At 43.9% G+C, this 71,384-nt stretch overlaps 5 protein-coding genes across 5 annotated transcripts; 3 read left to right on the top strand and 2 right to left on the bottom strand.

Moving 5' to 3' along the window:
• Nucleotides 1–1,777: 1,777 nt before the first annotated feature.
• LOC119821926 (olfactory receptor 12-like) lies at nucleotides 1,778–2,770 on the top strand. The gene has a single exon (XM_038341016.1). The coding sequence runs from the start codon at nucleotides 1,778–1,780 to the stop codon at nucleotides 2,768–2,770; it is 993 nt and encodes a 330-aa protein (XP_038196944.1).
• A 32,987-nt stretch (nucleotides 2,771–35,757) lies between these two features.
• On the top strand, nucleotides 35,758–36,750 carry LOC119821925 (olfactory receptor 12-like). Its single transcript, XM_038341014.1, has one exon. The coding sequence runs from the start codon at nucleotides 35,758–35,760 to the stop codon at nucleotides 36,748–36,750; it is 993 nt and encodes a 330-aa protein (XP_038196942.1).
• Nucleotides 36,751–52,040: 15,290 nt separating this feature from the next.
• On the top strand, nucleotides 52,041–53,013 carry LOC119821275 (olfactory receptor 12-like). Its single transcript, XM_038340223.1, is given in 2 exon segments — nucleotides 52,041–52,604; nucleotides 52,606–53,013. Coding segments are annotated over 2 exon segments (972 nt in total).
• Nucleotides 53,014–63,247: 10,234 nt separating this feature from the next.
• Cops9 (COP9 signalosome subunit 9) lies at nucleotides 63,248–66,796 on the bottom strand. The gene is made up of 3 exons (XM_038339817.1): nucleotides 66,664–66,796; nucleotides 64,860–64,932; nucleotides 63,248–63,596 (listed from the first exon to the last, which is right to left on the bottom strand). The coding sequence occupies exons 1-3, from the start codon at nucleotides 66,724–66,726 to the stop codon at nucleotides 63,559–63,561; spliced, it is 174 nt and encodes a 57-aa protein (XP_038195745.1). The 5' UTR covers nucleotides 66,727–66,796; the 3' UTR covers nucleotides 63,248–63,558.
• A 2,164-nt stretch (nucleotides 66,797–68,960) lies between these two features.
• Otos (otospiralin) lies at nucleotides 68,961–70,037 on the bottom strand. The gene is made up of 3 exons (XM_038338386.1): nucleotides 69,980–70,037; nucleotides 69,825–69,851; nucleotides 68,961–69,145 (listed from the first exon to the last, which is right to left on the bottom strand). Exons 1-3 carry the CDS (start codon nucleotides 70,035–70,037, stop codon nucleotides 68,961–68,963), a joined length of 270 nt encoding a protein of 89 aa, XP_038194314.1.
• Between the last annotated feature and the right edge of the window lie 1,347 nt (nucleotides 70,038–71,384).

The raw sequence follows: 71,384 nt of genomic DNA, 5'->3' as shown, positions 1-71,384 counted from the left end.
CATCTTCAGCATAGATCAGCCTCAAAAGCATGGAGACCTAAGGAGCATGGATGGTGGTATCTGACTTTGTGTGAGTCCTGAGTCTCACCTAGATAAGGTAAGGTCAGCATGTTATCTGTAAAGGATACTAAAAGTAGAAGTTGCCATACATGGCAGACATCAGGGTGGGTGCTCAGGAATAACTGTGGACTAGCACTGTAGACAAAGATGTTCTATTATGGTCAAACCTCTCATTAGTTCAGTTCATAGTTAGCAATTCTGCGAGGTTCCACACAGGGTCATCGTTTTGAACACCAACTCCAATTCTGCTGTCATGTGGGATGAAGCTCTGCATCCACCACAGGACACAGGGATGTTGCTGGCTCAGGAGGGTCAAGGCTAAGAGGAGCACAGGCTGTGTCTTTACTGTCTCTGTAACACTGTTTTCCCAAAGCAGACCTTCCATGGCTACCTTCTCTTTCCACATCCGTCTCTAGATGTATTTGATCCTTGGCAAGCTGGAGAAATTATGCTTTTCCTTGCTCTAACAGGAACTATAGGACCAGCTGTGGCGTGGACATATCTACACACATCACACTGGTCACAAGCAAAACCCATATGGTAAGATCTTAGATGCCTGTCAGGGTCAACTGTGAGCACAAAGTTTCCTACATGCCTCTGATCTTACATGGGAAAGTCAGCTCTGTAGTATACTGTGGGATCATATAGACTCCTACAGATTCCATGGCCTCATTGTGTGCAGTATATGATAGACGGAGCAGCAGCTAAGTACATACACTGGGGATTTCCTGAATTTTGAGGCTAATGTAGAACAGATATTCTGTTCCTCTCTAGGCAGCCTCCCATGTTACTCCTGGGACAAACAGGAGCAATCATAGCTACCCGACTTGAAATTTGTCTACACTCCAAACTGGACATAAAGAGAAGAGAAAGTAACCATGAATTGCCCAAAGACACTGGGTAGAGGCCAGCCTCATCTGGTTTTAACTGGCAAAGATTCAGACCTTGTGAACCTCAAAACTGAAGCTGGAGCAGAGAACAGAGCTGGCAATGAGATCAAGTTAGAGGCCATGATTGTGTCCTGGTTTTTCTAGGGACATGGTACTGCCCCCTCACCCTAATTTCCAAAATCTAGTCATTAGCAGGAACTGCTCACATCAACGAGCAGAGTCTGATTGTCACTGTGTGCCAGCATTTGAACTACAGCTTCTGAGATTAGATAAGAGTCCTGTGAAGGACATATATACAGTCTGAGTCTAGGAAGTTCAATTTCTTGCTGTGAAATTACCCTACAAAGGGAATAATAATCCACTCCAAATTTTTTTGGAGGACACATGGTCCTCATGAACATTTTTGAAACAGTAAGACGAATAACTGTGGAATATTTAATGGGACTCGGTAGACAGCTGCTTCAATGGTATTGCTCAGGGGTGTCCCTTGGGAGTGTGAGCACAGGAATCAGAGGCAGGCATAGGGATTCTGAGAGGTCTGTACTCTGGAGTCACTAAGTCTGGAAGCCTCTTTATATCCTCAGCATACGAGTTCAGGCTTCCACACAGGGGGGCTCAGCACAATCTCATGAATTAAATAAATCTGAGGAAATGTCTCTTTTTAGGGCACACCAGCTCATATGGAAAGATATCAGAGCAGCTACTGAACTATTGCACAAGGGACAGCATGTGACCAACAAGATCCTGCAGCCTGAGGAACATCTGGCTCTACTGGTGAGATCTTCTGCCTCCCCCACCCCTCCTTCTCTCTTCAGCTGTCCCCACCAATGGCCACAGCAGTCCACAGAAATGGGAGTCTCTCAGCAGTGTCCTTGCAGGGGTTCGTGCTGGTTGGATTTGTGGGAAGTGCAGAGACCCAGGCCCTGCTCTTTGCTGGCTTCTTGACTGTGTACGTGTTGGCTGTCCTGGGCAACCTCACCATGATCATGGTCATCACCCTGGATGCCCGCCTGCACTCCCCCATGTACTTCTTTCTCAAGAACCTGTCCTTTGTTGACCTCTGCCTCTCTTCTGTGATTGTGCCCAATGCTCTGGCCAACATTTTCTCCTCTTCCAAGGTCATCAGCTTTGATGGATGTGCCACTCAGTTCTTTTTTTTCTCCTTGTTTGCGGCCATCGAAGCTGTCCTCTTAGCTGTGATGGCCTATGACCGTTTCATGGCCATCTGCAGTCCCCTGAGGTACCCTGTGACCATGTGCCCTGCAACCTGTGCCCGTCTGGTTCTGGGTACCGTCTGTGTTGGCTGCCTGAACTCCATTGTGCAGACCAGCCTCACCTTCCAGCTGCCCTTCTGCAGCTCCAACCACATTGATTACTTCTTCTGTGATGTGCCCCCACTGATCAAGCTTGCCTGTGTAGACACAACTCTCAATGAACTTGTCATGTTTGGTATCTGTGGGTTCACCATCGTGTGTGCTGTTCTTGTGGTCATCATCTCTTACGGTTACATCACAGTGACCATCTTCAGGATGGAGTCAGGGTCAGGGCGGCACAAGATCTTCTCTACGTGTGGCTCCCACATGACAGCTGTATCCTTGTTTTATGGAGCTGGTTTTGCTATGTATGGACAGCCAGGAGGTATGGAATCCATGGAGCAGGGCAAGTTGGTCTCCATCATCTACACCCTGGTGATCCCCATGTTCAACCCCCTCATCTACAGTCTGCGCAACAAGGATGTAAAGGATGCCCTGAGGAGGCTGGGTCAGAGACACAGTCTGGTGAAGAAGAGTGGCTGGTGTCACCATCAGGGACTATGCTAAGGTCATAGAAGAAACAGATTTCTGGGAGAAGAGTATCTTATGGTATTTATATCTACCTAGCCTGTTTTCTTTGCTCTCTCATTTCTTGTTTTTTTTTTGTTCATTGATGTATTCATCTACCTAAATATCCACTCATCTATTTGCCATCTAACCTGTCTTCCATGAATGTGTATTATTAGGCAGACATTTACAGAATGAGAATAAGGCTCATTCACTGCCACCAAATTGTCTATAGATGGAAGAATCCAGAATCCCTTTAATTTGACATAGGACAGAGCACTATGACTGGAACTAGGTTTGGGAACCATTGTCAACATCTCCCAGTGAAGCCACATAGTGGCACATTTATCTATGATTCTTTTCTTTTGTTTCATCACTGAATCTAATGTCAGTCTGGTGGGACCTTACCTTTGTGCATCTAAGAATGTGACTTTTAAAAGCTGTGTGTTGACTCGTCCTTATATTGATCTCGTAAGAGGATGGACTAAAAGGAAACTCTGCAGACTTCTTCCTCTGTTTTACAATAGTGCTGCTTCCTCTACCTTCCTCTGCTCATGAAGCTGCCCTTCTCATGAGGTATCACAGTGTACTGCTGGAGTCCTGAGGAACCTAAATGCAATTGACTCCCAGCATATCCTTTCAACCTCCAGCCAGGTTTTATAGTTGAAGCTGTAGGTAGATTCACAGTTCAGGAAACCATTAAAACCTAGACTGGCAGATGTGACAATATCAATGTATTAATTTATCCTCCAAGTAATATTAAAGTCTTGGTGAAGTCCACTTTACAATAGCCTGCTGCCCTCTGCACATGTGGCTTGCCTGTGTCCCTCACTGTCCTGTGTGTCTGATCTCATGCTGCTCCTTCCTTGGAGACCAGCAGAGGACAGGGGATGTGACCTCCAAGCAAGGCTTGCTCTTCCTCCCAGTTTCCCTCTGTGTGCACTCTGCAGTTTTCTACCCTTAGCCCTTGAGTTGCAGGCTTCAGGCCCCAACGTCATCCTCTGGCTTTGTACTTAGCTGGTCCAAGTCTTCCTTTATTTGAGCAGTTCTGGAACACTCTGTTCTGTGAATGGCATGAATCTCAACTTCAGTGATCTTCTCTCCCCCACCTTCTCTTCCTCCGTTTATTCTGTTCTCCCTCACAATATTCTTTTTGCCATGCTATAAGGATTCAGCAATGAAGGAGCAACCCAGGTGTGCCTTCCGTGCTTATTCTATGTAAGAAAAGAACAGCTGACAGTGTCTTTTTGCTCACCGTTACTCAGGTGTAGTCTCATCTTCATCTTGTAGATGGAAGTGGGGAAAACAATGAAGAAAACAATCCAGAAAACTAAGCAGCCTTAAGATGCTTTGGGCTCCACTGACCAAGTGTCAGGTCTTGGCTTTGCTCTCAGGGCATATATGAGGCTTTCTTCTGCTGCTAGAAGAACACCTAGTATTCTCTCACTAAAGGAGGAGGCAGGTCATGAGCTGTAAGTGCCATCCAGATACTTCTTCCCTTGCATTCTGGCTGCAGATGCACAAGGTCTCCTTCAGGGGTGGTGGGCTGATGTACTGAGGAGGTGGCAGGCATTTCACACAGATGCTGGGAACTCAACCTTGGGTCTTGTGCTTGCTTAGCCAGAATTTTATCCACCAAAAAAATTCCCTAGTTTCTTTAATTGTTTTTAATTTGTCAAGCAGAGTATATTTCGCAGTAGTTAACTAGCAACAAGGCAAGAAAGCCAAAATGGCTCAGGATTATTCATTGCTCCCAGTTGTACTGCAAGTTGTGACTCTGCAACCTTGACACCTGTGGGACAATAAAGATTATTACACCTAAAACAACTTACCAGACCTCATACTAGGTAACTATTTTATTAACCAATAAATCAATAAACTCAAAAGTAATAGAATGGTAAACAAAATTACCATTGAAAGTTTTAGTAACTTTTTCACTAGAACTATGGATTGTATCTGCAAGGCTTATATGGTTATTGTGATACATCCATTTGTTGGATATTGGGACTCAGTTTTTTCTTCATATTATATCCTTAAGAAAATGGTTTGATGACACAGCCAAGCATGAGGAACTTTTAAAAGTAATACAGTCTTTGCAGACTAATAATGAACAGCTGTCTGACAGGGTTAATACCATTGAAAATCAAAAGTTACCTGGAAAAAAGTAATACTATTAAAAGGGTAACAATAATTAGACAGACAAAATTGAGTTCATGTAAAAGGATACTAAGAACTTAACTGAAAGTATTCATACTGTTGAATTTGACAATCAAAATCTGTTAAAAAAGTTGTGGTAGGTTAGGTGATAGAATATCTCTCCAGGAAGGCAATCCTGCACACTATCCAAATAACGTCTAAGAATGAGATGTTATCTTTAAAGGAAAAACTTCAGACCTTGGAATCATATGTGTACAATGTGGACCACAGGCTAGGTGCCTCAGTGAAATCAATATATATATATATATATATATATATATATATATATATATATTGATTTGTGTGTGTGTGTGTGTGTGTGTGTGTGTGTGCAGTAAAAGATTCAAAACAATTGAGGAAAATATTGGAGCAGATGAGAAGGAAAATAAGATACAAGAACAGGATTCAATATCACCAGTAGCTGTCAGAGATGACTTACCTAGGGTTTTAGCTTCCTACCTTGTAATCTACTTTGAAAAAGCATCAAGTTCTAAAGGTCCAAAAGGATCCAAAGAAGGTAGATGGGTGCCTATAGGAATGAATGATCTAAAAGAAATTAAGCAAACGTATGGCTTGGATTGCTCATTTGTTAGGGAGATGATAAAGACATGGGCTTCTAGCATTAAGGCGATGCCAGATGACTGACTTCAGTTAGTTTCAGCAGTCCTGGATGATGGGCCTCAAAAGATGTTTAAATGTTATTTCAGGGAAGATGCTAAAATTTTAGAACAGCAGGGAAAAACAAAAGGACTTGAGACTTTCTGAGATCAAATTCTTGGTGACGGCACTTATGCTGACCCACAGGCTCAAGCTCTTTACGATGAACAAATCTTGACCCTATGCCACTAAGCAGCCTTAAATGCTTGGGACAAGATTCAAGAACTAGGAAAATGAATTAGTTCATATACCAGGGAGTCAGAGAGAACCCCTTAGTGACTTTTCACGAAGATTAACTAAGACAGTACAAATAAAAGTAACAGACCCAGATGCTAGACGAGTACTTATAGAATCTCTGGATTTTAAAAAATGCCAACTTAGAATACAAAAAGAAACTTCTGCCTTAAAGGTGAGATCAGCACCAATAGATGAATGGATCCTGCATACAATGAACATTGCGACCTTTGACTATACTACTGAATCTTGGGTAGGAGAGCAATTTCAAAAAGAATGAGGAGTCATCAAATTCCAAATGTTTTAATTGTGGTAGAATAAGATATCTGGAAGGGATTGTAGACAAGGAACGCCTAGGAATAATGTCTCCTCTGGGTATGGCAAGAATAGGAGGACTCAGCCTTCAGGTATATGTAGGTGTGGCAAAGCCCAACATTGGACCAATGAATGCAGATCAAAAAAAAAAAAGACAGACAAGGCAATCCAATATCATTGGGATACTCATTGGGGGAGGATGCTCTTGCAGGCTCCCAAGTCACAATTGATCCATTCATCCCCAGTCTTGTGGAGAATATGTCTCACCAGCAAACATTTAAAAAAATCTAGAGCCTTTGAAAAAACCATACTGTTCTATATGATGGAATAAACATGAAGGATAAATCAAAAATTCCAAAAGGAAGTAGGAAACGAATATTCTGGCAGAGTTCTATAGATGATCAAAGAGCAAAGCTCAGACTGTGTATAAATGGAATTGTAATTGTGGGTCTGACTGGCATGGGTAAGGACGTGAGTATCACTACTCTAGAATCTTGGCATCCAAATTGGCCTCATCAAGAGGCAGATGTTCACTTACTAGAAATTGAAACCCTATCTCAAGTGAAACAAAGCACGAGTTGGGTTGACTGCATAAAGCCAGAAGGACAGAGAGGAAAGCTGAGGCCATATGTGGATTATATTGCAGCAAATTTATGGAGGCATGATCTGCTGCAGCAATCAAATACCCAGATTAACATTCCTGCAGTCCCAGAAACTCATAATTCTGAGAAGGATAGTATAAGGTACTATACACAAAGGTTGCCAGCAATTCAGCCAATACAAGAACACAAAGCAACTATCAAACCTTAGAGGTACCAACAGTCCAAATTTTAAAATGGTTAACTGAGAAACAAATATAGGTTAAACAGTGGCTTTTAACAGAAGATAAACTGCAAACTTTAGAATAGCTGGTACAAGAGCAACTAGATGCTCATAATATTGAAAAACCAACGAGCCCTTGGAATTCTCCTGTATTTGTTGTTAAAAAGGAATCTCGTAAATGGAGAGTGGTGACAAATCTAAGAGCTGTCAATAAGGTAATTAAACCTCTGAGCCCCCTACAATCTGGAATTCCTCTGCCTTCTCTATTACCAAAAGGATGGTTTCTTATAGTTATAGATTTGAAAGATCGTTTCTTCACTATACTTTACAAGAAAAGGACATGGAAAAAATTTGCCTTTCACAGTGCCTACTTATAATAATTCTCAACCTGCTAGGAGATACCATTGGACTATTCTTTCACAGGGAATGCTGAATAGCCTCAGCCTATGCCAATACTTTGTAAGTCAGCCATTGGAAATAATATGTAAAAAAAATTCCTAAATCTATAACTTACCATTACATGGATGACATTTTGCTATCTGACTCAAACATAGATGCTTTAAAAAGATGTTTGAAGAAGTAAAGAAAGTTTTGCCAAAATAGGGATTACAATTTGCTCCTGAAAAAATGCAGAGGAGATTCAGTCAATTACCTAAATTATAAAAAAGGTTTACTAAAAGTTAGGACACAAAAGGCACAAATTATTGGGAACTCCAAATAACTTTCAAATATTGTTAGGAGACATTTCCAATTTACAATGACGTGTTGGGATAACACCTGATCTAAAAGTTCATTTAAGCAAAACATTAGATGGTGACATAATTTAAATAGTCACAGAGAATTTAACCACTGAAGCAGAAAAGGAATGGATTGTTGTGGAAGAAAAATTACAGGAGGCACATAAGGATAGGGTGAATCCAAATCTTAATTGCATTCTAGTCATATTGCCTTCCATAATTTCCTTCACAGTAATTTTAATGAAAAGGGAGGATATTATCTTAGATGGGATATTTTAGCATATAAACCAAGTAAAAAATTAAAAACTTATGTGGATTTCTATTTCCATCCATTTGCATGCAAAATTCAAGATGTCATTGTTTTCTATCACTGAGTAGTACTCTAATATGTATATATTCTACAGTTTCTTCATCCATTCTTCCACTGAAGGGCATCTAGGTTGTTTCCAGGTTCTGGCTATTACAAATAATGCTGCTATGAACATAGCTGAACAAATGCTTTTGTAATATGATAGGGCATCTCTTGGGTATATTCCCAAGAGTGGAATTACTGGATCCTGGGGTAGGTTGATCCCGAATTTCCTGAGAAACCACCACACTGCTTTCCAAAGTGGTTGCACAAGTTTGCAATCTCACCAGCAATGGATGAGTGTACCCCTTACCCCACAACCTCTCCAGCAAAGGCTATCGTTGTTGTTTTTGATTTTAGCCAATCTGACAGGTGTAAGATGGTATCTCAAAGTTGTTTTGATTTGCATTTCCCTGATGGCTAAGGAGGTTCAGCATGACCTTAAGTGTCTTTTGGCCATTTGAACTTCTTCTGTTGAGAATTCTCTGTTCAGTTCAGTGCCCCATTTTTAATTGGGTTAATTAACATTTTAAAGTCTAGTCTCTTGAGTTCCTTATATATTTTGGAGATCAGACCTTTGTCTGTTGCAGGGTTGGTGAAGATCTTTTCCCAGTCAGTAGGCTGCCTTTTTGTCTTAGTGACAGTGTCCTTTGCTTCACAGAAGCTGTTCAGCTTCAGGAGGTCCCATTTATTCAATCTTGCCCTTAATGTCTGTGCTGCTGGGGTTATACGTAGGAAGCGGTCTCCTGTGCCCATATGTTGTAGAGTACTTCCCACTTTCTCCTCTATCAGGTTCAATGTGTTCAGATTAATATTGAGGTCTTTAATCCATTTGGACTTGAGTTTTGTGCATGGTGATAGACACGGATCTACTTTCATTCTTCTACAGATTGACATCCAGTTATGCCAGCACCATTTGTTGAAGATACCCTCTTTCTTCCATTGTGTACTTTTAGCTCCTTTATCAAAAATCTGGTGTTCATAGGCTTGTGGTTTAAGATCCGGGTCTTCTATTCGATTCCATTGGTCGACTTCTCTGTTTTTATGCCAATACCAAGCTGTTTTCAATACTGTAGCTCTGTAATAGAGTTTGAAGTCAGGGATGGTAATGCCTCCAGAAGTTCCTTTATTGTATAAGATTGTTTTGGCTATCCTGGGTTTCTTGTTTTTCCATATAAAGTTGATTATTGTCCTCTCAAGATCTGTGAAGAATTTTGATGGGACCTTGATGGGGATTGCATTGAATCTATAGATTGCTTTTGGAAGAATTGCCATTTTTACTATGTTGATCCTCCCAATCCACGAGCAAGGGAGATCCTTCCATTTTCTGGTATCCTCTTCAATTTCTTTCTTCAAAGACTTAAAGTTCTTGTCAAATAGGTCCTTCACTTCCTTGGTTAGAGTTACCCCAAGATATTTTATGCTATTTGTGGCTATTGTGAAAGGTGATGCTTCTCTGATTTCCCTCTCTGCTTCCTTATCCTTTGTGTATAGGAGGGCAACTGATTTTTTGGAGTTGATCTTGTATCCTGCCATGTTACTGAAGGAGTTTATCAGCTGGAGGAGTTCTTTGGTGGAGTTTTTGGGGTCACTTATGTACACTATCATATTATCTGCAAATAACGAAAGTTTAACTTCTCAGTGATAAAAAACAATGACATCTTGAATTTTGCATGCAAATGGATGGGAATAGAAAACACTATTCTGAGTGAGGAAACCCAGACCCAAAAAGATAAACATGGGATGTACTCACTCATAATTGGTTTCTAGCCATAAATAAAGGACATCGAGCCTATAATTCGTGATCCTAGAGAAGATAAATAAGAAGGTGGACCCAAAGGAAAACAGATAGGCATCCTCCTGGATAATGGAAGTAGTCAAGATTACCGGGCAAAAATTGGGAACTTGGGGGCGGGGTGGAATGGGGGTAAGAGGAGATGGGGAGAGAAAAGTGTGAAGGGGAGGATGGAGAGAGCGTGGGTGAATGGGATGGTTAGGATACAGGAAGGGTGGATATGGGAGCAAGGAAGTATATATCTTAATTAAGGGAGACATTTTAGGGTTGGCAAGAGACTTGACTCTAGAGGGGTTCCCAGGTATCCAGGGAAATGCCCCCAGCTAGTTCCTTGGGCAGCTGAGGAGAGGTAGCCGGAAAAGGCCAGATCCTATAGTCATACTGATGAATATCTTGCATATCACCATAGAACCTTCATCTGGCAATGGATGGAAATAGAGACAGAGCCACACATTGGTGCACCGGATGGAGCACCCAAGATCCAAATGAGAAGCAGAAGGAGGGAGAACATGAGCAAGGAAGTCAGGACTGCGAGGGGTGCTCCCACCCACCAAGATGGTGGGGCTGATCTAATCGGAGCTCACCAAGTCCAGCTGGACTGGGACTGAAAAAGCATGGGATAAAACCAGACTCCCTGAACATGGCGGACAATGAGGGCTGCTGAGAAACCAAGGACAATGGCACTGGATTTGGCTCCAACTACACATTCTGGCTTTGGAGGGGCCTAGCCTGACTGGATGCTCACCTTCCTAGACCTGGATGGAGGGGGCGAGGAACTTGGACTTCCCTCAGGGCAGGGAACTCTTACTGCTCTTCAGACAGCAGAGGGAGGGAGAGTGGAGGGGGGAGAGGGAGGTAAATGGGAGGAGGGGAGGAGGCAGAAATTTTTAATAATATAAAAAATAAAGCTATCAAACATAAAAAATTAAAAAAGACAAAAAAAGATTTAGAAAAAAAAAACTTGTGTGGAAAAAGTCTCTGAATTAATTATAAAATGAAAATTGAAACTTTGTCAACTAGCAGGAATAGACCCAGAAGAGATTATAGTTCCTGTTACTTCTAAAAAAATTAAAAAATTATGGGAAGACAATGAATCTTAGCAAAGACATTGTGCTAAATTTTTATAAGAGATTAATAGCATTTGTCCCAAAAGTGATAGAATTAACCTTATAAAAAGAAGTACTTGGGCCTTTTTGTCTGGGCTGCGAACCTGGGCTGCCTGGAATCCCTGATCCTGTGCCCTGACATTCCATCTGAACTGTTGAGTGAATGCGGATCCTGGGGCAACCTGCCCTGGAAGAGAGCACAGACCCCCTACCCCCACTTCCCTCTGCAGGCTTGTGTCGGTTTCTCCAGTCCCTGTGTTTCCCAAGCTATCCCTAGCGTTCTCAGGTGTCCTGCTCCTGTTCTAAGGCCATCCACCCAAAGGAGTCAGACTCTGGCCTCCAGACAGGTCTGAGGATTCCTGCGGAGGGGTGCAGGCTCCTTCAGATTGTGCTGCCAGGTTCGCTGTGTGGTATTCCATCCCGCCCTGCCCCCACCTTGGCACTTTTGCCTGGGCTGCGACCCTGGGCTGCCTGGAATCCCTGATCCTGTGCCCTGACATTCCATCTGAACTGGTGAGTGAATGCCGACCCTGGGGCAACCTGCCCTGGAAGAGAGCACAGACCCCCTACCCCCACTTCCCTCTGCAGGCTTGTGTCGTTTCTCCCCTCCCTGTGTCTCCCAAGCTTTCCCTAGTGTTCTCAGGTGTCCTGCTCCTGTTCTAAGGCCATCCACCCAAAGGGGTCAGACTCTGGCCTCCAGGCAGGTCTGAGGATTCCTGCGGAGGGGTGCGGGCTCCTTCAGATTGTGCTGCCAGGTTCGCTGTGTGGTATTCCATCCCGCCCTGCCCCCACCTTGGCCCTTTTGTCTGGGCTGCGACCCTGGGCTGCCTGGAATCCCTGATCCTGTGCCCTGACATTCCATCTGAACTGGTGAGTGAATGCCGACCCTGGGGCAACCTGCCCTGGAAGAGAGCACAGACTCCCTACCCCCACTTCCCTCTGCAGGCTTGTGTCGGTTTCTCCCGTCCCTATGTTTCCCAAGCTTTCCCTAGTGTTCTCAGGTGTCCTGCTCCTGTTCTAAGGCCATCCACCCAAAGGGGTCAGACTCTGTCCCCCAGTCAGGTCTGAGGACTCCTGCGGAGTGGTGTGGGCTCCTTCAGATTGTGCTGCCAGGTTCGCTGTGTGGTATTCCTCGAGTTCAATTCCACCTGAACTGGTGTCCTGCTCCTGTTCTAAGGCCATCCACCCAGAGGAGTCAGACTCTGGCCTCCAGGCAGGTCTGAGGATTCCTGCAAGGGAGTGCGGGCTTCTTCAGATTGTGACGGAAGGAATAGGTCCTCCTCTGGCACTGGGGAGATCCAACCAGTTTCAGTCACAGCAAAGATTGGTCTAGGACACCAAACGCCTCCGGGCTCCTTTTGAAGGAAGAGATGGGCAGGCGCCAATGCAGGAGCTCCTCCAACAACATGAAAGGCAACATGACATCACCACAAGCCAGACCTCCCGAAACAACAAGAATTGAACACCCTACCCCAGAAGATATAGAAGAAACCGACCTTAAACAGTACTTTATGAAAATAATAGAGGACCTTAAACAGGAGGTAAAAAACTGCCATAAAGAAATGGAGATGACAAACAAAAAGGTAGACAAAATAAATAAATCTCTCAAAGATACCCAAGAAAAACAAGAAAAACGAGAAAAAGCAATCAAACAGGTAAGGGAAACAGTACAAGACCTGATAAATGAAATGGAGGTATTGAAGAAAACACAATCTGAGGGACGACTGGAAATGGAAACACTGAGTAAACGAACAGAAACTTCAGAGACAAGTATTTCCAACCGAATACAAGAGATGGAAGAAAGAATCTCGTACTCTGAAGATACTATAGAGGAAATAAACTCACAGATTAAAGAACTAAACAAATCTAACAAATTCTTAACACAAAACATTCAGGAAATCTAGGACACCATGAAAAGACCAAACCTAAGAATAATTGGGGTAGAAGAAGGAGAAGAATTACAACCCAAAGGCCCAGAAAACATATTCAACAAAATTATAGAAGTAAACTTCCCCAACCTAAAGAAGGATGTTCCTATGAAGGTACAAGAAGCCTACAGAACACCAAATAGACTGGATCAAAAGAAAGCATCCCCACGCCATATAATAATCAAAACACAAAACATACAGAATAAAGAACAGATATTAAGAGCTGCAAAGGAAAAAGGTCAAGTAACATATAAAGGGAAACCTATTAGAATTACACCTGATTTCTCAATGGAAACCATGAAAGCCAGAAGAGCTTAGATAGATGTGCTACAGACACTAAGGGAACATGGATGCAAGCCTAGACTATTATACCCAGCAAAGCTTGCATTCACCATTGATGGAGAAAACAAGATATTCCAGGACAAAAACAGATTTAAACAATACGCAGCCACAAATCCAGCCTTGCAGAAAGTAATAGAAGGAAAATCACAAACCAAGGAGTCCAACAACGCCCACAATAACTCAGGCATCTAGCGACCCTTCACCAGCACAACTAGAAGAAGGGAAACACACAAACTCTACTACTAAAAATGACTGAAGTTAACAACCACTGGTCATTAATATCACTTAATATCAATGGACTCAATTCACCTATAAAAAGGCACAGGCTAAGAGACTGGATACGAAAACAGAATCCAACATTTTGCTGTTTACAAGAAACACACCTCAACCACAAAGACAGACACCTACTCAGAGTAAAGGGTTGGGAAAAGGTTTATCAAGCAAATGGCCCTAAGAAACAAGCGGGTCTGGCCATACTAATTTCCAACAAAGTTGACTTCAAACTAAAATCAATCAGAAGAGATGGAAAGGGACACTTTATACTCATAACAGGAAAAATCCATCAGAATGAAGTCTCAATCCTGAATATCTATGCCCCTAATATAAAAGCTCCCACTTATGTAAAAGAAACACTTCTAGAACTCAAGGCAGCCATCAAACCACACACACTAATAGTTGGAGACTTCAACACTCCTCTCTCACCAATGGACAGGTCAATCAGACAGAAACCTAACAGAGAATTGAAAGACTTAATGGAGGTAATGAACCAAATGGACTTAACAGACATCTATAGAACATTCCACCCAAATAGGAAAGAATATACCTTCTTCTCTGCGGCTCATGGAACCTTTTCGAAAATTGACCATATACTTGGTAACAAAGCAAACTTCCACAGTTACAAAAAAATATTAGTAACCACCTGTGTCTTATCGGATCACCATGGATTAAAATTAGAATTCAACAACAATGCTACCCCCAGAAAGCCCACAAACTCATGGAAACTGAACAGTCAACTACTGACCCACACCTGGGTCAAGGAAGAAATAAAGAAAGAAATTAAAGTCTTTCTTGAATTTAATGAAAACAAAGACACAACATACTCAAACCTATGGGACACAATGAAAGCAGTGCTAAGAGGAAAGTTCATAGCACTAAGTGCCCACTTAAAGAAAACGGAGAAAGCGCTCATTGGTGACTTAACAGCACACCTGAAAGCTCTGGAAAAAAAAGAAGCAGACTCACCTAGGAGAAGTAGAAGACTGGAAATAATCAAGTTGAGGGCAGAAATCAACAAAATAGAAACACAGAAAACAATCCAAAGAATCAATGAAACAAGAAGCTGGTTCTTGGAGAAAATCAACAAGATTGACAAACCCTTAGCCAAACTAATCAAACGGCAGAGGGAGAACACACAAATTAATAAGATCAGAAATGAAAAGGGGGACATAACCACAGACACAGAGGAAATTCAGAAAATCATTAGATCTTACTACAAAAGCCTGTATGCCACAAAATTGGAAAATGTAAAAGAAATGGACAGTTTTTTAGATAAATACCATATACCAAAGTTAAACCAGGACCAGGTAAATGCTCTAAATCGTCCTGTTAGTCGCGAAGAATTAGAAACTGTTATCAGAAACCTCCCTACCAAAAAGAGCCCAGAACCAGATGGTTTCAATGCGGAGTTCTACCAGAACTTCCAAGAAGACCTAATACCTATACTCCTTAAGGTATTTCATAATATAGAAACACAAGAGTCACTGCCAAATTCCTTCTATGAAGCTACAGTTACCATGATACCTAAACCACACAAAGACTCAACCAAGAAAGAGAATTACAGGCCAATCTCACTCATGAACATTGACACAAAAATTCTCAATAAAATACTGGCAAACAGAATCCAAGAACACATTAGAAAAATTATCCATTACGATCAAGTAGGCTTCATCCCAGAGATGCAGGGCTGGTTCAACATACGAAAATCTATCAATGTAATCCATCATATAAATAAACTGAAGGAAAAAAACCATATGGTCATCTCATTAGATGCTGAAAAAGCATTTGACAAAATTCAGCACCCTTTTATGATAAAGGTCTTGGAGAGATTGGGGATACAAGGGTCATTCCTAAATATAATAAAAGCTATTTACAGCAAGCCGACAGCTAACATCAAATTAAACGGAGAGAAACTCAAGGCTATCCCACTAAATTCAGGAACACGACAAGGCTGTCCACTCTCTCCTTATCTCTTCAATATAGTGCTTGAAGTTCTAGCAATAGCAATAAGACAACATAAGGGAATCAAGGGGATTCAATTTGGAAAGGAAGAAGTTAAACTTTCATTATTTGCAGATAAACCATGAGGAAAAAAAAAGAAAGAAAGTTAGAACACAAAGGCACAAATTAGGAGAGACCAATTGCAGACTCTAAATGACTTTCAAATATAATTAGGAAACATTTCCAGTCTACATCCAGAATTTGGGATAATATCTGATCTAATAGTTTGTTTAAACAAAACCTTAGATGGTGACATGACTTAAATAGTCACAGAAAATTTAACAGCTGAAGCAGAAAAGGAATTGATTGTTGTTGAAGAAAAATTACAGGAGGCACATGTGGATAGGGTGAATCCAAATTTTTTGTTAAAAATTTCCACCTCCTCCCCTCCTCCCATTTCCCTCCCCCTCCTTCCCTCCCTTCCCCCTCCCTCTCCATTCCAAAGAGCAGTCAGGGTTCCCTGCCCTGTGGGAAGTCCAAGGTCCTCCCCCCTCCATCCAGGTCTAAGAAGGTGAGCATCCAAACTGACTAGGCTCCCACAAAGCCAGTACATGCAGTAGAATCAAAACCCAGTGCCATTGTCCTTGGCTTCTCAGTCATCCCTCATTGTCTCATTGTCAGAGAGTTCGGTTTGATCACATGCTCCATCAGTCCTAGTCCAGCTGGCCTTGGTGAGCTCCCATTAGATCAGCCCCACAGTCTCAGTGGGTGGACACATCCCTGGCGGTCCTGACTTCTTTGCTCATGTTCTCCCTCCTTCTGCTCCTCATTTGGACCTTGAAAGCTCAGTCCAGTGCTCCAAAGTGGGTCTCTGTCTCTATCTCCATCCATTGCCAGATGAAGGTTCTATGGTGATATGAAAGATATTCATCAGTGTGGCTATAGGATAGGACCATTTCAGGCACCCTTGCCTCAACTACCCAAGGAACAAGCTGGGGACATCTCCTTGAACACCTGGGAACCTCTCTAGAGTCAAGTCTCTTGCCAACCCTAAAATGGCTCCCTTAATTAAGATATCTACTTTCCTGCTCTCATATCCACACTTCCTCCATCTCAGCCATCCCATTCCCCCAAGCTCTCCCTAACCTCCCCTTCTCCCTTCTCTCTCCCCATCTCCCCTTACCCCCACCCCACCCCCACCCCCAAGTTCCCAATTTTTGCCTGGCAATATTGTCTAATTGCATTCTAGTCATATTGCCTTCCAGAATTTCCCTCACAAAAATTTTAATGCAAAGGGAAAATATTATCTTAGATGGGATATTTTTAGCACATAAATCAAATAAAAAATTAAAAACTTATGTGGAAAAAGTCTATGAATCCATTATAAAAGGAAAATGGAGACTTCATCAACTAGCAGGTATAGACCCAGCAGAGATTATAGTGTTTTTTACTTCTGATGAAACTTAAAAATTATGGGAAGAAAACAAACCTTGACAAAAACATTGTGCCAGATTTTTATGAGAGAATAGCAATTATCCTAAAATTGATAGAATTAGCCTTATAAAAAGAACTACTTGGATCCTTCCCCCACATTGTACAGGACACACTGATAACTGGAGCACTAATAACTGAAGAAAATAAATTAGGAAAGGCTGGTTACAAATCAGAAGAATTAAGTAAGGTGGAACAAAGCCCTTATAATTCTGCCCAAAAGGCAGAATTATATGCAATTCTAATGGTGCTAAGGGATTTTAAAAAACCTTTCAATATAGTTACTAATTCACAATCTGAAAAAAAGTTGTTTTGCATATTTAAACCACTGGATTTATACCAGATGATACAGAATTGACTTCATTATTCATACAGGTTCCAGATGTAATCAGGAATAGGCTTTGTCCTATATACATAACACACATCTGATCTCATAAGGGTCTGCCAGGTCTTCTAGCACAACATATTAGAGAAATTGATCAATTACTGATTGGAAGTGTGTTGAAGGCCTCAGAATTCATAAGAAACATCATGTCAATAGCAGAGAAAGTGTTTTCTTTTACATGGCAACAAGCTAAGGAGATTAAAAAGAGATGTCCTACTTGCTCTTTCTATAACCAAACATCGCTATCTGCAGGGACTAACCCAAAGGGTAGTCAAATGAATAAAATATGGCAGATGGATGTGTTCCACTTTGCAGAATTTGGAAAATTAAAATATGGATACAACACCATTGACACTTATTCAGGCTTTCAGTGGGAAACTGTTTTAAGCTCAGCTAAGGCACATTTATTAGGCGTTTTGGCCATCATGGGTATACCTGCACAAAGAAAGACAGATAATGGTTCAGCATATGTCTCTAAGAAAATGAAACAGTTTTTTGCTTATTATAATATCAAGCATATTACATGTATACCACACAATCCTACAGGCCAGGTAAAGATAAATCAAACTATAAAGAATATGTTAAACAAACAGAAAGGGATGGAAAATACCCCCAGAAATAGATTACATAATGCTTTATTAATCTTGAATTTTCTCACCGCTAATGAGAAAGGGACAGCAGCAGCAGAGAGACATTGGATAATGAAAAAGTCTTCTGAATTAAATCAGCTAGTGTATTTCAAGCATGTGTTGGCCTCATAATGGAAGCCAGGGGTTGTGCTACGTTGGGGAAGTGGTTTTGCTCTTGTTTCCACAGGAAAAGAAAAACTATGGATACCATCAAAATTAATAATGATATGCTGTGTGAAAGAGAAATCTCTTGAGAAAGAGAAATGACAGCTCATCCACAAAGGTGACAACCATACAGGCTGTAAGAAAACCATACAGGGTTCTGCTCTTATCTTTACAGGAAAATACACATGTTTAAAAATTCAGGAGAACCTAGATATTTGGGTACTGACAGAAGGAAAAAATAACTATTCAATATGGATCACCAAGGAAAAGGAATAATTTTCTGAGTAATTGCCACACTGACATCCAAAGGGGCTGTAACATCTTGCATTCCCACCAGCAATGCAGGAGTATTATCTTTACCCTAAACCTTTCCAGCATAAGTTGTTATCAGTGGTTTTGATCTTGGCCATTCTTGCAGGTGTAAGATGGAATCTCAGAGTTGATTTAATTTGCATTTCTCTGATGGCTAAGGATGTTGAGCATTTCTTTAAGTGTCATTCAGCCATTTTAGATTCCTATGTTGAGAGTTCGCTGTTTAGGTCTATACTCCATTTTTTATTGGATTATTTGTTCTTTTGATGACCAATTTCTTGAGTTCTTTGTATATTCTGGAGCTCAGACCTCTGTCTGATGTGGGATTAGTGAAGTTCTTTTCCCATTCTGTAGGCTGCTGTTTTGTTTTGTTGACCATGTCTTTGCTTTACAGAAGCTTTTTAGTTTCAAGAAGTCGCATTTATTAATTGTTTCTCTCAGTGTCTGTGCTTCTGGGGTTATATTTAGGAAGTGGTCTCCTGTGTCAGTGTGTTCACTTTCTCTTCTATAAGGTACTTCCCACTTTCTCTTCTATAAGGTTCAGTTTGGCTGGATTATGCTGAGGTCTTTGATCCATTTGGATTTGAGTTTTGTGGATGGTGATAAACATGGGTCTGTTTTCATTCTTCTATATGTTGATACCCAGCACCATTTATTAAGTACGTTTTCTTTTTTCCATTTGATATTTTTTGCTTCTCTTCAAAACTCAGGTATTCAAAGGTGTGTGGACTGATATCCGGGTCTTCGACTTGGTTACATTGGTTCTCCTGTTGGTCTTTATGCCAACACCAGGCTGTTTTCAGTACTGTGGCTCTGTAGTAGAGTTTGAGGTCAGGGATTGTGATGCCTCCAGAAGTTCTTTTACTGTACAGGATTATTTTGGCTATCCTTTTTACTTTTCCATATGAAGTTGAGTACCATTCTTTCAAGGTCAGTGAAGAATTTTGCTGGGATTTTGATGGGGATTGCATTGAATCTGCAGATTGCTTTTGGTAAGATTGCCATTTTTACTATGTTATTCTGCCTACACAATAGCATGGGGGATCTTTCCACTTTCTGGAGTCTTCAATTTCTTTCTTCTAAGATTTAAGTTCTTGTCATACAAGTCTTTCACTTGTTTGGTTAGAGTTACTCCAAGATATTTCATGCTATTTGTGAAGGGTAATGTTTCACTGATTTCTTTCCAACCCTTTTATCATCTGTGTACAGGAGGGCTACTAGTTTTTTTGAGTAAATCTTGTATCCTGCTACATTATTGAAAGTGTTTATGAGTTGTAGAAGTTCCTTGATAGAATTTTGGGGTCACTTATGTAAACTATCATATCATCAGCAAATAGTGAGTGTTTGACTTCTTCTCTTCTGATTTGTATCCCTTTGATCTCCTTTTGGTATCTTATTGCTCTAGCTAGGACCTCAAGAACAATATTGAATAGATATGGAGAGAGAGGACATCCTTGTCTTGTTCCGCTCTCAGTGGGATCACTGGGAGTTTCTCTCCATTTAGTTTGATGTTGGCTATTGGCTTTCTGTATATTGCCTTTAGTATGTTTAGAAATATTACTTGTATCTCTGCTCTCTCCAAGACCTTTATCAAGAAGAGATGTTGTATTTTGTTGAAAGCTTTTTCAGCATCTAATGAGATTATCATGTGGTTTTTACTTTTCAGTATGTTTATTTGGTGGATTACGTTGACAGATTCTTATATGTTGAAATATCCATGCAACTCTGGGATGAAACTGACTTGATAATGGTGAATGTTGGTTCTGATATGTTCTTGGATTCAATTTGCCAGTAGTTTATTATTTTTATATCAATGTTCATGAGTGAGATTGGTCTGGTCTGTAATTCTCTTTCTTAGTAATGTCTTACTGTAGTTTGGGTATTAGGGTAATTGTAGCCACATAAAAAGTGTTTGTTAGTGTTCCTTCTGTTTCAATTATGTGGAATAATTTGAGGCATATTGATATTAGTTCTTTGAAAGACGGTAGTTGATTGGCAGTTATGATTAACCAGACTAGCTTTAATATATATAATATTCAGCTTTAATAAAGGAAAGAAAAGGGAACTTACAAATCCAAGGTTCCAGCGAGGAGCGCAGGAAAATGAAGAGCAGGTGTGCCACAGGCCCGCAAGATTTTATAAGTAAATATTAGCCTAAGGGGAACATGCCTTACAAACAAGGTGATTGGCTGGGCTTCCCCTTCATCTCCCCCTTTTGTCTAAATAAGACAAAACCAAACCAAATACAATTATATTCAATAGGAACAAATAATATATATAAAATTACAAATAGCAAATAATATTAAGCAAGAAACATATAACAAAAGTTTTACTAAACATTCTATTTCAAGGAGTCTAAATAATGTAGAGGGTAACTACAATTATCTAATCTTCAACCCCATCAAAGATCTGAGAAGGGAAGTAATATTACTTCAGCAGCCAGGAAGTACAAACGAGAAACTTCCAAAATGTGCAACAAATGACAGAGATGACTGACTACCTGGGCAATCACCCAAAGTTTTGTTTTGCAATGTTGAGGCAACCAACTTTGGCTAAGGCCTAACACAACTGACATAACATTTTTCAAAGGCATGGAACTTTTTGTAGAACTATCCTACCCTGTCTTGGCAAGATAAAACAATCCTGTTTTACCCACTTATGGATATTCTGTATCTTTGTGAGTAGCTGAGGTGTGGGCTTTTCTTTGCCCAAAGGCCAGTTCTGCCAAGAAGAAGACAAGCTCCCAGTGGAGTGCCTTTGGTGCTCAACGTTCTCTCAGGAGTAGAGCGGTGTTGCCAGGAGTGATTGTGTCTCATAAGTACAAAACTCTAGGTTAGATTAAAGGCCATTTTCTACAGCTCTTCAAAGAGGTCAAAGATTATACTATCTATACTAAATATAATTTCTATGTAGCTAAAAAACCTCAATATCCTAAATATAAATATGACAAACATATATGATTGTTAATATATAATTCTCAATACCTATCTAACTTGGAGACTAAGAGAATAAACAACTGTGCAATAAATGAGGACAATAATCTCCAACGTCATTATATAAATAACATTATATAAAAAACAATGTCATTATATAAATAATATCAGAGGTAAAAATGTATATTGCAATATGGTAAATATCTCAGTATAACAATTGTTTTAAACAGAGGTAGAAGCATACTCTTATACAATAGAGGTAGAAGCATACTCACATACAATGTACAATATACAAGAATCAACACCAATGCAATTTTCTAAAAACAATAATTCCCAAATACTAATCATCCCATCAAACCAGTTAATCCCCCCTTTTTTTCAATAAACACCCCTGAGTCCATATAATACCTCCCCCATCCCCTCAACCCTATACCAACTACTAAATGATGTCCCTAAACTTGAGGGCAAACTCTGTTGGAAGAGGAGACGTCGTCCTCTAAGATTGTTTCCAGCTGACATGGGGGCGACGTTCTTCTCAGGGGGTCCTGTGAAAGCAAATGATGGTAAAATTCCCAGAATAACATTTGGTTGAGAAAATTGTAACTAGCTTCTGAGTGTTTTGAGGAGGTCCGGCTAGAGTGTTGTCAAAATTGTGCACCATTCGAAACTGTCTTATGCAGTTGGTACCAAAAAACAGGTCTAATTTTAGCACTATTAAAAACATGACATCATAGTAACCAGGTGAAATTGATGTTGTGGAGCCCCATCTTCATCCTGGAAACTTCAAAGATTACTGAAGGAAAATTTGTTGTTTGTTACAGAAAAGGTAAACATTATCTACAAAGACATATACAGACCATATATATATATATATATATATATATATATATATATATATATATATATTCAATGGAAGGATGGAAGGTGTAATAAAGACAGACACAGGTATGAGGAAAGGCAAAGAAAGTTTATCAAGTATTATTATTATTATTATTATTATTATTATTATTCTGTCCCATTTCATGGCTCCTGACCGACACAAACTCTGAGATATCTCTTATCAATAGGCTTGGAATTGAAGAGGGACTGAGCCACAGTCCAACTCCAAACCCAGCTCTACATACGTATAAATAAAAGCACAGTAATGCATATATATATATATATATATATATATATATATATATATATATATATAATGTTTTATACTTACTAAACCTATTCGGATTCCGTGTTGATCCATATTGGGTTGTAACTAGTGTCCATCCATCAGTATTTAAATATCCAGGGTCCCTTAAGTTCTTTGAAGATGAGTGGTTTCCTGTGGAGATAAGAAAAGAACCCTGCCCCCAACCTATATGTTTTTCTTACCATCAGTATGATTGTCATCTTTGTGAATGAATTATTTTTCTTTTCCAAGGGGCTTCTCCCCTTCAAACCGAACCTTTATTAATTTTGACGGTATCCACAATTTTTCCTCTCCTGTGGAGACAAGAGCAAAACCCCTTCCCCAATGCAGCACATCTCCTGGCTGCCATTGCGAGGTCAGCACATTCTTGAAATAAACTGGTAGATTTAATTCAGCAGACTTTTCCATTATCCAATGTCTTTTTGCAGCCGTTGTCCCCTTCAAAATTCAAGGTTAATAAAGCATTATGTAGCCTATTTCTAGGGGTATTTTCCACCCCTTTCTGTTTGTTTAACATATCCTTTATAGTTCTATTTGATCTTTCTATGTCTGCTTGACCTGTAGGATTATATGGTATACCTGTAACATGCTTAATATTGTAATAAGCAAAAAAACGTTTCATTTTCCTAGAGACATAAGCCGGACCATTATCTGTCTTTATTTGTGTAGGTATATCCATGATGGCCATAACTTCTAATAAATGAGTGATTACTGGATCAGCTTTTTCTGAGTTTAAAGCAGTTGCCCATTGAAAACCTGAATAAGTGTCAATGGTGTGGTGTACATATTTTAATTTGCCAAATTCTGCAAAGTGAAACACATCCATCTGCCAGATTTCATTCCTTTGAGTGCCTTTTGGATTAGCCCCTGCAGGCAGTGGTGTTTGGTTATAGAAAGAGCAAGTAGGGTATTTCTTTACAATCTCCTTAGCTTGTTGCCATGTAATAGAAAACTTTCTTCAAGCCTTTGCTATTGACATGATGGTTTTTATGAAACTCAGAGACCTGCAGCACACTATCAATCAACAATTGATCAATTTCTGCATTACCTTGTGCTAGAGGACCTGGCAGACCCATATAGGATCGGATGTGTGTTATATACATAGGGCAATGCCTGTTCCTGATTATGTCTTGTACCTGAATAAACAATGAGATTAGTTCAGTATCATCAGGTATAAATTCAGCAGTTTCAATATGTAAGATAACTCTTTCTGCATATTGTGAGTCAGTCACTATATTAAGAGGTTCTTTAAAATCCCTCACCACCATAAGAATGGCATATAATTCTGCCTTCTGGACAGAATCATAAGGACTTTGTTCCACCTTACTCAAATCTTCTGATTTGTAACCTGCCTTCCCTAATTTATTAGCATCAGTATAAAATGTACATGCTCCAGTTATCAGAGCATCACGGATGATTCGAGGAAGAATCCAAGAAGTTCTCTTTATAAAGTTAAGCCTCTTGCTTTTCGGATAGTTGTTATTGATTTCTCCCAAAAAATTAGCACAAGCTCTTTGCCATGGTTTGTTATCTTCCCACAACTTTTTTAGTTCATCAGCAGTGAAAGGCACTATAATTTCTGCTGGGTCTATGTCTGCTAGTTGATGAAGTCTCAATTTGCCTGTTATAATTAATTCAGAGATTTTTCCACGTAAGTTTTTATTTTCTTACTTGGTTTATGTGGTAAAAAGATCCATTCTAAGATAATATCATCTCTCTGCATTAAAATTCATGTAGGAGAAATTTTGGAAGGCAATATGATGAGAATACAACTGAGCTCTGGATTCACCCTGTCCACATGTGCCTCTTGTAATTTCTCCTCAATCATTCTCAGTTCCTTTTCTGCTTCAGCTGTTAATTCTCTGTGACTGTTTAAGTTTTTCACCATCCAAGGTTTTATTTAAATGAATTATCATATCAGGTGTTATCCCAACAACCAATAGTAAGCTGGAAATGTCTCCTAACAACCTTTGAAAGTCATTGAGAGTCCTCATTTGTGCCTTTTGTGTCTTAATTTTTTGCAAGCCTATTTTATAACCTAGATAATTAACAGAATCTCCTCTCTGAATTTTTTCAGGAGCAATCTGTAATCCCCATTTAGGTAAAAGTATTTTTACTTCTTCAGTCTTTCTAAGGTATCCATGTTTGAATCAGATAACAGAATATCATCCATGTAATGATAAATTATAGACTTGGGAAATTGCTTGTGTATTATTTGCAATGGTTGATTTACAAAGTATTGGCACATGCCCTGTGGGAGGACGGTCCACTGGTATCTCCTTGTAGGTTGAGAGTTATTATAAGTAGGCACTGTGAAGGCAAACTTTTCTCTGTCTTTTTCTTGTAAAGGTATAGTGAAGAAACAATCCTTTAAATCAATAACTATGAGAGGCCATCCTTTTGGTAATAAAGAGGGCAGAGGAATTCCATATTTCAGAGAGCCCATAGGTTGAATAACCTTGTTGATAGTCCTGAGATCTGTCACCATTCTCCATTTACCAGATTTTTTTCTTAACCACAAATACAGGAGAATTCCAAGGGCTGGTAGATTCTTCTAGATGTCAAGCATCTAATTGCTCTTGTACCAGCTGTTCTAAAGCCTGCAACTTTTCCTCAGCTAAAGGCCATTGCTTTGTCCATATTGGTTTCTCAGTCAACCATTTTAGAGGCAGGGCTGTTGGTATCTCTGAAGGGCCATCAATTGCTTTGCATTCTTGTACAGCCTGAACGGCCGGTTTCCGCCTTCTGTAATATCTTTTAATATTTTCCTCAGTAATATAGGCTCTAGAAGCAGCAGGAATGTTAATTTGGGTATTCCATTGCTGCAATCGGTCACAGCCCCATAAATTCACTGCAATACTGGCTACATATGGACGTAATTTTCCTATTTGTCCTTCTGTCCCTATGCATTCAACCCATCTTGTGCTCTGCCTTACTCGAGATAGGGTTCCAGTTCCCAGGAACTGAACATTTACATCCTGAAGAGGCCAATACGGATACCAAGATTCTGGAGTAATGATACTTACATCCGCACCTGTGTCCAGTAGGCCAGTAATAAAATTGCCACTTACACACACTCTTAACTTTGGTCTTTGTTCATTTATAGAAGTCTGCCAAAATACACGTAACTCATCTTTTGGGCCGTTTTTGCTTTTGACAGCAGGCATGGGGCTTTATAATTTTCCTGACAAGGCATATTCTCTGCAGTAAACGGAAATGACTGGACCACATTCACCATGGGGGCCTGCGAGAGGCCCCCCCATTGCATTTCCCAATGGCAACGGGTTGCCTTGGCTATCTCTTGTTGACCTACACTCATTTGTCCAGTGTCTGCCTTTTCCACATCTCCTACATAAACCCGAAGGCTGAGTCCTCCTATGTCTGTTATTTCTAGAAGAGGCATTATTATTATTATTATTTCTGGAAATCCGTTGTCTGCAATTCCTTTTCATATGTCCCATTTTGCCATAATTAAAACATTTGGTAACTTGATGCCTCCTTTTTGCATTAGAAATTGCTTCTTCTACCCATGCTTCAGTGCCATAGTCAAATGTATCAACATTCATTGTATGCAAGACCCATTTGTCCAAGAGTGCTGATCTGATCTTTAAAGGCCCCAGGATCCTTTTGCACTCCACATTGGCATTCTCATAAGCCAAAGACTCAATTAGTATACGCCTTGCTTCTGGGTCAGATATCCCTATTTGTACAGCTTTAGTTAGTCTTTGTAAAAAAATCACTAAAGGGTCTCTCTGACCCTGTTTAACTCTGATATATGATTACATTCTCTCTCCTGGGTCTTGAACCCTGTCCCAAGCCTTTAAGGCTGCTGTAGTACATATGGATAAGGTGTGTTCATCATAATTAGCTTGTTCTAGAGGATCTGAGAAAAGTCCTTCACCTAGAATTCGATCTAGGGAAATCTCAATTCCCTTCACTCTTTCCTGCTGTTCTAAAAGTCTAGCCTCTTGTCTGAACATGCATTTCCAATTTAATTGCCATCTGCTCTCTAGAACAGCTGATACTAATTGTACCCAATCGTGGGTTGTTGTCTTGTTGCTTATAGACCAAGTTTTGAGCATCTCTCTAACAAAGGATGAATGTAGCCCAAAATTCATAATGGCTTGTTTAATTTCTTTGAGATCATTCATACGGACGGGTTCCCATGTATATTCCTTGATGACCCTAGGGTTTTTGGAACCAGTCACCTTTTCTGATGTTATTATTGGAAAGGCAGGTAGAACTTTATGGAAATTATTCCGGAGAGTTTTACTCATTGACTGAGTTAAATTTCACCTTTCTACTGTTTGCTCCTGTTCATCAGAGTCTATAATTTCCTCAATCTTTTCAAATCTTCTTACCATTGCCTTCTGTAAGGCCTGGATCTCCTGTCCAGAATTATGTTCCAAGGCCTTCATGGAGGATTCCAAAATATGAAGTTTGTCCAGTAGAGTTAATATCTCATCCTTGGATAGAATTTTCATGGCATGAATTGTGCCTTCTTGTATTGACAATCTGTCAGCCAATCTGTCATATCCTTTAGACAAAATCTGATTGTCACATTCAGCAGTTTTAATTCTCTCTGATAATGTTTCAGTTCCTACAGACAGGGACTGAAGTTTACAATCCAAATCAGCTGTTCCCTCCTTCACAGCAATGAATCTCTCCTTAATATCACACTGTACCTTTTCTGAATTTTGCTCAGTTGACAGAGTCATATCAGACAAAGACCTATTCCCTTCCTTGAGAACTTCAAACTCTATCTTGAGGAGGTTGGTGTCAGTCTGAATTGTTTTTGCAAATACCTCAACTGACTTAAAGTTGTCACTCAAAACAGTTGTGCCCTTTCTTAAGCATTCAACCTCTGCTCTTAAGCATTCATCTTCTGCCCTAAGAATCCCAGTTTCATTCTGTAAGGACTTTATCATTTCTCTATTATCAAACCATGTAAGGAAGAAACCAAATACGAGAAAAATTGCAAGCCGTATAAATATCCAAGTTATTGGAATATCATATGTATCCTGCAATATCTCTACCATAGTATCATTAAATAGGCTGCAGAAGCCTTCAATGGTGATATGGTCAGACATTTTTTTTAATCGAAAAGAAATTTTACCTGTAATGACCATTGCCAGCCAGTAGGTGGCAGGGTGCACCTGGATCCACATGGCCGAAAAAGTCAGAACCGGAAAGGAAATTCTAAAAAATAGAAGCTCACAGACCATGCACTGTGTGGGTTATAGCTGGGCGGGGGAGGGTGCCAGCTGAGGGGATAAGGTGGCTGCGGAAGCATGCTCTGGTCGAGTCATGTGCCCTGCAGTCCGTTTGCCAGCTCACCCTCCGGCTTGGTTGCTCACACCTTTCTTCCACAATTGCAGCACGTGCAGTAACCGCTCAGCAGGAGTGCCAAACCGAGTCTGCAGTACTGGCAGAGGAAGCCAGGAAGCTGGTCAGGCATGCGCTGTAACAGCAGCGGGGTCATGCTCATTCAGCAGCGGAATGCCAGGACACAGGCAGTAACTGCTTGTCTCTGGCAGGTCAGGGCCAAGGCCGAACTCAGCCAGGACTGGCACTGCCTAAGGGGTTAGCGTGCTCAGGCTGAATCATGGGCCAGTTTCCTGTGTCCTGTGCTCTGTATAAGCAGGGCTGGGACAGCCTAGTCTGGGAAACTGCACTGAGATTGAGTGCAGGAAAGTGTAGGCAGCTGCAGGGCAAAATTGTATGTGGGGTGACCCACTGAAGCAATCAAAAACCCAAGGCTGAATCCCTGCTAAACCGGAGCTAAAGGCTCCCAAATGCCCCAAGTTGGACGCCAAAATGAAGGGGCATGGTTGATCGACAGTTATGATTAACCAGACTAGCTTTAGTATATATAATATTCAGCTTTAATAAAGGAAAGAAAAGAAAACTTACAAATCCAAGGTTCCAGCGAGGAGTAAAGGAAAACAAAGAGCTGATGGGTCGCAGGCCCACAAGATTTTATAAGTAAATATTGGCCTAAGGGGGACACGCCTTACAAACAAGGTGATTGGCTGGGCTTCCCCTTCAGTTCTTCTTTGAAAATCTTGTAGAATTCTGAGCTGAAACCTTCTGGTCCTGGCTTTTCTTTTCTTTCTTTTCATTTTTTTTTTTTTTGGTTGGTAGACTTTGATGACTGTTTCTATTTCTATTTTGATGACAGTTATAGGTCTGTTTAATTTGCTTATCTGGTCTTGATTTAATTTTAGTAAGTGATATTTATCCAGAAAGTTGTCCATTACCTTTAAGTCTTCCAATTTTGTGGAGTATAGGTTTTCAAAATGTGACCTGATGATTATCTATATTACCTCCGTGTCTGTTTTTACGTCCCCCTCTTAATTTCTAATTTTGTTAATTTGGATATTCTCTCTGCCTATTGGTTACTTTGGATAAAGGTTCATTTATTTTGTTTATTTTCTCAAAGAACCAGCTCTTTGTCTCATTGATTCTTTGCTTTGTTTTCTTTGTTTCTATTTTTGTTGACTTCAGCCTTCAATTTGATTATTTCCTGCCATCTAGTTCTCTTGGGTGAGTTTGCTTCTTTTTGCTCTAAAGTTTTCAAATGTTCTCTTAATTCAATAGTGTGAAATTTTACCAGCTTCTTTATGTAGGCATTTAGTGCTAATAACTTTCTTTTTAATTCTGCTTTTATTGTGTCCCATAAATTTGGGTATGTTGTGTGGTCATTTTCATTGAATTTTAGGAAGTCTTTAATTTCTCCCTTTATTTCTTCCTTGACCCATTGATGATTCAGGTGAGCATTGTTTAATTTTCATATGTTAATGCACTTTCTGGAATTAGTATTGCTGTTGACTTCTAGTTTTAAACCATGGTGATCTGATAAGATACATGGGGTTATTACAATTTTTGTATTTGCTGAGGTTTGTTTTGTTACTAAGTATGAGGTCAATTTTTGAGAAGCTTCCATGAGGCACTGAGAAGAAGGTATATGTTTTATGTTTGGATGGAATATTCCATAGATGTCTGTTAAGTTCATTTGAGTCATAACATCTGTTAGTTACCTTATTTCTTTGTTCATGTATTGTCTGACTGACCTGTCCAGTGGTGAGAATGGAGTGTTGAAGTCTTCCATTATTAGTGTGTGGGATTAAATGTATAACTTAAGCTTTAGAAGTGTTTCTTTTATATATGTTGTGCCCTTGTATTTGGGGCATAGATGTTCAGTAGTGAGATTTCCTCTTGATGGATTTTCCTGTAACTAATATGAAATGTCTTCCTTTGTTTCTTTGATTGACTTTAGTTTGAAGTCTATTTTGTTAGATATTAGGATAGCTAGACCCACTTGTTTGGTAGGTTCATTTGATTGGAATATTTTTTCCCAACCCTTTACTCTGAGATGATGTCTGTTTTTGAGGTTGAGGTGTGTTTCTTGTATGCAAAAGAAGGATGGATTCTGTTTTCGTATCCAATCTGTTAGCCTGTGTCTTTTTATAGGTAAGTTGAGTCCATTTACATTAATGGATATTAATGACCAATGATTGTTATCTCCTGTTAATTTAGTTTTCATTGTTGGTGATGTTAATTTGTGTGTTTTTCTCTTCTTTGGGATTTGCTGATATGTGACCATCAATTGTCCATGTTTTTGTTGATGTAGCCAACGTCCTGAGTTGGAGTTTTCCTTCTAGTATTTTATGTGGGGCTGGGTTTGTGGCTTTGTATTGGTTAAATCTGGTTTTGTCATGGAATATCTTGTTTTGTCCTTCTATGGTGATTGAAAGTTTTGCTGGGTATAGTAGTCTGGGCTGGCATCCATGTTCTCTTAATGTCTGCATAATGCTTGACCATGACCTTCTGGCTTTCATTGTCTCCAATGAAAAGTCAGGTGTAATTCTAATAGGTCTGCCTTTTATGTTTCTAGGTCTTTTTCCTTTCCAGCTCTTCATATTATTTCTTTACTCCATATTTTAGTGTTTTAAATATTATGTGACAAGGGGACATAATATTTTTTTGATCCAGTTTATTTGGAGTTCTGTAAGCTTCTTCTATCTTCATGAGCATGTCTTTCTTTAGGTTGGGAAAGTTTTTTTCTATAATTTTGTTAAATATATTTTCTGTGCTTTTGAGTTGAACTTTTTCTGTACCTATTATTCTTAGGTTTGGCCTTTTTGTGGTATCCTATATTTCCTGGATATTTTGGATTAAGCTTTTGTTAGATTAATTGTTTTCTTTGAGTGACGAGTCTATTTCCTCTATTGTATCTTCAGCAGTTTAGATCCTCTCTTCCATCTCTTATATTCTGCTGTTCATGCTTGTGTTTGTGGTTTTCTCCTGATTTCTGTTACTATAATTCCCTCCGCTTGTGTTTTTTATTGTCTATTTCAGTTTTCAAGTTTTAAATAGTTTCTTTCATATATTTGATGGATTTTTCTTGGTTTTCTTTAAGGGATTTGCTGATGTCTTCCAATTTTTTGTTTGTCTTTTCCTCCATTTCTTTGAGGAAATTTCTTATTTCCTCTTTAAGAGTTTCAAACATTCTCCTGAAGTTATTTTTTAGGTCATTTTCTTCTGCTTCATCTATATTTGGTTGTTCAAGTCTTGCTGTTATAAAATCTTTAGATTTTACTGGTGCCATTTTTCTCTTTGTGGTGTTGTGTGTGTTCTTACCTATTCTACTCATCTTTTCCTTGAATAGGTGTGGTTGGGGCTGTCTGTGATTCTATTGATTAATCTTCTAGGTGCCAGTGAATCTAAGCTCGGATGGTTGTTCCTCACGGTACAGTCAGTGCCATGGATCTAGTTACCCCTTTGGTCACTCTGTGTTCCTGGAGGTCACTCAGCATTCCTGGGCTTTGCTCTACTCCCTTGGAGTTTGCTGTCTCAGGCTTGACCTAGCCTAGGTTGTCAGCTCAAATCTGTTTCTGTAAATGTACCTGGTCTGGATCCTCTCCAGCAGCAGTCCCAGGCTTCGAGTTGGTCCTGTAAAGGACTCTGGCTCCAGTCTACTCCCTCAGAGTTCCCAGGCTTGGATGCTTCCAGACCTGCAGAGGACCTGGCTCAGGCTTACTCCCTCAGAGTTTCAAGACTCACTCTAGGACCCACAGATGTGTCTGGTTCCTGCTTATTCCCTTTGATGTCCCAGATCAATGCCCAGACTCATAGAAGTCCTGGCTCAAGCCTACACCCTCTGAGGTCCCAGACTCACACTTGGTCCTCCAGAGATATCTGGTTCCTTTCCACTCCCTCAGAGGTCCCAGATTCATGCCCAGACCACAAAGGTTCTGGCTCAGGCTTAGTTCCTCGGAGGTCCTAGTCTCACTCCCAGACCCACAGGGGTCCTGGCTTAGGTCTACTCCCTTGAAGGTCCCAGATTCACATTCAGACCCTCAGCAGTCTCTGGCTCTGGCTCACTCACTCAGTGGTTGCTGCCCTGTACCTGTTCCTGTGGAGTTTGCTGTGTCAGGTCTGCTCTGGCCCAGGTCCCTGGCTCAGTCCTGGTCTGCCAATGTACCTGGACTGGATCTGCTCCCACTTCTGTGGAGCTTGCTTTCTCAGGCCCACTCTGGCCAATGTCTCTTACTGCACTTCTACCTCAGTGACCTCTCAATGACCTCTCACACCTCCAAACCATGTGTTCTCCTACTCATTCACTCTTCACCTCCTTTCTTCTCTTCTTCATTTCTTCCTTGTTTTCCTACTTAAATATCGATACTCATAGTTCTAAAAACTATTTATAAACTACACTATATCCAGGCACCACTGTGATATCATGTTTTCTGAACCTTGAGTGGGAGCCAACAGGAATGCAAGTCTCCTAAGAATAAGGAGTCAGGACTCTGATAAATGAATAGGGCCACTACTCTGTGCTTCCCAAATAACTGCAGAAAATTTAAATAATATAAAAACTCTCCAGAAGGGCTCACACAGTACACCAAGAAGTAAGACTATTAAGAGGATAAAAACCAGAGGATGGGGAGGAGCTGTGAAATGATGTCTATTGGATTTGACATGACTGCTGTACTCATGAACTAATAAAAAGGTATGGATACCTGCACAGGCTTGGGCAAATCAACATTGAACATAGGTGGGGAGGACGTTATGAGGCCTCATCCCTCCCTTAGAAGCAATGGACTATTAATATTGAGGTTAAAGGAGCTCATTTTAATTAGTCTTGGCCATGGATAAGTTGTACTTGATCAAGAAAATAACTACAACCCAACAATGGGCATGCAAGCAAGCCTAATAAAAGTCCTTGGAATGCACACACATGCACACACAATCTCTCACATAACAAACATACACACACACACACACACACACACACACACACACACAAACACACACATACATGAAAATGAAGGGAGAGTAGAAATTGCTTGTAGAAAGGAATCAAGAAAGTTCCGGGGGGTGGTAAGGTAGGGTAATGGAGGAACTCAGGGGAGACATCAAACCCAGACACTGACCACATTGTCTCCCACGATGAGCTGTCAAGGACATTATCAGTGCAGAAGGAGAGAGTGTTGTGGGCCATCCTCATAAAGACAGCAGATGGAGACTGCAGGAGTGAAGGCATGGGTGGGAGTCAGACCTCACCACCCAGAGAAGAAAGGGAGATCACCAAAGGGAAGAGCTATCCCTTTGTTGTGATCATTACATATTGGCTTGAATTTTTAATCCTTTGAGTAGGATTTGTGTTAAATTAAAATATCCACAAAGGTGCAGAAAGAGAACTGAGACCATCTGCCTAGGCTACTGATGGGACTGAAGGGTCAATGGATGGAGAAGGTTGACTTTTGGTTGTGGGAGGAGGAGGAGGCTAAACAGCCCCATACAGGACTCCCTACCTCCTGTCCTCATATCAGTATAGCCAGGGAGTTGGAGGAGAAAATGCTGTGGCCAGGAGGCCCTGATGGCCCACTCAGGTAATGGCTTTAATGATGGACACTGGGCTAGGATCACTCTGAGTCATCTGCCAAACCCCTGATGGAGTCTCCCCGGGTTCCTCAGGATCCCAGGCTTCCTGCCAACTCACCAAGAAAGGGTGGTTATGAGGCAGAGATTGTCCAGTGTCTCTGGTATACCTCTGGAGGCCATTCAGTTTGAGTCCCAGATGCCACAGAGGATAAAGCCTCCCTAATTGGCCACTGGAGACTGAAAGTCCCAGCTCAACCATGCAGAGCATCCTCCCCAGCAGAGTGAACCCAAATATAGACACCCACACACTGCCCTGATAACAGACATGGAAGATGAGGAAAGGCCAACAAACCCAGATTTCACACATCACAAGACACAGAGTCTGCTGCAGCCAAGACTTGCACACACAGACTCTCAGTCCAGATCTACACCTCTGCCCATACCCACGTCATTCTATTGCTGAGAAGCCATAGCTGACCTCAAGAAGGAAAAGGAACCTATTGTTTTATCTTCAGCACAGACCAGTCTCAATAGCATGGGGACCTGAGGAGCATGGATGGGGGCATCTGACTTTGTATGAGTCCTGAGTCTCACCTATCGAAGGTAAGGTCAGCATATTATCTGTCAAGGATGCTAAAAGTAGAAGATGTCATACATGGCAGACATCAGGGGTGGGTGCTCAGGAATAATTGTGGAGTAACTCTGTAGACAATGGTGTCCTATGGTGATCAAGCCTCACATTACTCCAGGTTATGGTAAGGAGTTCTACGAGGTTCCACAGAGGAACAGCAACTCCAATTCTGCAGCCATGTGGGATGAAGCTTGGCATCCACCACAGAACACAGGGATGCTGTTGGCTTAGGAGGGGCAAGGTGAAGAGGAGCACAGGCTGTGTCTTTACTGTCTCTGTAACACTGTTCTCCCACAGCAGACCTTCCATGGCTACCTTCTCCTTTCACATAGGTCTCTATGTATTTAATCCTTGGCAAGCTGGAGAAATTATTCTTTTCCTTGCTCCAACAGGAACTATAGGACCAGCTGTGGCGTGGACATATCTACACACATCACACTGGTCACAAGCAAAACCCATGTGGTAAGGTCTTAGATGCCTGTCAGGGTCAACTGTGAGCACAAAGTTTCCTACATGCCTCTGATCTTACATGGGAAAGTCAGCTCTGTAGTATACTGTGGGATCATATAGACTCCTACAGATTCCATGGCCTCATTGTATGCACTATATGATAGACAGGGCAGCAGCTAAGTACATACACTGGGGATTTCCTGAATTTTGAGGCTAATGTAGAACAGATATTCTGTTCCTCTCTAGGCAGCCTCCCATGTTACTCCTGGGACAAACAGGAGCAATCATAGCTACCCAACTTGAAATTTGTCTACACTCCAAACTGGACATAAAGAGAAGAGAAAGTAACCATGAATTGCCCAAAGACACTGGGTAGAGGCCAGCCTCATCTGGTTTTAACTGGCAAAGATTCAGAACTTGTGAACCTCAAAACTGAAGCTGGAGCAGAGAACAGAGCTGACAATGAGATCAAGTTAGAGGCCATGATTGTGTCCTGGTTTTTCTCAGGATATGGTGCTGCCCCCTCACCCTAATTTCCAACATCTAGTCATTAGCGGGAACTGCTCACATCAACAAGAAGAGTCTGATTGTCACTGTGTGCCAGCATTTGAACTACAGCTTCTGAGATTAGGTCAGAGTCCTGTGAGGTACATAGACACAGCCTGCATCTGGGAAGGGCAATTTCCTTCTCTGATACCACCCTACAAAGAAAGAATCACACATACACACACACAGACACACACACAGACACACACACACACACACACACACAAATTTATTGGAGGACACATGGTCTGCATGGACATTTTTGAATCAGTAGGTGAATAACTGTGGAATATTTAATGGGACTCGAGAGACAGCTGTTTCAATGACACTGCTCAGGGGTGTCCCTTGGGAGTGTGAGCACAGGAACCAGAGGCAGGCATAGGGATTCTGAGAGGTCTGTACTCTGGAGTCACTAAGTCTGGAAGCCTCTTTATATCCTCAGCATATGAGTTCAGGCTTCCACACAGGGGTGCTCAGCACAACCTCATGAATTAAATAACTCTGAAGAAATTCCTTTTCAGATAACACCAGCTCATCTGGAAAGATATCAGAGCAGCTACTGAACTATTTCACACCAACAAGTTCCTGCAGCCTGTGAAACATACGGCTATACTAGTGAGACCTGCTCCCTCTGTCTGCCTCCTCCTCTCTCTCTTCAGCTGTCCCCACTCATGGCCAAACCAGTCCACAGAAATGGAAGTCTCCTTGCAGTGTCCTTGCAGGGGTTCATGCTGGTTGGTTTTGGGGGAGGTGCAGAGACCCAGGCCCTGCTATTTGCTGTCTTCTTGCCTCTGTACATGTTGACCGTCCTGGGCAACCTCACCATGATTATGGTCATCACGCTGGATGCCTGCCTGCACTCCCCCATGTACTTCTTCCTCAAGAACCTGTCCTTTGTCGACCTCTGCCTCTCTTCTGTGATTGTGCCCAATGCTCTTGCCAACATTTTCTCCTCTTCCAAGGTCATCAGCTTTGAGGGATGTGCCACTCAGTTCTTCTTTTTCTCTTTCTTGGCTGCCACTGAAGCTGTCCTCTTAGCTGTGATGGCCTATGACCGTTTCATGGCCATCTGTAGTCCTTTAAGATACTCTGTGAACTTGAGTCCTACAACCTGTGCCCATCTGGTTCTGGGTACCTTCTGCGTTGGCTGCTTGAGTGCCATTGTCCAGACCAGCCTCACCTTCCAGCTGCCCTTCTGCAGCTCCAACCACATCGATTTCTTCTTCTGTGATGTGCCCCCACTGATCAAGCTTGCTTGTGCAGACACAACTCTCAATGAACTTGTCATGTTTGGTATCTCTGGGTTCATCATTCTGTGTGCTGTTCTTGTGATCGTCATCTCTTATGGCTACATCACAGTGACCATCTTCAGGATGCAGTCAGGGTCAGGATGGCACAAGGTCTTCTCTACGTGTGGCTCCCACATGACAGCTGTATCCTTGTTTTATGGAGCTGGTTTTGCTATATATGGACAGCCAGGAGGTATGGAATCCATGGAGCAGGGCAAGTTGGTCTCCATCATCTACACCCTGGTGATCCCCATGTTCAACCCCCTCATCTACAGTCTGCGCAACAAGGATGTAAAGGATGCCCTGAGGAGGCTGGGTCAGAGACACAGTCTGGTGAAGAAGAGTGGCTGGTGTCATCATCGGGGACTATGCTAGGGTAATAGAAGAAAAGGATCCTTGGAATAAGAGTATCTTATGGTATTTATATCTACCTAGCCTGTTTTCTTTGTCCTTATGTTTCTAATTCTATCTTTTATACATTGATGTATTCATCCACCCATATATCCACCAACACACACACACACACACACACACACACACACATCTGTTTGCCATCTAACCTGTCTATCTTGAATGTGTATTATTAGACAGACATTTACAGAATGTGAATAAGGCAAATTCTTTGCCACCAAATGGTCCATATTTGGATGAATCCTGAATCCCTGTGGTTTGAGAGAGAGCAGTGCACTATGACTGGAACCAGGTTTGGGAACCATTGCCACCATCTCCCAGTGAAGCTACATAGCTGCGGATTTCTCTATGACTCTCATATTGTTTCATCACTGAATCTAATGTCAGTGTGGTGGGACCTTCCCTTTGTGCATCTGAGAATGTGACTTTTAAAAGTTGTGTGTTGACCCATCCTTATATTGATCTAGTGTGAGGATGGGCTTAAAGAAATTCTCTGCAGACTTCCTCCTCTGCTTTACAATAGTGCTAATGCCTCTACCTTCCTCTGCTCATGAAACTGCCCTCCTCATGAGGTATCACAGTGTACTGCTGGAGTCTTGAGGAACTTAAATGCAATTGACCCCCAGTGTAGAAGGAGCTGTGGGCAGGCCTGCTTTTCATCCCACCTGGCTCCAGCATAACTAGCTTTACACCTGAAATAACAAAACACAAATTGTATTCATTTAAATACTGCCTGGCCCATTAGCTCTAGCCTCTTTCTGGCTAATTCTCACATCTTGCTTTAAGCCATATTTAGTAATGTGTGTAGCACCACGAGGAGGTGGCTTACCAGGAAAAATTCAGCATGTCTGACCTGGTGGCTGGCTTCATGGCAGCTCACTCAGAGAGGAGAGGCATGGCGTCAGACTAACTTCCTGAATTCCCAGCATTCTGTTCTGCCTACTCCACCTATCTAAATCCTGCCCTATCAAAAAGCCAAGGCAGTTTCTTTATTAACCAATGAGAGTCCTCCATAATTTCCCCTTTTTCTGTTTAAACAAAAAAAGAAGGCTTTAACTTTAACATAGCAAAATTACATATAACAAAACAGTAATCAAGTAAGAATTACATTTACAATATTTATATCTATTTTATCTTTTATTATGACAAAGGAAAACAACTATAACTATCTATCTATTCTTCAACTCCATCAAAGACTCCAGAAAAATATAATATTACATAAATAAATGAGAAGTAAGCAACTTACAAAACTCTAGAAATCACAGAGGCATCTCGCTGCCTGGACAGTCACCCAAAGTTCCTCTCTCCCATTGGGGCATCCATCTTCGGCCATCTTCGGCCTACAGGCCCATAGTTTCCAGCAGACATTTCCATGAAGCAGGAAATTTCAAAGGCAGTTCAGTCAGTATCTGCTGTGTCCTGCAGAATGTCTCGCAGACTTTTTCATGAATCAGGAACCCCGAAAGATCATCTCACCTTTAGGCAAGTTCGGCAGTCCTCTCTCTGAGGGTGCTCTGTGTCCAGTTTATGCAATAGTCCAGGCAAGAGCAGTTTCTTGCCCAAATGGCTATCAAACTCCATAAGGAGCCTCTTCAATGCCCATCTTCCTTTTGAAGTAGATTGGTGCTGCCAGGAGTAGACATGTCTCATTGTCATGAAAAGCCCTAAGTTATTAAAACATTAAATGTCATATTCTGTAGTCTTTGAAGGATATGAAGAATGTCTATCTAAAATATATCTATGCACATCTAGAAAATCTAACTAACATGACTACAAGTTTGACTATTATTGATGACTATCCATTAACAACCGATATATATTACATTTTTAAAATGAACTACACAATCACAATGCCTTAATCAAGATCAGAAATACATATAACAAAGTTGACCTTAAATTTAAATCACTAAAGCAAAATCCATATCAATGCAAATTATTCATATCTATATCACCCCAGCACATTCCTTACACCTCCAACCAGGGGTTATAGATGAAGCTGTAGGTAGATTCACAGTTCAGAGAACCTTTATAACCTGGCCCAGCAGCTTATGACAATATCAAGGTGTTAATTTATGCTTCAAGTAAGATTGAAGCCTTGGTGAATTCTACTTTACAATAGCCTGTTGCCCTCTGCACATGTGGCTTGCCTGTGTCCCTCGCTGTCCTGTGTGTCTGATCTCATGTTCTTCCTTCCCTGGAGACCTCCAAGGGGACAGGGGATGTGACCTCTAAGCAAGGCTTGCTCTTCCTCCCAGTTTCCCTCTCTGAGCATCCTGCAGTTTTCTATATGTAGCTCTTGAGTTGCAAGCTTCAGGCCCCAACAGCATCCCCTGGCTTCATACTTAGCTGGCCAAAGTCTTCCTTTCTTTGAGCAGTTCTGGAACACTCTGTTCTGTGAATGGCATGAATCTCAACTTCAGTGATCTTCTCTCCCCCACCTTCTCTTCCTCTGTTTATTCTTTTCTCCATCACAATATTCTTTTTACCATCCTATGAGGTTTCAGCATTGAAGGAGCAATGCATTTGGTGTCTTCCATGCCTATTCAATGTTAGAAAAGAACAGCTGACTGTGCCTTTGTGCTCACTCTTACTCAGGTGTAGTCTCATCTTCATCTTGTAGATGGAGGTAGTGCAAATGGTTAAGAATCAGCTCCCAGCATGGGGACAGGGTTTAGAAGGAAGGGGAGAAGTGGAGGTTGAGGAAAACTTGAGGGAACTGGGTAGTTGAGATGGAGGAAGGACAGAAATGAGAGCAAGGAAAGAGATATCTTGATTGAGGGGGGCCATTAAGGGGTTAGCAAGAAACCTGGCTCTAGAATAATGCCCAAGATCCTACAGGGATGACCCCAGCTAAGACCCTAAGCAATAGAGGAGAGGGTGTCTGAACTGCCCTTACCCTGTAGTCAGACTGATGATTATCTTAAATATCACCAAATAACCTTTGTCCAATAACAAATGGGAACAGAGGCAATGACCCACATCGGAGCACTGGACTGAGCTCCCTAAATCCAGATGAAGAGTGGAAGGAGTGAGAGTATGAGCAAGGAATTCAAGACCATGAGGGTTTCATCCACTGAAACAGTTTGTTTGAGCTAATGGTAGCTCACCAACTCCAACTGGACTGGGAGTCAACTCTGAAGGGTTTGACAGTTGGGACAGACTGAGGGGCCACTGATAGTGACACTGGGATGTGTCTCTATGGCATATACTGGCTTCTTGGGATCCTATTCTCTTTGGATGTAAATCTTGCTCAACCTAGATGTAGTAGGGAGGGCCTTGGACTTTACAAGGTGGGGCGCATGGCCCTCTCTTAGGAATTCAGGGGATGGGGTGGGAGGGTCTGTAGGAGGAGTGGAAGGGGAATGGGAAGAGGGGAGGGAGTGGGAATTTGGTTTGATACTTTTTAAGTAATAAAATAATAGTTCAAAAAAAGCAATTATGTAGCTAGTAAAAACAAAAAAGAATCAGCTCCCAGCCTCCCTGTGAGGGCCTCGCTCCTTAGACAGCAGCCAGCATGACATCAGGAGGGACACACTCCCAACAGTATAGAAGAAATTATCCAGAAAACTAGAGCAGCATTAAAATGCTGTGGACACCACTGATCAAGTATCAGGGCTTGTCTTTGCTCTGTTGTCATATATGGGGCTTTCTTCTGCTGCAGGTCATGAGCCGTAGGTACCATTCAGACACTCCTTCCCTCGCACTCTGACTACAGATGCACAAGGTCCCCTTGGGTGGTGGGCTGATGTACTGAGGAGGTGGCAGGTGTTTTACACAGATGCTGGGAACTCAACCTTGGGTCTCATGCTTGCTGAGCCAGAATTTTATGCACCATAAAACCCCTAGTTTATTTTCTTCCTGCTGTGACACAGAGTACCTGACCAAACAACTCGGGTTTATTTTGGCTTACAGTTCAGGGGGCACACAGTCCATCAAGGGTGAGAAAGCATAGCAGGGGGAATGTAGACAACGGATCACACTGCCTCTGCAGTTGGGAAGTAGAGAGCAGCCAGAAAGAAGCCAGGGTGTAAATCTCAAGGACGTTCCAGAGTGACCCACTTCCCCTAGATAGGCTCCACATCGTAAAGGTTCCAGAACATTCGATACTGTCTCTAGCTGGGGACCAAGTGTTCAAACACATGAGCCTGCATACATCACATTTAAAACCACTACACCCCTCTAAGGAACCCTCTGTTTCCACCATCATGGGGTTCAGCAAGTCTCACAAGTCCTCACAACTTTGGACTCTGAGATAATGACATGAAAATATAAACATCATGAATCTCAGACCATTTTGTCTTTCTCCTTGTAAAATCTCACTGCAGGATTTTTTTTACCATAGTACAAAGTTCCATTTTTTAAGCTGATTTTCTCTACTTCCTGATTTATGTTGATGCTAAACTATGTTATAGGAAAAGAGCAATTTCTGTTTTTCACCAACTGCCTTTAAAGTGACCGCCATTGTAGAAGAACAGGCTCGTGGCAAGTTTCTAGAAAGAGATGTTTGGTTGCACAGAGCTTCTTTGCCTTGTCCCAGTGTTTGCTTACATATCTAAATGAGTAGGGAAGGAAAAAGAAAATTCCATGAGACCTTTCCAAAGCTCCTTATTTCCTGCCTGCGTGGCACTGGCCTATCTTACAGTGCCATCTCCTGGGCACTGGGTGTCCCCCAATCAGGTGACTAATTTTCCTCTGGATCAACACACATGCAGACCACATCCAATTCCCTGATTGTGGTTGTTACAGGCATTATCTGCTGCACATGGCAGCGGAGCTCTTGGTCTCGTGTAATATGAATCTGTGGAGTCTAAGCCCGTCACTTATGAGAAGGAAATGAAGCATGAGAGCAGTGAACTTCCTGCTGATGTCATAAGAATAATTTAGAGAGTAAACCTTAAAAAAGAAGACAGTAAATATTGTGAGTTATTGTTTGATGTTATGACCAAGAAGAGTAACTTCCCATAGCTGTTTCCTCTTTAATGCCAGGGTCTTTCTATGGGTGTGGTCCCTCCCAGAGGAGGTGTATTAACTTCATCCCACAGATGGAACCAATAAGAAAATGGCTCTGAATACAAAGGACATTTCCTCCTTGCGCTGCGCACACAGAGGATGACCAGGCAACCAATTAAGGTGCCATGATCCCCTTCCACAAACCCCATTCAGTTAGGACCCAGAAGTAGTAGCAAGAATGGGAGTCTGAGAAAGGAAAGCTTGCGGCTGCAATTGTAAAGCTACGAGGTGGGACCTGAAGGAGTTGGTTCCAGCTCACTACATGTGAGACTGAACTTGGCACAAGGCAATTAGCACAGGACCAGAAGAGGAGCCCATGGGAGTCTTGGTATCTACAGGAAGAAGACAAGAGTTTTCCATCTAAATAAGGCTTAAATCTGAAGTGTGCTGATTAATGCACTCAGTCCCTCCTGGTCATTCAGCATGACAGTGCCTCAGACAGTGCTCTGGCTTTATCAAAGGCAATGCAGTGGCTTAGGACATGCGTGGATTAGTCCTTCAAGTGATATCCTCCAAACTGTGATTGTTGCATCTGACTCAAGAAGAGAAGGTGGAAACCTCTCTGGAGGCTTCTACTCTAGTGCTGCTTGCACACAGTAGATGCTAGGTAGAAAGGTGGGTGACGCAGTGAAAGTAACACGAGTCAGGGTGTACCTGTGAGCAGGTAAGTGGCTGTCAAGAATAGCTCACCAACAGTACTCTAGAGGATCCCAGAAATCATCAGGATGTCCAAGGTGCCACATTCGGAGGATCTAGAGTGATCCCCAAAAGCTGTCAGTGACAGCAGATGTGACCAGATGCTGCCAGTCATTCAGCACCAGTCTTTCTTAAGGACCTCCACACAGCTGTAGGGGTGAGTTCTGTGAGGAAAAGCTGAGGTCTAGTAAAATCAAAATAACCTGGGCATAGTTGTGCACACCTTTAATCCCAGTGTTAAGGAGGTGGAGGCAGGTGGATCTCTGTGAGTTTGAGACCAGCCTGGTCTACATAGTGAGTTCCAAGACAACCAGAGCTGTATAGTAAGACCCTGTCTCAAAAAAAAAGAAGGAAGGAAAGAAAGACAGAAGGAAGGAAGGAAGGGAGGGAGGGAGGAAGGAAGGAAGGAAAACTGAAGGACAGAAGGAAGGAAGGAGGAAAGCAAAATTCACACTCAGAGTGGAGAGTTTATTTTGAATGTAGGAGTTTAAAGCATGTGTTTAAACGCAGGAGTTCAGAGACACACTTAGTGGTTAATTACAACGGTGTGTGATATGAGGCCTTTGAAGGCATGGTGCTCTAAGGACATAACCCGCGGGTGAGCGAAAAAATTAGGCAGCATTTAAAGATGAAGTAAATCTGTGAGCTGATTTGCTCTTTTCTCTAAAGAATTTCCTTTTGTAAATGAGATGGTAAAGCAATGGGGTACGCTGCTCAGGTTTGGGGATGAGAATGCCATGCTGATACAGTTAAAGTAAAAGATCATAAAGATGTGAGATGGGTATTGGCTGTAAGGAAAGTTTATTGATCGGTCGCATCAATAGCCTTGTTTGGCATGCTGCACCTCACGAAAGACCCCCTGGCATTTCCTGTCCGGTTCTACCCAGTGTTCTTGCTAGACTCAGAAGGTCCTGGTGGGGTCAGGACCTGCCCAGTCCAGTATGGATTCACCTGCAAACATTCTATTCCCAGGTGGTGCCGCCTTCTGGGTTTCCTGGTGGGTATGAATTAGGATGGGTTCTACCCACCTGCTTGTGTTCTGCTCTGAAGCAACAGAGCTGTGGCCACTGAGTGCAGATTGTGTCTGTTTATTAAACAGATCTGTGGTTGGGCTTTTACTCCATTTTAACTCATCTGCCAGTTTTCCTGCTTTGTCCATTTCTGAGAGCAACATGGTAAACATTAGCCGTGATCTTCAGGTGTTTTTCTTCTTTAACCGTAAACTTTGTTGATGCATAATGTTTCTTTTCTCTTATGTATCTTATTGGAGCTCATGAACATGCACTGGTTTTGCATTCTTATGTGTGCTTATATCATAATCACCCCATTGCCCTTTCTTCTTCCTCCCATTCTTGTTGATCTCCGTCCCCTTCCTATCCCCACCTCTACTTTTATGTCCCTTTCAAGGGGGCAATCAGATGAGTTTAATTAGAGTTACTATAGACGAATGAGTAGGGTATGTTTACCACTGTGTGATAACTTGCTAGAGGCTGAACCACTTGAGAGCATCACTTGGCCTTCCCTTCAGCGGTCATTAACTGCCTATAATCTATGAACATAAATATTTAGAAGGCAATTTGAAAAAAACATTGTGTACAATGGACAGTGATTATTGCAGAGACTTCATAGCTGATCAATGTACCAAGAATAAGCACCTGTTGAGTGCTCAGCCCCAAATGCGAATCTCTGTTTCCCCCTCTAAGGCTCAAGGAACATTATAGAGAAAGGGAAGGATTAATATAAACTTCAGAATTAGGGGTGGGTATGTGGGATGTTGTCATCCATGCACAGCATGGCCAGTGCACTGTCAAATCTCAGCAGCTGTTATTATCTTCATGGGACTTGTACAAGGGTGGGTTTGATGGCTCTAGAGAAATTCCCAGGAATCCACAAGGATGACCCCAGCTAAGACCCTAAGCAATAGAGGAGAGAGGGCCGATCTTGACTTGCCCTGTAGTCAGACTAATGAATATCTTAAATATCACATAGAACCTTCATCCAGAAACTGATGGAAACAGAGGCAGAGACCCTCATTGGAGCACTGAACTGAGCTCCCAAAGTCCAGTTGAAGAGTGGGAGGAATGAGAATATGAGCAAAGTTGTCAAGACCTTGATGGGGACACCCACTGAAATGAAACAGTCTACCTGAGCTAATGGGAGCTCACCAACTCCAGCCGGACTGGGAAGGAACCAGCAAAGGACCAAACGAGTCCCTTTGAATGTGGATGACAGTTGTATGGCTGGGCAAACTGCAGGGCCACTGGCAGTGGCACCAGGATTTATTCCTATTCCCTAGTGCTTGTACTGCTTTTTGGAAACCCATTCTCTTTGCCTAGATAACTTGCTCAACCTAGATATAGGAGGGAGGGCCTTGAACTTTCCTCAAAGCAATGTGCCTTACACTCTCTGAGGAGTGAATGGAAGTGGAGTGGAAGAGAAGGTGGAGGGGCTGAGAGGAGGGGAGGGAGTGGGAACTAGGATTGGTATGTAAAATGAAAAAAAAAGATAGTTTGTTTTCTTTTTTAAAAAAATTAACATAAATAAATAAATAATAGAGTGGGTTTGACTAGTTTTATGGCATCAGATGTGAATTCCCTCCTGTAAGGGTGGGCTTCAAATCCGATCAGGATAGGATTGGTTTCTCACATAACACCCACGCCACTATTGCACCAGTGGGCTCATCTTTCCCATCAGGACAGTGACTGTGGCATCCACCACTGAGTCCGTGGGTGGCAATTTTTAAGCAGCCTGTAAAGCTCCTTCTGCTACTATTGTTTCCAGGCAGCAGGGAAGAAGTTCCCAGCTCAGTGCCAGCTTGATTTTTCTGTGTCCTGCACCCAGAACGTGTGATATCCAGCCATTCACTTTATATATCTAAATCATCTTGGCAGTAACAAAACAATTATTTTTGCCTGTGCACTTTGATCAAACATTTTTACTATGAAACATTTCTTTATAGATAAACATCTCCTTAAACAGTTATGTCAGAGTTTTCAAGGCTTAGCAACTTCAGGCATTTAACTTTCATATGTTCTAATCATTCATGTGAAAGTTGTATCTCTTCTATACCATGATTTGGCTTTTACATCCCAGATCACAAATCCCTGGGTCATTGTTTGGCTTTTGTTGGTTTGTGCTTGCTTCTGAGACAAGGTCTCTCTCACTAGTAGCTCAAGCTGGCTTTGAACACGTGACCTTCGATGCAGCCTCCACAGTTCTGTGCTTATGGGCATAGACCACCATGCACAGCCTGATACTTTGCCTCAGTCCACACTTTAACTCTATTTACTTGATTATGAAGCGAAATTAAAGTGACTCCCAATGAGTGAAAAACAGACAATTTTAGCATGAGTGAAGCCACAACTCCAGAAGAGTCAAAAACATAGTCTTGCTCTTGAGTTCTTGCCAACACAAAAAGTACTGGCCACTAGAGGGCACTAAGAGCCAAGTTGCTGTTTTTGAAGCGGTCTCTAAAGAGCTAGATCTATGGTTCTCAGCCTATGAGTCACAACACGTGTCAGATATTTACATTTTGATTCATAACAGTAGAAAAATTTCAGTTATTAAGTATCAATGAAAATAATTTATGGTTGGGGTCACAACTTGAGGAACTGTATTAAAGGGTCACAGCTTTAGGAAGGTTAAGGACTACAAGCTAAATGGAACCAAAATTTTCTCTGGCATTTCCCATATAAACATACAGATGAGGACATGATGGCCAATGATTAAATGTCTATTCTCTTCTCAGGCCCAGAGACAAGACCACGGTGGTTTCTCAGAGAGCAGGAGTTATCTGCACAGCCAAGACTGACTGCACAGAAGCCCTATAATTGTCATCCTTTCAGAAACCTCATTGAATTAATGAAGCTGGGCAGTGCTGCCAGTGGCCCTTTCCATACAGAAGAAGACAGCCATGAGAGAAGAGCCCACGCCTCCCACAGCACAGTCGGGTCAACAATGCCCATATGGTGACGATAACAACTGGATTCCAACCAGGCCTCTAGGTTCAGCTGACAGGGGACACACAAGATGGAGGAGTATAACAGCGTTAATGAAATGACCCTATCAGTTTCAATATGTGGGAAATCCTACGCATCTATGTTAAAAATAAATGGACCAACATCCTTTGCTTCTTTATAAACACTAGCAACAAAACAAAGTGTTTGGAAAGCCCTGCCTGTGTAGAAGGCACTGGATACCTGTGAGAACTTTTCCTTTAGCTTATCTGAATAGCTGCACAAGAACCACATTATACAATGGGGTTGTTGCTCGTGCGGATGCTGAAGGGTACTTGATGACATTAGGGGGTGATTTTCCTTTAGGGAACCCAAATGCTGCTACTGGGCACTTTTCTAAAAGTAAATGCCTTACATTATGGAGATGTGAAGAAAATACATGGGAAAGAAATTATATGATGTTTGAGACTTGTTTTAAAATAATGCAGGGTTCTGGGTGCTGGAGGAGCAAGGGTTCCACACTACTTGCCCAAGCTGACCTAGCTGGTTGCTATTGAAGGGGAGTGAGTGGTCTTCGAAGCTCACTATGCTCTTCTGATTCTGTGCATATTTTAAATTTCCACAATCATAGCTGTCAGAATGTCTCTTTTTTTTTCTGTAGAGGCAGGGCCTCACTGTGTAACCCAGGCTGATGTCAAGCTCACCGTCCTCTTGCCTCTGTCTTCTAAGGGCTGAGATTTTGGGTACCCTTTGTGGCTCACACCCACACACTTCATTTTGGATGCTCTCCATTCTTTCCCTTCCACGCCTAAGCTGCTCTCTAACCAGCCAGCTCTCTATCCCTCCTCAACTCTCACCTCCTCTCACCGTCACCTCTTCTCTGTAGGGCCACAGGCTCGCAGTGATGGATGCTGTGAACTGAAAGTCACAGAGCAAGATCTGGGCCACTCATTTCTCTCTCTCTCTCTCTCTCTCTCTCTCTCTCTCTCTCTCTCTCTCTCTCTCTGTGTGTGTGTGTGTGTGTGTGTGTGTGTGTGTTTCTCTCTCTTCAATTATCAAAACATTGTAAGATATTAAAATGTTAGGAGATTGACTATAAAATGCAATTTATAAATTAGCTTACAATATTGGTATTTTAGTTGGCTCTGGTGCTGTGATAAATACCGACCAAAACCAACCTTGGCAGGGGTATCTTGGTTTGCTTTCTATTGCTCTGATAAAGATCATAACCAAAAGCCACTTGGGGAGGAAAGAGTTTATTTGGCTTACATATCCTGAGCCACAGTCTATTGAGGGAAGCCAAGGCGGGAACTCAAGACGAGAACCTGCCGGCAAAAACTGAAGCAGATGCCATGGAGGAACACTGTTTTATTGGTTTGCTCTCTGTAACTTGTTCAATCTGCTTCCTTACACACGCCATGACCATCTGCCCAGTGACGGGACTACCCTCAGAGGGCTGGGCTAGCCCGCATTTCACCAATCAAGAAAAATCCCCACAGGCCAATCTGTTGAGAATATTGTCTCGATTGAGGTTTCCTCTTCTCAAATAAATCTCGCTCAAGTCAAGTTGACCAAAATCAAACCAAACCACCCAGGACAAGACTTCCAGGCTGGAGAGCTTGTAACACTTGGATTCCTACAGAAGCAGTGAAATCAGATCCCAACTCAGAAGCAAACATGGAGAGCAAATCTTGACTATGGCTTGACAAGAACCCGCCAGTCACTTGGGTCCCAACCTTCCTAATGTTGTGACCCTTTAATACTGATCCTCATGGTGTTGTGACCCCCAACCATAAAATTATTTTATCACTACTTCATAACTGTAATTTTGCTACTGTTGAGAATCATAATGTAAATATTTGATATTCAGGATTCTGATATGTTACCCTTGTGAAAGGGTCATTTAACCCCAAAGGGGTCTCAATCTCACAGGTTGAGAACCTCTAGTCTAGAATAACCTTCAGGATGGCTGCCCCAGCCCAAGAAGACTGCTTAAATATGATCTTCATTTACTGAACTAGAATTGAAACTGTATGACCAGGAATGCTCTTGGGGATTTTGCAAAGACTTTGACCTAATGGACCAGTAGGGTCCCAGTAGGAAGAAAGTATGTATCCTTGTACAAAGTGCTGTTTGGAATTATAGTCCTGGCCAGAAGGTTGGACAACTGTGTTGTAATCCAAGATGCGAACTTAATTTGGCCCAGAGAGTCATTAGCAAAAGTACGTTAGCTCCACTCCGGGTCAGGAGGGGTAGTGCAGACCTGATTCTCAGAAGACCTGGAGAGGTAAACTTTTCAACTCCCTCCCCCCCCCCCACACACACACAAATTGTTTACTCTTGTGGTTAGAACAACAAAAGGAGGAAGCAAATAGATGTCATCTACCTAGGTTCCTAGTAGCACTGAGGGGAGCCAAGTAAGGCCTTGGAAGGAGTGGGATGACGGGTGTTGCAGGCCAGGCTCCTCACACATCCTCTTCACATCAACATAGCCATGGGGAACAGCAGAGGCAAGGGCTGTGCATTGAGGCCATATCATCTCTACGCGGGAGTGAGTGCTCTCATGAGGTACACAGGGCACAGGGTCCCTCTGAATTGTTTCTGCTGAGGTCTTCAGGCGTCCTGCCAACACACCAGAAAGAGCAGCAATGAGGCGTGATGGTTGAAGAAATGCCACTTTTTTGCCGGGCATCCATCTAGGTAGCCACTCTTTGTCTCTGATACCAGTCCCTGGAAGTTAAGTTTCCAGTAACCCTGACTCAGTGACCCCCACCCAAAAATATACAGCCAAGACCATCCACTTGTGCTATAAATAATGGCTTTTTGACTTCTGTAACTTCCTTACATTGATACCCAAACTTATTTTGGGTCACTTAATCTCACAGAACAAACCAGTTTTTGCTTGCTCGCTGTGGTAATTTGAATGTCATTGGTCCCCATAATCTCCTAGGGAGTGGCACTATTAGGAGGCATGGATTCGTGGGAGTGGGTATGGCTTTGTTGGAGGAAGTGTGTCACTGTGGGGGCGGGCTTTGAGATTTCCTATGCTCAGGATACTGCCCAGTGTCTCAGTCGACTTCCTGTTGCTGGCAAGATATAGGACCCTCAGTTCCAGCACCATGTCTGCCTGCATGCCACCATGTTCCCCACCATGATGATAATGGACTGAATCTCTGAACTGTAAGCTAGCCACTCTCAATTAAATGTTTTCTTTTATAAGAGCTGCCATGGTCATGGTGTCTCTTCAAGGCAATAAAAACCTTAACTAAGACACTCACATAGATACTGAACATCTTCTTGAAGTTATTCTCTTTAAAAATCCTTCCCTCGCTTACCCCTTCTCACAGCAATCTTGAATTTGGCTCAAAGATTGTACTTCCTGCTAGCAGCTAATCAATAAATCTTTTAATTATAATTGGATTGCGTCCATGTCCTCTTCCCAGGAGTCACAAACTCCATAACAGAGGCAGAGATGGGCCTCAGGCATGCTGCAGCTCCAAGATAGAATCCCAGCTGCCAGAGGCCAGCACTTCCCTAATTGGCCACTGGAGGCTACAAGTCCCTACTCTACCAGGTGCAGAGAATACTCTCAAGCAGAGTGACCCCAAGGGTGGGCACCTCCACACACTGTCCAGTTAATGGGGACAAGACCAGAGGAAAGACCTACATCCCTCTTCAGAAGACCTTCAGCTAGTGTGGCCAGAACCTGGGCACCTAAAGTCTCACAGGGACCCTGGTGCCCACCTGTGCCCATGCTACTTACTGCGCTACCCAGAGCCATAACTGATCTAAAGGAGTGACGGAAACAACTGGTATCCACTCCTCCATGTTCAATGGAGACTAGGCTCAGCAGTACTTGGGCACTGGGAGCACGGACATTGACTGTGTGATCTTGGGGTAGACCTGACTCTCACCTAGGAAAGGTAAGTTCAATATGTCACCTGTGAGGAGTAGGAAATCGTGAAGTATGGAGTAAGCACACAGTGTTTTACCCAAGGCCTGCCTCAGTAAGCTGTCCTGTCCTGATCATCCCTGGCCTTTGTACAGGTTCAGTGTGGGGGGCGGGGAGACTCTACCTCTATTCAGTTCTGGAGACAGATAGGCTGAAGCCCTGCATTTAACCACACAGGAGACAGTGATGCTGTTGACTCTGTAAGGCAGGGCCAAGGGGTACAGAAGCTGTCTCTTCATAGACAGTGGCAGTCAGCTCTCTCACAATTGAGCTGCATCCTCAACCCTTGGCTAGCTGTCATTTCCGCTGACACTGCAGATACCCTGCATCCTTGGCAAGCTGGAGAGGCCATGCTTGTCCTTCCTTTAGTTGTAAATAAGGAGCAGGCTTGACATTAACATTTCCTGGCATTTCACACTCACTGTGAAGGAAAGTGTGATCCGGCAGTGGGAGGGATGGGGGAATTGCTGAGCGTGTGAATGCAAAGCCAATACATTTATTTATACCTTTGAACTAGCAGTGAGATGGTCATGGTTGAGATAACAGTGCATGGTTGTCTCCACCAGATTCCTCCACCCTACCCCAGCCCATGTACACCCAATGGAGGGAAATAATAGGTGCATTAATGGGCTCACCCAGCCCAGATCTCTAAGCCATCTGAGCCACCCCAGGATAATGGAGCCTCTTGCATCTCTTGGGAGCCAACAGAAAAGTGACAGCTAGCTTCACATAGGACACTCCTGTGTTGTCAGCCCTCTGATCACTTTGAATAAGAGAAAGTAATTATGAATTGCCAGAGGCCAGTTTTGTCTAGTTTACAAGAGCAAAGAATAAAATCTCAGGAACCCCCAAAGCTGAGGTGGAGCAGAGAGAAGAGCTACCAGGGAGATAGGGTTCGAAGCCACCACATGTCACAAATACGTTTGGACCCCAGTCTTAGTTTTTCAGTACATGGTTCTGGGCTGCAACCTCACCACAATCTCCGACATCTAGACATTAGAAGGAACCCCTGACAATCAATCAGGCAGTCTCTGCATGTTGTCACTCTGGATTAGGCTTGGAGCCAGAGCTACTGAGGTATGGCCAGCATTCTGTAAGCCACAACAAAGACACGCAGCTTCAATGTAGGGATGACTGATCCCTGCTCCAGGTTCAGCCTACAGATGGAAAAGTCAACCAGTGCAAGTCTTGAAGGGCAGGAGACCCTCATAAACATTCTCTCATCAGTAAGGAGAAGTGTGGGAAATGTAGCGTGGGTCTTGATAACTGGGTGTCCCAAAGGCACTTCTCAGAAGCATCCTCTGCCATAGAGAATGAGCAACTCAGATGCAACACAGGGATGTTAAAAGGCTATCTGCACCCTGAGGGTCCCTGGGATCTAGAAGCCTCTTCGGATCCCTAGAGCATAGCTCAGTCCCATTCACAGAGAGGGTTTGGCACAAATTAAACAAACTGAAAGAAATGTTTCCTTGCAGGCGGCGCCAGTCTATCTGGTAGGAGATCAGAGCAGCTAGTAAACTGTCGCATGGTAAACAGCATGTCACCAACAGGTTCCAGCAGCCTGTGGAACACCCAACTGGACCAGTGAGAGCTGCTCCCTCTTGCTATCTCCATCTGCCTCTCTGCTTCTGTCCCCACTCATGGCCACAGCAGTCCACAGAAATGGAAGTCTCTCGGCAGTGTCCTTGCGGGTGTTCGTGCTGGTGGGATTTGGAGGAGGTGCAGAGACCCAGGCCCTGCTCTTTGCTGTCTTCCTGGCCCTGTACGTGGTGACCATCCTGGGCAACCTCACCATGATCGTGGTCATCACCCTGGATGCCCGCCTGCACTCCCCCATGTACTTCTTCCTCAAGAACCTGTCCTTTGTCGACCTCTGCTACTCCTCTGTCATTGCCCCCAAAGCCATGGCCAACTTCCTTTCCTCCTCGAAGGTCATCAGCTTTGAGGGATGTGCCACTCAGTTCTTTTTTTTCTCCTTGTTGGCTACCACTGAGACTTTTCTCTTAGCTGTGATGGCCTATGACCGTTTCATGGCCATCTGCAGTCCCCTGAGGTACCCTGTGACCATGAGCCCAACAACCTGTGCCCGTCTGGTTCTGGGTACCTTCTGTGTGGGATGCCTGAACTCCATTGTGCAGACCAGCCTCACATTCCAGCTGCCCTTCTGCAGCTCCAACCGTATTGACTACTTCTACTGTGATGTGCCCCCCGTTGCTCCAGCTGGCCTGCGGCAGCACAGCCCTCAATGAGCTCCTGCTCTTCGGCCTCTGTGGGTTCATCATTGTGAGCACTACCTTAGCTGTGCTGGTTTCCTATGGCTACATCACCGTGACCATCCTCAGGATGCACTCAGGATCTGGGAGGCACAAGGTCTTCTCCACCTGTGGCTCTCATCTGACAGCCATGTCTTTGTTTTATGGCACTCTCTTTGTCATGTATGCACAGCCAGGAGCAGTGACATCCATGGAACAGGGCAAGGTGATCTCCGTCTTCTACACCCTAGTGATCCCCATGCTCAACCCCCTCATCTACAGCCTGCACAACAAGGATGTGAAGGACGCCCTGTGGCTTCTGGGACACAGATACAACTTCGTGAGGGAGGGTGGACAGTGAGGGGCTGTCCTGAAGCTGGAGGGGAGGGGTCAGTGGGGATCATGGAGCACTGAAAACCACCGCCTTCCTTCAAATGGAAATGGACATGTGTAAAATCTATTTACCCGTCGGCATTCAGTCTTCTTTTAGACTATTTCATGGACACAGCATTGACCTCCTGTGAGCTACAAAGCTCTGCATGCAGAACCCTAAAGGTTGTAAAGAGTGGGGTCTCCAATCACATGAAGACCTACAAAGAACGTCAACCATCCCCAAGTCAAAGCAGGTCTGACTCCTCTACCCACTGCTTCTCGGCTTCTCTGGGCCACACCCTGGCTTCCTCTATAGGAGAAGTTATGCATTTTTATCTTGATCAAGTTTATCAGTAAACAGAATGTTTCTATCCAGTTAACCCTCCAACACAATGCCTGCTCTGGTGGCCATTTGTAACAGGTAACTCAAACTGCCTCTCCTCCTCTGCCACTTCTCAGCCCATCTTTCTTCTGCGCAACTGCCAGGAGATCTCTCTCAAAACAACAGCTTAGTCAATGGCCAAGGCACTCTGGCTAGTGAGGCTGGTGTCAACAAAGAGCAGGTCTACTACGGATGTCCCAGAACTAACAAATGATACCTCATTTAAGAACGATCCCAGCTGGGTCTGGAGAGACGGCTCAGTGGTTAAGAACACTTGCTGCTCTTTCAGAGTACCTGAGTTCAGTTCCCAGCACCCTAGCTCCAGGATGTCTGACCTCAGGCCTCATGGGCACATGCACTCATGTGCACATACCCATGTACACACATACATGCACATAATTAAAAGTAATAAAAATGATTTTAAAGAAGGATCCAAGCTAGAAGTCTGGGGGTTTGGAGGTGGTTCCTCTTAAGGTAGAACCTTCATCAGATTCCTGCTCTATCACACCTCTCAGAGATGAATCCCCAGACAGAGTACCCAGCTTCTTAGAAGAGCTGTGTGAAGAAGAGTAGACATCCACCTCATATGGAAATGCACTTTAAACAATATATAGATATAGATGATATAGATATAGATATAGATATAGATATAGATATAGATATAGATATAGATATAGATATAGATATAGATATAGATATACATACATACATACATACATACATACATACATACATACAAATATAAATAAATATAGACTTGCAGTATACAAGACCACATTTGGATCATATCCATAGTAGCTCTGCAAGGGCAATACAACCCAATCAAGAGAAAGTGTTTGCTCAGATTTTAGTGTCCTCACACCACTTGCTGATATTGCCTTGCAAGGTGACCTCCCACCCTGAATCCAACACATAGACTCAGTGTTTTTTTATTTTGTTTTTTTTTGTTTGTTTGTTTGTTTGCTTGCTTGCTTGATTTTGCTTGTTTTTCGAGACAGGGTTTCTCTGTAGCTTTTGGAGCCTGTCCTGGAACTAGCTCTTGTAGATCAGGCTGGCCTTGAACTCACAGAGATCCGCCTGCCTCTGGGCAGTGTGGTGGCGCACGCCTTTAATCCCAGCACTCGGGAGGCAGAGGCAGGCGGATCTCTGTGAGTTCGAGGCCAGCCTGGTCTACAAGAGCTAGTTCCAGGACAGGCTCAAAAAAAGCTGCAGAGAAACCCTGTCTCGAAAAACCAAAAAAAAAAAAGATTATATTTCATATTACTATATTGATTCCATCACAGGTGCTCCCCAGTTTAACAAAAGTTTGCATCCTTATTAAAATGTCACACATTTTATCATAATATCATAAATTAGAAATACATTCAACTATTAATTAATTAGATTAAATTATTTAATTTATTCTTGTTGGTGACCTACCTTATAAGGTTACAATTGAACAAAACTATCCAACTGCAATACAATGCCAGCTTTACTCTAGAATGCAAAGTGTCTCATGTGGTTCAACGCCGTACTAAATATGGAAAGCATATAAACATAAACAGTTGTAGAAGTGAGCTTTTGCATAATCATAAAGTTCAAAGTAAATTTATCCTGAACTTTTGTAAGCTCTGTAGACCATCTGATATGATATCAACATCATATTTGACATGAACATTTGGTTTGCTTCCACTTGTCAGTTTTGGAGACAATTCAAATTTGCTTACCTTTATGTCTTTTAAATTTTGATTGATATACAAAGAAAAGGATTTCATTGAGATGTTTGTTTACACATATACACATATATTCATATATACTATGTATGTATGATAATAGAAAGGGGGCCTATATATAAAAATAAATATCTATATACATACACATACATGTCTTCACATTCAATTCTCCCCTTGCCATCCCCAACCCCCCCATGCTGATCCCTTTCATCCTTAGTCCCTTAAATTGTTCCCATCATGTTTCCCTGACATATACATTCTATTGCCTTCACATGTTCCCCCCTCCACCCTTAGACATCCCTCTCTCCTCAAAGGCCCCCTTTCATACACATACATGTATTTGTGTGTATGTATATACATGTATGTATGTATGTATGTATGTAGCTATTCCGAACACCAGAGAAAGATTGTGGTAACCATTTCTGAGCCTGGCTTATCCCTCTTAACAGGATGATCTTCAGTTCCATAAAGTCTTCTACAAATGCAATACTATCCTTTTTTTACAGCTGAATAAAATTCCATTGTGCATATACCTAATTTTGTTCACTCATTCCTGTGTTGACGGACATTCAGGCTGGTTCCATGCCTTGGTTACTGAGAATGGTTCAGCAATAAACGTGGTGTGCAAGTACCTCATTGGTACACTGACTTAGGGCCCATTGGGCTACTTACCCAAGGGCGATAAATCTGGCTGTGTGGTGTTTCTGTTTAGTTTTTCAGGAAGCCCATGCTGGCCCCTATAATGACTACACCCATTTATATTCCACCAACAGCAGGCAAGTGTTCCCCTCTCCACACCACCAGCCTCCAGGATTATTTTTCTTTTTTTATTAAATGTTTTTCTTTATTTTACATCTCGACATTTATTCTCTCTTCCCTCCCTCCTTCCCTCCCATTCCCTCCCCTACCTTTGCTCATTTCCTTAACTACAGCTGTCAGACAGGGTGAGAGAAAATCTCAACATAGTTTGAATTGCCCTTTCCTTACTAGCTAAAAGCACTGGACACTTCCTAATATTCATTGGCCAGTTGAATCTTTTCTCCATTTATTTGTGTACTTGTCGACTAAATGGACTTTGGAAATCATATTAACCCTGTAGGATGTGCAGTTCAACAGATTTCTTTCCCATTTTTAGACCATCCTTCAGTCTGCTGATCATTTGCTGTGCAGAGGCTTTTGAATTTCATCAAATCCTACTTATCAATCACTGGGTTATCTCCTATGTTGCTGGAGTTCTTTTTTTAAAGTCCTTACCTATGCCTATATCTTAAAGGTCTACCCAGTCTTTCTCTAGCCGTTTTGAAGCTGCCTACATTAAGGTCTTTGATTATGTTTTATTTGAGTTGGGTATGATATGAGATATGGTCATGTTTTGTCCTTTTTCCTGGTACCATATGTTAAATAGGCTGTCTTTTGACAAATATATGTGTAGACTTCTTTGCAAAGATTAGGTGAGGGCAGCTGATTGGGTTTATTTGGGGGCCCTGTATTCTATTCCATTTGTTTATCTGTCTGCTTTTGTGCCAGCAAAACACTGGGTTCATAGCTGTGGTTTGTATATTTTTATTTTGAGATCAGGAAATGTGTTGGCTCCAGCATTGCTCTCTCTTAGGGTTATTTTGACTAGTCAAGACTTTTTGTGATTCCATCCAAATTTTAAGATCCTTTTTCTAGTTCTGAGAAGAACATCATTGATGGGAATTGTGTAGGTCTGTAATGCTTTTATAAGCATAGAAATTTTCATATCTTTAATTCCAACAAGTTATGGACATGGGATGCTTTCCATCTCCCAGGGTCCTCAATTCTTTTCTTTGGCATTTTAAAGTTTCAATAGTAGAGATTTTCATGGTGAGTGTGCTACTTCTTCTGCCTCATTCTTCATCCTGATACTCTCTCCATCTTGGGCTAGCCTATCAGTGATGGTTGGTTTCCATATTGTTTATTATTTGATCCATTTACTTTTCCATTTCCATTGTTTCTTTTTTCCCCAAATGTCAACTTCATTGCTGAAATGTCTCCTGAATTTTGCTGACTTTCTCCTCTGTTTTCCCTCCAGGTCCTGTGTTGATATCCTTATAATTCTTTTGATTGTCTGTATTCTCTTTCAATTATAGATCTTTTTTTCTAGTAATTTTTTGAGCTCTTCATTTGGTCTTTGTGGTGGTTTGAATAAAAAGGTTAGAGTGACCAAGGTCTGGGGTGTTATGGGCTAGAGAGGGCTCCCCTTCACCAAAGGCAACTGAGCTCGGGGCTCTCAGATCCCTGCAATAGGCTGGACACATGGAGAGTCCAAGTGTGTAAACTTGTGTAAGAATGAAGGCTCTTTGCTTTTACATACAGGACTCGGTCTTAGTTGGTTTTGGGAGAACTCCGTGATCTGGGCATTATTGAGATTTCACAGTGCAGTGAAAATATTTTTTGCTTTTCTATTTTCTTAAGTTAGAAAAACTTCACACAAGCTGAAGTTAGCTGAGCATTCGCACAGGGGACGACCTCCAATCCAGAACAGGCTGAAGAGCTCCAACTGTCACTATGCTCCGGCACAGACAGGAGGCCTGAAGAGGTTTGAGAACCCACCTGGTTTCCAATGGGCAGCCTCATCTAAACGTGGTTGGCCACCTGTGATGGGATGCTTCCAGGCTACCCACTGTGCTAGGTCTGGGCTCTTCACCAGCAGGCTCAGCCAAGGCTCATTATATTGGGACTCAAGCACACGGCGCATTCTCGTGCTGAACTCAGGTTAGCGTATGTTCTTCAGGGAGCGTTAGCTTTTTGATTGAGGTAACTAGTTTTTCCATTGTTTTTTATTTTCGGTTCTGAAACCTTGTCCACTGCTAAGACAGCCATGAAGCTCTATTTGTGTGCTTGGTTTTGGTTGGTTGTTTTGTGCTTGTTGCTTTAGTAATGTTGCTTTACATCATTGGTCCAACTCAAATTAACTTTTATGTACCATGTGAGAAAAGGACTGGAGATAATCCCTCCAAGTAAAGATTTTTTAGTTCAAGCACATCTGTTGCAAGGCTGTGGGATTTCCTTCACACCTTCATCAGAAGCCACCTAACCCAGCCTGGGCTTGTTCAGAGCTCCACGTTTATGCTATGGAGCATCTTGGGAAAGTCTCTGTGGTGCGTGTAAACTCCTCATTCTCTTGGGGAAATACCTACTTGGGATTTGCGGGAAAGTGTTCTGTAGGGTATAGAAGAAACCAAAGCTCCTTAATGTGATCATAGCGGATGTAAGTCCTACCAGCTGTGGAGGTCCAAGGGCAACTCCATCATCGTGGTGATATTTGGTCCATCTTTTTTAACTTTACACTTAGGTTGTTAAAATCAACGTGGACTAGACTTTCACTGTCAATCTAACCTGCATTTTGCTGAAGGCTGATCGGTCTGCCCATCACATAGGAGCTCTCTGGACATTCATACGGAGTTATAAATATAAATGAGTTATATGCAAAACATCTTTTGCTCTTGATTTATAGTTCCTGACATAGGCAAACTGTTCTTGACAAAGCATGTCAGATAAATGAACTGTGGACGTCTCTTCAGAGTCTTAGCTTGTGATTTCCTCAAGAGTATATAGCTGAGCAGAAATCATCAGTGTCTTGAAGTCGGTATTGCAGAAATCCCCCTCAGTGGAGACAACAGAGACAGGTAGGGGAGGCAGATGTCCTGCCTCAGGTGGCTGACTGAGATTAGACCCTGGGTCTCTTACAGAGACGGACACTGCAGGCAAAGACTGTCTATCCTGCTGCTCACCTCAGAATGAGGCTGGGTACCCATCCTACTCTGTGAGTCCCAGTTTACCTATCTGCAAAGAGAGCCCACTGTGCCCTTCTTCAGAATGTTCTGAGGACCAATGCTAGGCTCCACACTGGCTTGCAATGAATGAAATATTTTGGAAGCATGTTCATCGTAAGATGTTAAATAAATAAATCTATAATTGCCCCCCAAAATGTTACTTTCATGGTGGGTCTTGTGGTTGTCCTGCCTCAGCAAGAATTCTTACAGACTTTTCCAACATTTGTGCAACTGCCCAGTTGGGGCACAGTTGGGGGCACAAGGATGAGCTTCCCAAATAACAGTATAAATTAAGGCTCAGCAAAATTAAATTTGAAGTTAAAATAGACAAAAGCAAAAACTCAACAAAACAAAGCACCCAACCAGAGAGTGCTGACCAGAACAAACTTCCCAGGACCTGCATACAGAAAGCCCCAATCTGTGGACCCACAGTTTAGAAATCCATTTCTGTATTGCCACAGTGTGAGCAGAGCAGACAGCAGGAAGCCTCCAGGAGAGCCTGGTGCACCTGCTCTTCAGAGGAACTCCTCCCTCTGCAGGTCCCTTCCAGAGCAATACCCAGACCACCCAGACAAACCTGGCTAGGAAAAAGGACTTGCATGCTTGCGGACCAAATGTACCTGTCCAAATATAACTCTTCAAGCCCTAATGAGTGCTGAGTCATGTAGTCATTCACTCTTTCACAGCAGAAACCAGCTGGCAGACCTTGTCCCTGACGGTCAACCCTGTTTATTTTAGTTATAAATGGAACCAAAGAAAACGGAGGAAGACCCCAACCTGGGTGCCAGGCTCTACCTAGGACTGCCTAGCCCAGCCCAGGTGGCCACCCATCCTGGCTTTCAATCCTCCTCCCTCCATCTGGACTAAGCACCTTCTCTTAAGGCTCCTCTCTTCTGCTTGCATGAGGCCACCTGCAAGAGCTCCATCCAGGTGGGGCCAGCGCCTGCCCCTGATCTCTGAGCTCTAGCCTGCACCGCCGACACATTGGATTTGTACATGCTTCCTCATAGAATGAAAAGCATGACCTTTTAGAAACATTAGTATATATGTATAATTACATGTGTAGGTGTTGGTGATCACAGCCCATAGACTAACATGGGCTGTATAGGTGATGAGTTTTGTATACATGTATACATCATATACACTCACCCAAAAAGCATATACCTTTATGCACGGTGTACATTTTTTGTACATGTAAACGGATAAGAATGTCATTGAACCCATTTCCCTCTGTATCCCACCTTTGCCACCACAGGCCCTGAGGAGTCCCTTGTGATAAGGCATGAGGTCTAGCCCACTGTTGAGTGAGTGCAGGATAGCCATGTATCACTTTCTCAGCAGCTGAGCGTTCATTACGGTTCCCCAGTGTTGTTACGGAAAACTCTGGAAGACATTCCCCTTTACTGCACTGCTGTGTCAATGGCACATGCACCTTTGGTGTCCTTTTCTCTTGCCACAGGGCTTCCACCTAGACCACCAGAAGACACTTCTCCCCACATGGGGGAAGGATGTGTCCACCCCTGCTATTGTGTGGGATGCTCCGCGCATGCCTCTCAGGCATATCCGGTCTAGTTGGCTTTCCTTATCATCTTTATCTGGATGATCTGGCCACCGTGGTAAGGAAACTAGAGTCTGGACAGCACAGTATCACTGCCCGTTCTCCCCTGAGCTTCCTGTGTGCAGATTCGTAACATCATCCCTCACCCCACCTCCTACCTCCAACAGTGGACAGCGTTTCTTCTCTCAGAACATTTCCATCATGGATGGGCTGCTCTGCAAACTCCTTTTTACTGTTTTCTGTGCCATTTTAAGTACACTTTTCTAAAGAATATTGGGCTTTGGCTCTGTGACCTGCTTCCAGAGAGTGACTTCCAAACCAACCATTATGTGGCCTTGCAGAGGGCCTCTGAGCCCTCTCACACACACCCTGGACTGGGCAGCACACCACAGATGTGTTTTGGTTCCTTGTTCCCTTTAGGCTGGTGTTCAGCTGTCCATGTTTGCACACCCTTCAACCCAGGGTCTGCTATCGTGCTCCACCTCCAACCCACTCCCTCTGCATCCCCACCCTGGGAAGTATTAGGAGGCCCCGCCTTTGGGAGGTGACTTAAGTAGAGCCGCCACAGATGGAATTAGGGCTCTTGCTGGGACAAAGCCTGGCATCGCTCTCCTTAAGACCTAGGACACGGTTTGTAAATCCCATGCAAGTCAGGCATGCATGTGGTTACATGCATCTGCTGAGACCCTACCATATGTCGAACGGTTTGTCTGATGCTGGGAACAAAGAGGCAAGGTCATCTCTCAAATACAGTGACTAATGCTAGATGTCCCTGTTGCTGCCCTTGAGGTGACAGCCACTTAACAGTATACATTGACTCTCCTCCAAAGTCACCTAGCAGCCGTTATAACTATATCCTGGCCCATCTGGGAGCCATTATTCAGAACCTGCGGTGTAACTTGCACAATTCAGTGCTGTCCAAAGCCCTGCACTGATCTAGGACTGGATGCTTCTGACACAGGACCATGGTGTCTCGTGGTGCTGATCCTGCTCCCTGGAGAGGGGTGTGGCTGAAACAGAAAGCCCAGTTGACCTTGGCCGATACCCCGCCTGGGGTCTGTAGGTCATAGTGGATAAAGAACAACACAGGTCCTGGATGACCAGCTTTGGCCTCTGGAGGGACAAAGGGCCTTTTTAAGACTTTTCTCAGCATCTCTTCTTGGCTCCTAGCAATAATCACAGCAGTGGAATTTCTAAAACCAGTAAGGGCCTCTTCTAAAAGCATGGCTTATGTCAGCAGAGCAAATGGCTCAGCTTTAGTTTGACACTAACTTGGATGCTCGCGGGACATAATGGCACATACCTTCAGTCCCAGTCCTCGGGATGCAGATCTCTGTGAGTTTGAAGCCAGCCTGGTCTACATAACACATTCCAGGACAGTCAGGCATACACAGTGAATTCTGTCTCAAAACCAACCTCTGAGGTTCTCCTCTCCCTGTCACTTTCCCGTATCTTGGGAACACAGCTGGTGTTGATCCTGGTGCAATGTCCACAGTGGGGTGGGTGCTTTCACCCAACCCAGGACAAAGCCTGAAGGCAGGGAAGGAAGCACCCCCTCCAAAGTCCTTACTGTGGCACAGAGAGACACCAGGAAAGTTTCGCCCACTACTGTTTCAAAGGCCCTGTGACCCACAGGATTTCTCTAGCATCCTCCCCTCACTCAGGGGCTGGACAAGGATCACAAAACTCTTGGTTAGCAAAAAGCAGTCTTCAAATAAATCACGGCTGTCACTGCGTGGGGTCACCTGCTGCTCCCCTGCCTTGGGTAAGAAAAGGCCTTCTCACGGCATGATGGTGCACGGTTCTATCTCCCATAGCAGAGGCAGGGTCATTGTTGGCTATCCGTGAAACTGTGTGAGACCAGGCAGAAGGCAGGCCAATTGAAATGTCCCCAAGTGTTCCCCTTGGGACATAAGCTCCCTGCAGGCGTATCACTGGAAAGAGCAGAAGCCAGGAGCAGGACAGAAGCTAAAGTTCCTTTCACTTGGAGTTGACCCTGACAGGTCAGAGGGGAGGGAGCTCCCTCCTCTTCTCAGTACTGCAGGAGCTGCAGGGCTTCCGTGAAGGGAAAGGAGGACTCCACAGGGCACACACGGGCTCACATGTGCAGCTAGCTCACTACCCTGATGCAGCTCCAACTACACCGGTCTGAATGCTAAGGCCAGAAGGCAGCCCACCAGGGTTTCTAGCCGTGGTCTCTGGGCCGGGCTGGGTCCTGACAAGGTTCTCTGCACACACGAGTAGCCACTGGACAGCTCTCTGTCCTTCACCTCAGGTCTTTCCTTCCTGTTGAAGGCTCGGGATCCCCAAACCAGAAGCCCCTCAGCCACCAGCACCCCCGTCTAGCAGTAAAGGACCCTAAGGCACTGCCAACTCCGGCCCTGAAAGCGGCGAACAGTGCAACCTGGTGTGGGACTCCTCGAGCCTTCACTGTGAAACTGATATAAAATGTAACCTTAATTGTCTCAGCCACTCCTGACCACAGACTCTGTACCCTCCTCTGAGAAGCAGCATGGCATTTCTCAGCAGAAAGCTCCTTCGAAGTCACTACCCTAGCTAGGCATCCTGGACCTCTCACTCTCGGGTCTTTCAAGAGCAGCAGCTCTAGGAAGGAGGCTGCATAAAAATGTGTGTGGTAGGTCTTCATCCACGGGGCAAGGGCTCACTTAGTCAGGTCTCCAAAGTGCTCTGCCAGGCATCTGCACACGCCTGCACAGCCCATGCTGACCCAGACAGTACATCCCCAGTCTCTGCACATGGAAAGCAGCATGTTGTGTTTGCTACGGGAATAGATGCGATTTATTCCTGTGTTTGCACAAGGGGAGGGAGGATTACAATATTCATCCAAGAGCACAGGAATTAAAGCTATCCTGCATGTTATGGTGCTGTTTTTAATTTAAACAAGGACAAGGGGCTAGTATTCTCAGAAACCGCAGCACCCAGTTGGTTCAGACAGTCCCCCTCCTGTGACTGACCAGGTCCTGACTTCTAGTGATCTCTGCAAGGTCTCCTCAACCATCTGATCCTGTCCTGAGGAATTCAAGACACGTCACAAATGTGGAGCATATACAACTGGACGGCCTCACTGCACATCATCATCATCAAAGAGATCTTCAAAATCTGTGGGGGAAAAAATAAAATAACACATCAGATATAGGACAAGCAAGTAAGGAAACTGCTTCCAAATGAACTTGATGACAGTTGGAAAGGCAGAGAGAGTGGCAGACAGTAAAGGACTCCCCAAGACAGGCTCTCACCTTTATCCAGCCACAGAGAAAAGACAGGACTCTGGGGGGGGGGGGGGGGCGCGCAGTACTGCCTACAGTGTATTCTTGATCACATCGTAATTTAGAAGGCATCTTTATAAAGCACATGGGGGTTCTGTAGACACACATGCACAAGCACCTTGTAGTTTGGCATGAAAACAGCAATGCATCCCTGTACGTCGAAGGCTCCAGTGTTATGTGTGCGTCCCCAAAGCCCCACTTCTGGCACCAGTTGGGCAGAAGTAATGTCCCCAGGGAGGAATGCACCCATCTGACTCAAGCAGCAGCCACATGCCAAAGAGTCCCAAAACCCAGCTTGGTTCAGGACTTCAGGGGGCTGCTGGAAAGCTGGAAATCAGCATGGCTTGATAAGCCTTGGTTCTTTGGAGAGCCATGCACCACAGAGCTAAGGTGGATGGAAGGGGAGAAAAACCCCACTGCCCTCCCAGGAGGACACTTCCCTTAAATTCTCACTTTGTTCCCTAAGGAAGGGTTAACCAGTAGGAACGAGGTCTTCGGAAATCAGAAGAACAAGAGGGTACCAAACATGCCCTGTTATGTACCTGGAGACTTTACAGTCAGCTTTCACTGTTTACTTGGTAAAATATTCTAACCAAGAAAGCTCCAAGCTATGAGACAGAAGTACGTCCTCCATCCTGACTTCAGACACAGGGCGAGCTCAAGCAGAGCACAGCTGTTACAACGCAAAGGCAGCAGAGGACAAGAGAATTCAGGTGGGCAAACAGGTGTGACCCAGGAAAGAATGAGAAATAAACCAGCAACAGGACAGAGTAAGAGAAGACAGAGCCACGCAGGTCCCTATGCCCAGGTCTGGGTGCAGCAATAACCAATGTGTCCATTTGCATATGCTATCCATACCAGTGTTCACACTCAACCTGGGGTGCTGGGAAGGGATTTATTTCATCCTTTTCCCCCCAAATAAGACTGACAGCCAGAACTAATAGCCAGGTGACCATTCCATACACTCGGCACAGTATCGAGAAAGGGCATGAAGTCTGGGCTACACTGTGCCATGATCCAAATTACCCATGGCACAAAGCTGCCCATAGCAGAGGAAACTCAGATTAAGCCTGGCACCCAATCCTGGCATACTCACCATTAAAAAAGTCTGCATGAACTGCCTTTTCATTGGCTGCCAAGTCCATCAAGAGCCCAGTGCTCCCTCCAGCCTGGAGAACGAAAGGAAAGGCCATCCCAGTGTGTTTATTTTCTAAAGGCAGGTGGTAGGTTCATTTCCATACCCATCCCTCCTCCCTGGAACAGAGCACTGAGAGACAGGAAGAACGCTCAGGTTGGAGCCAGACTTTTCTAGACAAAGGAAGCAGTATGAATGGGGAAGCCAAGCAAATGATTTTAAAGGGCTCTCGAGGTCCTGTGTTCCTTGAGTCCTCCGTGGCATTGCCCTGTGTAGCACTCTCTTGCTGGAGTCTTCAGCCCCCTCCTGGACCAGCCACCGGACACAGAAGTGCACTAGCAAACCTGATAACAACTCTGGTCCCTCCCCTCTGAGAATATAGCCATGCCCCTTGGGAAGCTGACCACCCCAGCATAGGTCTGCGATGCTCCCAGAGGACCCTCCAGGGCAGCCACCATATGGTGGTGGTAAAGCCAGGCCACAGCCAATCTGTAAGATATGATGCTCTGGGGGACTCAATGCCATTTAGTCACCTGAGAGGTGGGAGCAGAGATCTCTGGTGGGCACCCTTGGATAGCTGGCCCAGGCCCCTTCCTGCCTGTGCCCTAACACCCTAAGGCTGCTTGCCCAGCCCTCCTGGTTCTCAAATGGATGAACACCTTTCAACGTGCTCTCTGGACTCTGCCTCCCTCCCCAGCTCCATCACTACAGTAACCCATCCAGATTCTGCCTCTGAAATCCTGACCTTCGCTGTCTCCCTCAGAATCTCTTCCCGTCTTAATCCTTCCTGTCTCCATTTCTCTACGGTCTCCCTACAAACCCAAACTCCGAACCCTCCAAAGAACCAACCTCCACAGGAAGTCGGCCTGTCTCTCCTCACTATGATGCCCCCACACTCCCTGTGGCAGTACAGAGGAGCCGGGGCTGAACGCGACAGCCTCAGCCCTGGATCACAGAGCCCATTCTGCAGTCTTCATAATGCGGCCCTGCCTGTTCACTCCCCTCCGTGCCCGACTAGGTGACATTCCCTTCCTTTTGTGGGCCCGAGAACATCACTCTTCCAGAGCTCTGCTCCTACGGCTCTTTTCATCAATGTCCACGTGACAACAGGACACACCCTTCACCATTTGGCTCAGGGGAGGTTCCTCTCTTGAGCCTCAACTGAGCCAACCGAAATCCCATGGATACTTCTGTAGGGCATCCCCACCCTTGCTACTACACTTAGGATTTGCGATCGGCCTCTTCTGGCTATACCTGACCTCTCTAAGGCCAGGAGCCGCATATGAGCATCTTTCTACTCTCTAAGCTTTTGGTGGGAGCAAGAGGCTCTGATATACAAAAGCCGATGGACACTCCTCATCATAAGCACCTCACTGGAGAACCTTTTCCACATAAAATCGTTCTGTGGCCATAGTGGTGACCAAAGGCGTAGGCCCGCTCCAAAACTGTGTGTCTACAGGAATTAACCGAGTCCCAGCGAAAAGCACACAAATGCCATACATCGCTCCTTGCCCTTCCCCCAGGGCTTGGATCTGGCGGCCAGTCAGTCCATAGCCTCGCTCGGGCTTTCTCTCCTGGGAACTGAGATTAAACCCTGCTCCCTCGCTGCAAATCACGTTAACACTGACTCGGGCCCTGCGACCGTCACCACCACCACTTCCCCAGCCGCCTGCAGCTTTTGACTCCGCAAGAGCCTGGGCTCCCGCGCGTGCTTGTGGGCCGTGCTGCCGCCCCCACGCCCCGCTCCATACTGCCGCAGCCCAACCTCGTCCAGGTCTACGTAGGGCCCCGCGCCCTCGGGAAACATCTCATCCACTGCCGGCTTCATCTCCGCGCTGCAGCTTTGCGCTCACTTCCGGCTAGCCCCGTCCACTTCCGGTGAACCTCCGAACTGGTCTAGACGCCGGAGGACCTCACCTCAGTGGTGCCCCGCAGCCCTGGCTTCTGGGCACCTGAGCTGTCTCCCTCCGAGCAGGCTAGGGCAACAGATTACTGGTTAACGACCAGCAACACCGGACGGACACGAGTGATTGGAGGAGAAAGGAGACTGTCTGTTTCTCAGCAGGGATGCAGTTCAAAACCGTCAGAATGACTAAGACAGAAACTGCAGGCGGTAACGGGGTAGCGAAAAGATGGGGGTAACAGAAATCCAAACGTTGTGCACAGCGGCCGTGACCCAGAATCCCTGCCTCAGTTCGCTCGGAAATGGCTCAGGATCACCTCAGTCAAGAGGAGGAAGTACCCCAGTACCCGTGGACGCGTGAACGCAGACAAAACCGAAACAGGTGTTAACCCACACGAGGGATAGTGTGGAGTCTTAACTAAGAAGGGATTTCTAACCCGTAGGCACGGGCGAGGCTTGAGGATGTTGTTAAGTGGAATAAAACAAGTGCTGTGGTCCCACTCGTGAGATTCCCCGGGTAATGAAACTTCTAGAAATGCCGCCGTGTGGTGGCTTCGGGGGGTGGCAGATGTTCAGTGGACAGTTTCAGATCTGCAGAGTTCTCTAGAGGTGTGTGTTTACAGGAGGCAGGAGAGTTCATTGTATCACTGGACTGTCGGTTTTAAGGTGCTATATTGTATTGTACCATGGTTTTTAAAGAATGGATGAAAGGAAAAGAGATGAGGAAGGGATGGAGGGGGCGGGGATCCTTGAGAGAGAAGAAACCTTGAGATACTCTGACAGTCTAGACTATTCTGGTGAGGCTCCTGGAGGTTCCCTAGGAGACTCTGTGTGCCTCCTTGTAAGACCCAGTTTTAATAAATATCCTTGGGAAATCAGTGTAGCAAGAAGCCTGAAACCAATTGGTATCCGCCTATGCTCCATATCTGATAGGTGTCATCACCCTTCCCCCAGATGGTGTCATTTGACCCTGCCTTCAGCAAAACCCCTGTGTTACTCCTGAGTCTTTTCCCATCTACCTCCACTCCACTGCTTGACTGTCAATCCGTGTATGCCAATGTTGAGCCAAGCCTCTCCACGCAGTACAAGGCTGTGGCTCTTGTACCTGTCACATGGCTTTGGATGGCCTCCCTTACTCTGATTTGATAGTGTTCAGGGACTGGGTTGTTGTTGTTGTTGTTCCTTTAACAACTTTGAGATGTCAAGGGCTCAGGGTCTGGGCTGCTAGAATGAGAATCGGGGTCAAGGGAGAAGAGAGCTCCAGCGAAATCGACTTGGCCAAGATATAATGGGAATCGTGGCCTGGGCAGTCATTGCGCCCCTCTCCCCACCCCCAAGCCTAAGTGCAGGATCCAGGAGAAGTAAGCAATGACTGGAGAGCCTCAGATGCCAGGTCAGTGTCGTCCTGAGGTGTCCAGGTGAAGGTCAAACCAAGGAGGCTGAGACGGGCTGGCAGCCAAGGGGAGCCTCCTATTCAATTTCTCTCCCAACTAGTGGCGGGGAAGAGGGGCGGCATTAACCAGTGTGTTCTTGGCTTGTACACCTTGTATGTGTCGTGGAGTAAATAGGCTGCTGCTGCCTTATGCCACACTGTTTGCACATCCTCCCATACCCACGGGACTGCCCAGGGTGACCATTCCCTTCCCCCAGCGGCCTCAGCCTGGAATCTTTCCCTCAAAGACCAAGTGTGGTATATAACTCTCCCTCGCAGACAGGGATATAACTCCGTGATTCCTGCTTCTCCCAGGAACATGCTGTGCGTCAAGCATGGGTGCCCGACCCCAACGTGACTGCTGTTCACAAAGGAGCTGCCTGGGATGCTGTCCACTTGCTTAACTGGGCACATGGCCTTAGCAAGTCAAGCTGAACTGATTGATGTCTTTGTTTCAGATTCCTTGCCTACAATCTGGGGCCACCATAGCCCACACCCAGGTTATTATGAGGACAGAATGACAAGGTGGCTTTTTTTTTTATTAAAGGTGTGTTCAGTAGTCGTCAGACTAAAGCTCCTTCACAGAGTGAAAGAAACCCACAGGGGTGTAATGCATCTTCATAGGGAGTTTATTGAGCACAAGTCCCATCCCTTGTCTATTACTGGGTCTCTGGACCACCTTAGGCTCCAGCCAGTGCAGCCAGGCAGGCAGCAGACTGGACACTTCTCAGTCCTCCTGGTAGGGGACATGGAAGCCCAGGGTGCTCCCCAGAGGGAAGTGTGCAAAGAAGGTCCTGGCCATGTCCTCGATCTGTGGGTATGCACCCTGGGTCTGGAAATATTGCACGTAGTTCCAGAAGTCAGAGGTGGAGAAAGGCCAGTAGGGCATGGCTGGTGGCTGAGTGTAGGGGTCTGAAAGACACAGGTAACCTCCTCAGGGCCTGTCCCATCATGGCTGCCAGAACACCCCCTATACACCCAGGGCAAGTGGATGGTGTCCCCCAGGGCCTGCCACAGTGATGACAGCTTTTCAGTCAGGAGTGGGGTCGGAATCATTCTGAGTGTAGCTTTTGGCCATTAGGGTACCTGGTCTGGTAGGCAGAGGAGAGGTGAGGAAGGAAATGGGGCCTTGTGCTTGTCTGGGGAGATGCTGGGCAGAGAGGCAAGTGGGTGATGGGTGAGGGGTTCAGGCACATGCCAGACGAGGTTTCAAAGAACACAGCACCCAAGTTCTAGAGCAGAGGACAGGCCACCTTGGTGGAATTGGGCTGAGCTGGGACTCCTGAAAGGGTCCAGGGTCTAAGCCCAGGCTGTGGGTGGGACCCCGAGGACTCATCCGTCTCCCTTCTGCCTGGATGCTTCCTCATGGCAGAAGACAAGACCAGCCTAATGCTGTCCTACATTCCCTCAGCATGCACAGCTCCCTACTGGCGACAGCACCTGCATTGTCATCCTCCCAGGAGAGCTAGGGCTCCCACTGTTCTACGCCTGCCAGGGAATGGCAACCTCTGCCCCTCCCCCCACCCATCTATCTGTATGTACCAGTAACTTATTCCAAAGAAAGGAAAGACATTTAAAAAAAAAAAAGTACCTGTTTCCTCTGGCATCGGTTTGGCTCCTGCAAAAGAAAAGGAGAGCCATCACCTAGGGCAACCCTCCATTAACCCCTGCAGACCAAGACAAGGACAGGGTGAAGGAGAGACATGGAGAGCTACAGCTCCATCCGGTCCCTGAGTGGCCCCTCACCTGCAGGAATTGCCAGCAGGATGCCAGTGGCCAGCCACCACAACATGCAGGCTTGCATCCTCACCAAGGATATATGCAGTCAATGTACTCAGGACCACCTGCAGCAGAAAGAAGCCAGGAATGCTGATGCTGCTGTCTCCGAGGACTAACCCATCCTGCCACCCCAAAGTGGACTCCCCTTAGGAACTCTAGCATCGTCATAGCTACTTCTGTTTCTGTTTTCCTAAATTATCATTCTGCGATAAAATCTTATTCATTCTGACTGTTTAAGAGATGACTCCCCTACCCCTCACCCCCACCACACATACTGGGTTCACCCTGCAGAGAAAGCGGTCCAAACCCTCCCAGAGGTACCTTGGTGCTGGTGTATTCCACCCAATCTGCAGCCTTGTGGGGCCACTGCCAATGCTCAGTCTCCTCTTTATAGGAGGGCTGGGGACCAGAAAGGAAGGGCCACCTGCCTGAGCCATCAGACTGAATATTTCATCCCCAGGCAGAGGACTGTGGGTCTCTGTTTCCCAGTTGGCTGGCAGGAGGAGCTGGGGGAGCAGCTGGGGGAATCGGTCCACAGATCAAATCCAGCAGTTTTCAAAGCCAAGCTCAGCACGGCTGTATCTAATACCCCTCCTCCCCAGAGGGAGAGCTGTTCTAAATCTGATACAGGAGCTGCTGAGTTCCCTGTCCTATGCTATGGGGCCCCTGTGATCCCACAGCCTCCTCAGTAAGCCTGCAGACACTCCCTCACCCAAGACCCTGGCAGATCCGTCAGGGACCCGAAGTGTGGAGCCACGCTGGACCCCTTCCCCAGACCATAACTTTCCTCCAAGTCTCTACCGGGAAGGCACTGTCCCAGCCAAGGAATATCAGCAGCCAACAGGGATCCTTTAGCTCCGCAGTCTACTGTGTTTATCCCTTGCTAGAACCTGTGTCCACCTATCCAAGTAAGTATAGCCCTGTGGTTCCATCCTCAAGTTCTCAGCCCCTTGCTGGATGCAGAGCCTATGTCCAGATTAATGGTCTCCATTGTGTCCTTGGGGGGTCCTTCATTATGCTGAATGCAGGGCCTGTGTCCAGTTGTAATGGTTTCCATTGTTCCTTATCACTTGGGGGATTCTGGTACCCTGTTCTGGAGTTGTGTGGCCCAAGGGTCCCAGGTTCCTTGTAGTTTCCCCTCAAGTCCTCATCCAAACGACTCATGACTTATACTTTCCCAAGTAGCAGCCTAAATCTAACCAGAGACCCAGAGAGAGGTATAGTTCGGTAGTATTGGCATTCAGCCATACAGCAAAGAGCGTCTGGTTTCACTTCCGGAACCCTGGCCGCTGTGCTACAAGAGGTGAGGCTGTTTTCAGGGCAGCTGTGTCAGGATCCATGAAGCACCTCCAGGTATATGACTCACGGGGAC

This window comes from Arvicola amphibius, chromosome 8 (assembly GCF_903992535.2).
Source record: "Arvicola amphibius chromosome 8, mArvAmp1.2, whole genome shotgun sequence".
In the NCBI taxonomy this organism is placed as follows: Eukaryota; Metazoa; Chordata; class Mammalia; order Rodentia; family Cricetidae; genus Arvicola; species Arvicola amphibius.
Note: the sequence above shows the minus strand (reverse complement) of the source record. Positions and strands in the feature narration are given on the sequence as shown.

Excerpts from the sequence above, each read along its gene's own strand:
- LOC119821926 (XM_038341016.1), top strand. The coding sequence starts at position 1,778 with ATGGCCACAGCAGTCCACAGAAATGGGAGTCTCTCAGCAGTGTCCTTG.
- LOC119821925 (XM_038341014.1), top strand. The coding sequence starts at position 35,758 with ATGGCCAAACCAGTCCACAGAAATGGAAGTCTCCTTGCAGTGTCCTTG.
- Cops9 (XM_038339817.1), bottom strand. The coding sequence starts at position 66,726 with ATGAAGCCGGCAGTGGATGAGATGTTTCCCGAGGGCGCGGGGCCCTAC. Across the intron at positions 64,933-66,663 it reads CCTACGTAGACCTGGACGAG|GCTGGAGGGAGCACTGGGCT; the intron begins GTTGGGCTGCGG and ends TTCGTTCTCCAG. Across the intron at positions 63,597-64,859 it reads TCATGCAGACTTTTTTAATG|ATTTTGAAGATCTCTTTGAT; the intron begins GTGAGTATGCCA and ends TTTCCCCCACAG.
- Otos (XM_038338386.1), bottom strand. The coding sequence starts at position 70,037 with ATGCAAGCCTGCATGTTGTGGTGGCTGGCCACTGGCATCCTGCTGGCA. Across the intron at positions 69,852-69,979 it reads CCTGCTGGCAATTCCTGCAG|GAGCCAAACCGATGCCAGAG; the intron begins GTGAGGGGCCAC and ends TTTCTTTTGCAG. Across the intron at positions 69,146-69,824 it reads ACCGATGCCAGAGGAAACAG|ACCCCTACACTCAGCCACCA; the intron begins GTACTTTTTTTT and ends TGTGTCTTTCAG.